Below are 63,089 nucleotides of genomic sequence, written 5' to 3'. Positions count from 1 at the left end.
CTTCTGGATCACGCTCACAGAACACTCGACAGGAGGAGATGGAACAACTAATTCAAAAAGCACTAGAAGTTAAGCGGGAAAAACACAGGGAAGAGATGGCTACATGGCGAGCAGAGTTGACTACACAGATGGATGCGCGGCTGGCTGCATATGAGGCCCGTTTTCGTCAACTTGAGTCCATGATGCAGGCGAGTACTGGGACGACTCAACTTCATGCTGTGCTAGACACTAAGTCCCCAGACCGTCTCAGGGTGAGATCCTCAGTTGGGAGCCGACCAGGTAACGCAATATACTTTCAGGTTTTTTTGTTTTAATAACATGATCATGTGAATCACTTCTCATTTATGTAATTGATCATATCATATATATATATATATATATATATATATATATATAACATGTGCACGATCACATTGTATGTAGCCTCAAACCAAATATGCATATATATAACACAGTTGCAACGTAATATGTGTAAGAGAGGTAATAGTAGACTTTGAAAACGAATATGCAACTGAACCCACACTCCGGAATTCAAAGCCGTCCCGTGAATCAGCATAACCATAAGTATATGTGCATCACTACACTTATGTAATCATATGAGTACAACTCAAAAACTACAATTTCAAATTTGTCATGTTTGCTATGGTTACAGTTTGTTAACTATATGTTATGTTTGGTATGGATCCAATTATATATTATATAGGTTGGTAGTGTAGATAGGTTAGAGTTGTGGTTTAGGCACCGTTTATGAACCCGAAGCTGTTGATTACAATAACTTGCGTATACATTAACGTTTTGCTCTTTGATTAGTGACTTAGACTTGATAAGATGTTATCATGCTTGCTAATGGTTGGTTTTATCATTTGCAATTGTTGCAGAGATGCAAAGCGGTCAAGATCAATCAATTGTACGTACTATTGCTTTTATGTAGTTTTTCCATACGTTTTTGCTTTTGTACATGGATATGAACATTGTTGATGTATAGTACTGATGATGGATAGTTTGATACATTGTTGATGTATAGTTTTTGCAATGGATTATTTGGATTATATTTGATGTTTAGTTGATGAATATTTTTGATTATTTGTAATGGATTTTCAGGTAAAATGCCTCATATAATTTGGGTAAAACGACCCAAACAAATTCAAAAAATAAATACGGGGAGTAAATTTTTTTTTTTTTAAATACAAAATTTAGTGACATGCCATTATAGTGCCACGTTGCCAAGTTTGGTGACTTGGCAAGTTTTAGCACGACACCAATTTTGGTGACGTGGCAGGTGCGGTAGGTTACCAATTGGGGTGACGTGGCAAGGTTGGCACGTCAACCCAATTGGTGACCTGCCAAACTTGCACACGTCACCATATTGGAGAGTGACGTGTGACTTTCCACACGTCACCAATTGGTGATGTGTGCAAAATTGGCAAGTCACCAAATCCAATTCTAGACAGGTGGATTAGTGCCCTGTGACGTGTGACCCACGTCACCATCCCATTAGTGATGTGTTTGACCCTTGACACGTTACCAAATGCAAGTCACTAAAACTGATATTTTTCGCAGTGTGGTATTTACTCATTTCCTTTTAGTCTTATTTTCATTCGAATAGTTCACTCTTTTGATTGGCAGAAAATAAAAATATTATCAAGTCATGATTCTCTTGATGAATTAATCAATGAATTTAATTGCTCATTCTCTATCTTTTCTAAAATTGTTTATTACGTGATGACAAAGAACTTCAATTTAATGCAAACTGGAATGATGTTCCTTTTCTATTGCTCTTACGATGTTAAGAATTATAACTTGGAACAAGATTGAACAAAGACATGAAAAGAGAATGAATTCTCATATATAATTCTGCATCTTTGAGCTATGTTTTATAGTACATTAAGGGGGACAAAATCCCATAAACTATGGACTAAGAAAAGGAAAATACAATTCAAATATAAAATCTAATAATGACATACAGGTGTGCTTCTATATACATGGGAACTAATTAAGAGAAATAAATGGTAGATAATCAAGGGAGGAATTTCAAGGAATCAAATCATATCTCAATACTCCCCCTCAAGTTGGTGCATGAAGATCCGTAATGCCCAACTTGCTAAGGAAACTAAGGAAGTTGTCACGGCCCAAAGCTTTAGTGAAAATATCGGCAAGCTGATGGCTAGCAGGGACGTGAGCTGTAGAGATGATCTTAGCACAGAGTTTTTCACGGACAAGGTGGCAATCAATGTCGATATGCTTCGTTCGTTCGTGAAAAACGGGGTTGGCAGCAATGTGAAGGGCTGCTTTATTGTCACAAAAGAGCTTCATGGGTTGAGAATGAGGAACCCCGAGAGATTGAAGAAGCATCTTGAGCCAAAGGAGTTCACAAGTGGTTGCTGCCATAGCGCGGTATTCAGCTTCTGCGGAAGAGCGGGAGACAGTGGTTTGCTTCTTGGTTCTCCATGAGAGAGGGCTATTGCCAAGTGTAGTAAAATAGCCGGTGGTGGATCGACGAGTGATGGGGCAACTCGCCCAATCTGAGTCTGAGTAACCATAAACTTGGAAGTCACAATCAGTAGGGAAAAAAATACCTTTGCCAGGGGATGATTTGATATAGCGGAGAACTCTGATGGCAGCATCGTAGTGTGGCTGGCGTGGTTGATGCATAAATTGACTCAAAATGTTGACGGAATACACAATGTCGGGCCTAGTGATAGTGAGATAAAGCAAACGGCCCACAAGACGCCGATAAGGGCTAGGATCAAGTAGGGGAGTACCTTCTTCATGTGTAAGCTTGAGATTTTGCTCCATTGGAAAGGTACCTGGCCGAGCACCAAGATGACCACTGTCACTGAGAATATCCAAAGCATATTTTCGTTGATTAAGAAAGATACCGGTTGGTGATCGAGCAACTTCGAGGCCCAAGAAATATTTTAAAGTGCCAAGATCTTTGATGCGAAACTTTTGGGCTAAGAAGTCTTTGAGTTTGCCAATAGAATCCAGATTATTACCAGCCACCAAGATGTCATCGACATAGACAAGAACTATTGTTAAAGAAGGGCCTTGTGACTTAGTGAATAGAGAGTGGTCAGCTGGAGATTGTTGAAAACCAGCCGCAACAAGGACAGAAGAAAATTTGGAAAACCAATTGCGAGAGGCTTGTTTAAGCCCGTAAAGTGATTTGTTGAGACGACAAACTCGATTCTCCCCCTTCTTGCAAAAACCGGGTGGAAGGGTCATGTAGACCTCTTCATCAAGGTCTCCATGCAGGAAAGCATTATGAACATCCAGTTGATGGAGAGACCAATGACGGGCTGCAGCAACGGCAAGGACACAACGAACAGTGACAAGCTTGGCAACAGGTGCAAAGGTATCATGATAATCGAGCCCTTCAATTTGAGTATAGCCTTTAGCCACAAGGCGGGCTTTGTACCTTTCAATGGTGCCATCTGCTCGAAGCTTGGTCTTGAAGACCCATTTACAGCCGATGGGTCGTTTGCCAGATGGTAAGGCTTGAAGTGTCCAAGTATGATTTGCCTCCAAGGCTTGAATTTCAGAAGCCATGGCATCCCGCCAATGTGAGTGTTGGACCGCTTGTGTATAATTGATGGGATCTTTATGGTGAGACAAAGCAGATAAAAAAGCCAAGTGTTTGGGGTGAAAACGATCATATGAAAGAAAATGAGACAGAGAATGGACCATACCTGCCGAGTGCTGATGAGGGGAAGTCGTGATGGACTTGTTAGGTAGAGGCGCACAAATAAAATCCTTCAAATAGGTAGGTCGGGAGATTGTGCGTTGAGGCCGAGTGGGGATGGGTGGTAGTGGGGGTGAAGGGGCAGGAGGTGGTGGTGTGGGTGAAGGCACAGAAGGGGTAAGAGGACAAGATGAGTCAATTGGGTCGGTGGGACTAGGAGCAGAAATGAATGTTGAAGTGGTTGGAGTAGATGGGTTAGGGAGAGAAAGATCCATAGAGGGTAAAGGGATAACAGGTGCACTTGGAGAAGGAGAATGATGTTGGAATGGGAAAACATTCTCAACGAAAGTTACATCTCGAGATATAAAGATTTTCTTAGTAGTTAGATCATATACTCAGTATGCTTTATGGCCAAACGGATAACCAAGGAAGATACATTTGGAGGCACGGGGTGAGAATTTGTCGCGAGATGAACGAAGGGATTGTGCATAGCAAAGGCAGCCAAACACCCGAAGATGATGATATTCGGGAGAGGTATTGAAAAGGAGTTCATGGGGGGATTTGTTTCCAAGGCTAGGGGAGGTGATTCTATTGATGAGATATGTGGCAGTCAAAATACACTCACCCCAAAAAGAGATGGGAAGATGGGCTTGGAAGCGTAAACACCGTGCAACATTGAGTAGGTGTCGATGCTTACGCTCTGCAACTCCATTTTGTTGGGGCGTTTCCACACAAGTGCGCTCATGAATTATACCTTCATCGTGGAAGAATTGTTGGATGCGATGTGATAGAAATTCTTGCCCATTGTCAGTTCGGATGTGTCTAACTGGGCAGGAAAATTGATTTTTGATGAGAAGGCAAAAATGCTTTAAGCAGGAATAAGTTTCAGATTTGAAACGCATAAGATATACCCAAGTGTTGCGTGAATAATCATCAACAACAGTCAAAAAATAATGGGCACCTGTGTGTGAAGGAGTAGGATAACCTCGCCAAATGTCACAATATATTCGAGAAAAAATGGCAGTGCTTTTATTGTGGTTCAATGAAAAAGGGAGACGAGTATGTTTAGCTCGTTGGCATACATCACAGTGAGAACAAGAATTAGGAATAGAAATGAATTTATTCATGCCGGATGGAGATGGATGTCCTAGACGTTGGTGCCACAAAGAGAAGTCAAGATTCTGTTGGGATTGCATGGCAGATGGAATTGCAGAGGAAAGTGGTGTTGCGGATGCCTTGTAGTAGTATAGTCCATCACGAAGTTCACCCATTCCAATCAGCTTCCTCGTGGCTAGGTCCTGGAAGACACAAAAAGTGGAGAAAAAAATAGCAACACAATTTAGAGCACAAGTGATTTTGTTAATAGAAAGGAGATTAAACTTAAAATCAGGGACGCATAAAACATTGGCTATAGTGACAGTGGGGGATAATTTGACAGAGCCAATGTGAGTGATAGGAACGACTTCACCTGTAGGAAGTTTAATGGGGCTAGCATTGCTAACTTCATGAGAAGTCTTGAGGATGGATGGAATAGAGGTCATGTGATCGGATGCTCCACTATCAATGACCCAATCAGATGAATGTGAAGGTGGAATTAAATTACAAGAGGGAGATGGGATATTACCAGCAAGGTTGGCTGAAGGAGTGGGCGAGAGAAGATCCATCAATTGGCGGTACTGTTCAGCAGAGAGACCTGGTATTGAACTTTCACTGGTATGAGATGTTCCTGGTTTTGTAGAGACATGATGAGCAACATAAGGAGAGGATCCTTTTGGGGGGCCGGACTTTTGATTGTTGCGAGAATGATCCCAATTGGATGGATACCCTACGAGCTTATAGCAGACATCTTTCCAATGTCCAAGAGCTCCACAGTGATCGCATTTTGGCCTACCACGTCCTCTGCCTCGTGATTCATTTGGACGAGATTGCGAAAAATTTCGATTTGCTGCCATGGCTATAGAATCAGAATTGGATGTAGGGAGGTGGAGCAATCTCTGTTTTTCTTCTTGATGGATGATGGAATAAACTTTGCCAACGTTGGGAAGAGGATCTACAGCAAGAATCTGACTGCGGATGGAAGCATATGATTCGTTCAATCCCATAAGGAATTGAAAGACACGTTCAACTTCCTGCATTTGGTTGAGTTCTCGCAAGGCACCACAAGAGCATTCTGGGATGGTTGTGAGTGTATTTAACTCATCCCAATATGATTTGATAATGTTATAGTAGGCAGCAATTGACATATGATCTTGGCTCAAGGTAGATATATCTCTTTTTAACTTAAAGATTCGGGGATTATTACCTTGAGAGAAACGTTCTTCTAAGTCGATCCATACCTCTCGAGGATTGTTGCAATAGATGACACTGTTGACGAGCGATTTATCAATGGAGTTAAGGATCCATGACAGCACCATATCATTACATCTTTCCCACATAGGAAGGTCTGTGGAGTTGGCTGGTGGTCGAGTAAGAGAACCATCTACAAAGCCAAATTTGTTTTTGGCATTTAAGGCCATTTTCATGGCTCGCTTCCAGGTGATGTAGTTGTCACCGGTGAGATGGGTAGAACACAAAACTGCTCCTGGATGATCAGCAGAATGGAGATAATATGGAGAAGATTGAAGAGAAACATCACTGGTTGTTGTGTGAGGTGTTTCGTTGTTCAAGGGTGTATGACCCTCCACATTTGTGTGTGACTCGGACATGTTGATGGAGGAAAAAAAATGGAAATCAGAACTGCTCTGATACCATGTTAAGAATTATAACTTGGAACAAGATTGAACAAAGACATGAAAAGAGAATGAATTCTCATATATAATTCTGCATCTTTGAGCTATGTTTTATAGTACATTAAGGGGGACAAAATCCCATAAACTATGGACTAAGAAAAGGAAAATACAATTCAAATATAAAATCTAATAATGACATACAGGTGTGCTTCTATATACATGGGAACTAATTAAGAGAAATAAATGGTAGATAATCAAGGGAGGAATTTCAAGGAATCAAATCATATCTCAATAAGGTTGTTCTCAACTGCTATTATGACTTACATGCGTGGATAGCTGCATGTAAAACAATATGCAACAAAATATTGTCCTTAATTAAGCTATACAAAAAGCATGCTTTTTGTATTTTGCTATATACCCAGAAGACTTTAAGATCCCAGTAAGACGATTGATGCACCTGTGGGTAACGGAGAGTTTCATACAATACGCTGAGCGTAGATTACTGGAGGATGTTGCTGAAATGTGCTTGGAGGAGCTCATTGACCGAAGCTTGATCCAAGTGGCTAGCAAGAGGACAGATGGAGTAAAAACATGTTGTATCCATGATCTTTTGCGAGATTTCTTCATATTAGAGAGCGCGGAAGAGAAGTTTCTTGAGGTTCATTCACTTTATCATCTATCCACCAACAATTCCCGCAGACTATCCATCCAAGGTAACATTCCCCCGATACATGTCTCTAAACCCCTATGTCCCTACATCTGCCCGTTCTTTGTTCTTCTTTTCTGACTCGAATGACAATGATACCTGGACTTGGGTCCAAGAAAACTTCAAATTTATTCGGGTGCTTAATTACGAGGAAGTAGCAATTTCAATCGTGCCCAGAAGCATATATAGCAACATTTGTCCATTTGAGATACTTGAGGATGTGGTGTCTGGAAATTGTTTTACCAGATTCCATTGGCAGCCTTACGAATCTAGAGACTCTTTACATAGATGCCGGTACTGTTCTTGAGAGAGATTTGCTGACAAAGATATTTAAGCTGAAACGTTTAAGAAATCTGTATATGTATAAATACTTGTTACATTTGGATTCAGAGGAAGCTGTAGAGAACCTCCAAATCCTTTACGGCGCAAGAATTGATTATGATCCTCAAAGGCATAGTTTATGTTTCGTACCAGAAAAGTTTCCTAATCTTAGGAAACTGAAAATAGTAATTGATTATAAGTCATTTAACGAGAGGCATGAAGATGTACCTTTTCCAAGCCTCCACCATTTAGCTCAACTTGAAACATTAGCAATTTCTAATTGCCGAATGCTTCCTGATATTGTGAATTCAATTCCATTGAGAATCACCAAACTAAGCTTAACCTGTGTTGAAAGAGTCGGTTATTGAATGAAAGAGCTGGCAAAGTTCCCCAATCTTCGGATACTGAAACTATTTCTTTCGAATACGTCTCTTTTTACATTTGCTGAAAAAATAAAATTGGTTTTTACTTGTTCTCAGAGAACTTCAACGGAAACTGAAATGGCATTCCTTTCTATTGCTCTTACGAAGATGTTCTCTTCAATTGCTATTATGACTTACATGCGCGCATGGCTGCCCCATGCTCTCTTTCTTTTCTGGTCGGCTGGTTTCCAGTTTCACTGTCTTCGAATAATTGGTTTCAAGTTATAGTATTTTGTAATGATAACTTTGAAAACTACTTTTTTTTTTCCATAGTTTTTTTTATGTTCTTCTGTGTTTTACATTTTACGAAGGGCCTTCCACTAAATAAAAACCTGAAAATAGAACTTAAATTTATTGATGCCAAAATGAATTATTTATATATTCAAAAAAAAAATTTTATTTTCTCTTTTGAATATTAACAATTTTTTAAATGACCACAAGAACAAGTAAACAGTTTAAGATATACATATAATGAACCATGCCTTGTAGGAAAAAAAAAATGTTTACAAATTAACATTTTTCATTCATTTGAGCATAATTGATAGTTTGAGTATTAAACTAGTTTCATGTGAGACAGTACGTACTCTTTGGTAGAGAAACTTTTCACGTGTTCTACAATGAGACCTAAATTTGATCACTAAAAGAAAAAGAAAACAAAAGACAAAATAAAAGAATCTGTTGTGTGGGAAATTGAGTACTCGTAGTTGGAATTTTAGTAGGAAGATCTACTTATGTTAAGAGCATTATTAATTTACACTTTTGATCTCATTTTTTATTGTTTTATACTTATAAATCCTAAATTTTTTAAGGGGACATTTCTAAAAGCTCAAAAGATGAGGCCCAAGAGATTTTGGCGCACCTAATTAACATTTGCGCCTAAAGTTCCAAACAAACTCTATATGCACCGAGGCTGACCAAATACAACTCTTTTGTGTGTGTTGTCATACTGGCTTCTTAAAAAACATCTTCATTTCATGAGCCATTTGAAGCCTCTAATCAGGCCCACCTGTAATTTTCAGTCCCAACCTCGATGAATTAAATTGATAAGAAGTATTCTTTAGCATGTCATCCACAAAGGAACGGGAACATCCATCTAGGCCTACAAAAGGCCCAAAATGCAGTGGATTACAGGTTCGGTACCGCAACAAAAAGAGTAATAGTATTGAACTATTGATGATTGGGGGATCACTGAATCAGTGCCATGATGATTGCGATGTAATAAGATCCTGTCTACTTCAATTTTGCCCCTCATATTTGTATTAATAGGCTACTCTTTATTTTAAATGAAATAAAAATTATCTTTCTCCATTTTAGACAATTTAGTCTCACACCACTTCTCATGCTTTACATTTTTTTTTTTGTTTTTTAATCAACATATGTATTTTGTCTAAGTAATTGATTTTTTATGTTTTCTTTTATATTTCACTGTGCCTTTTTTGTCTCATCTCGCCACCTTTTACTTTCGGCCAAAAGATTGACAATGTTGTTTCACAGTTTAACCTACTAATTAATAGTTAGTCATATACAAATACAATATAGATCTGTGTTTTCCTTTCATGAAACTGTGTAATAAAAGTTTAGATGACACATATCCTTATACATTATTGTATACATCATGAGCATGAACTGGCCTCATTCAATGTGGTTTTTAGGCATGCTTCTTGGCATCAAGCAATGAATTGCGATTTTGATGTCCTTCACAACGGCACTTGAGAAGTTGTTCTCTTTATTATTGGATTTTAATCAAATAATTATTTTAAAAGTTATATTATTATTATTATTATTATTATTATTATTATTTTAAAAAAAATGATACTGGCCATGTTTCCCTATCATACTAGACAAGTTTCCTAATGTTAGGAAATTGAAAATACTAATTCAAGCCTCATGGATGTGGAAGGAGAAGCGTGAAGCTAAAGAAGTACGTAGTAGTTTCTTTTCCAAGCCTCGACCATTTAGCTCATATTGAAATATTGAAATTTCAGAATTGCAGAATGTTGCCTGAAAATCCGAATTCATTTCTATTGAGAATCACCGACCAAGCTAACCTTAACACTTAACAGGTGTTGTTTCTAAAGTTAGTAGTGGCGTTAAAATGCTAGGAGAGCTTCCCAATCTTACGGATACTGAAATTGGAAGAAAATTATAATCTATCTTGTATTAGTATTCACGTCATTGCAGATTCGTTTCCTCAACTCCATGTCCTCAAATTAAGTAAATTGAGAATTGAAGAATGGAAACAAGAGAGAGGTGCAATGCGATTATCAAGTGTTGCGATCAATTTACAAGCCCACCAGATCTATTGACTTTGACCACTTTGCAATCTGTGGAGGTGATACAGAGTCCAATATTGGCTACAATGCTTCGTGATCAAGGATTGAGATAGCCTGCGTGCAGGTATTCCCTCTTTTCCTTTTTAGTTCTATTTTTCATTCGAATATGTACATTTGCTGGAAAAAAAAAAAAAAAAAAATCATAAAGTGAGGATTCTCTTGGTAAATTTATCAATTAATTTAATTGCTCCTTCTGTATCTTTTCTAAAATTGTTTATTAACATGATGACAGAGAACTTCAACGGTGTTCCTTTCCATTGCTGTTGTCCACTTCAATTGCTATTACGAGTTACATGCGTGGATAGCTGCCCCCATGCTCTTTGTTTCCTGGTTGGTTTGTTTCAAGTTTCAATGTCTTTCAATAATTGGAGTTTGATAGTCATTTCTGCTCATAACTTTGAAAACTACTTTTGTTTTCTTAGTTTTATTATATTCTTCTTTGTTTTACATTTTGCGAATGGCCTTCCACTAAATAAACCTGAAAATAGAACTTAGATTTATTCATGCCAAGATAACTTTAGTATAAACTGGCAATCTTTGGTAGAGAACTTTTTTCATGTGCTCTACAATAAGACCTAAATTTGTTCGCTAAAAGAAAAGAAAAAAAGAGTCTGCTGAGAGAGAAGAAATTACAAGTGTTTGGGAGAAATTGACTAGTTGCTACAATTTTAGTAGGAAGATTTGCTACTGATAAGAGCATTATTAATTTACACTTTTGATCTCATTTTTGGTTGTTTTATGCATAATCCTAGAATTTTTAAGCGGGCATTTCTAAAAGGGCAATATTAGGTATTCTTCTAGTGTTCTCCTGGTGTCCTCCCAACTGTGAAGTGACTTTTAAAATTATCGTTGAATTTGAGATTATCATTATTGACTTTTAATCTATTGGTGGTTTTAAAAGTCACATCACAGTTAGGAGGATACCAGGAGAACACTAAAAAAATACCTAGCATTTTCCTTTCTAAAAACTCGAAAGATGAAGCCCAAAAGATTATGGTGCACTAGATTAACATTAGCATCTAGGTTTTCAAAATAACTATGGCCCGAGGCCCAAATACAACTTTTGTGTATGTATGTGCTGTCTTACTGGTTTCTAAAGAAACAAAAATTATTTCCCTTGGACCCTTCTCTTGTTCTAAGACAAGACATTATCTATTTAGTCAGTTTAAATGATTACCCGCCGGTGACAAATGACAATGCCATCAAGAGGAATGAAAGGTCTCGACGCGCATGAACTTTACTTTTGAGATGTAATTAGGATAGTAAAACAAGTACAAATAAATGACAACTTCGTGTGTGTTTGTTTTACACGTGTTGTCTTGCAGACTTTTGCTAGGTAAACTTCTATTCAGGATTATTCATGGGGAATCAAGTGCCACCAGTACATTAAAAAGTAAAAAGTGTTCTTTAACGGTTTGGTTGATACAATGATCATGTACACCAAATGTTCGATGTCGTTGGAGACTTGTAAAAAGGTTAAGGGTTAGACTGATACACCAGTAATTATGGGTATAATCACTGTCGATACTTAAGTTAGAGAAAGAGAATTTGAATACAAGAAAAAAATATATAAAACTAGCATATAAGTGATGTGGTTTGTTTTGCCTATTGTAGAATTTTCCGTCCTTAGGTGGTAAGTGGGCTTGATAAGGCAAATGCGAACTGCCACAAGAATATCCATATCGAATACGTGGTGTATCTTCATAATTTAATTTTATTTTTAACGTTAAATTCGTAGGCCTTTCTTCCTTAGTAAATGGGTTTGGAATTGCAAGGCATTTAAGACTTTATACCTTGGTTTCCTTGGAGAGAATATCATAAACTGGATAGGTGGTTCAGTTGATGAGTTCCAAATCATTCATCGTCTGAATTGTATCCAATAAATCCTCAATGACCATCAGTTTTGCGGATCAAGATTTCTTACAATTTCTTTGAAATTGTAGATTATCAAATTATGTAATTTAGGTCGTTTTTAGGTATCGAAACACTTGAAAAATGCTATATATTAAAAATGTGGCATGTTATCAAGGTAACTAAAAAGAATTTTCCTTCCAAAATGCTTCATCTTCACTTTTGTAGAAACACATTTTCTTCATAAAATCAAAAAACAATTTTTTGCTCAAAGTTTTTTTACAACATAGAGAACAAAAATCTCATGAAAATATACTCAATTTTCAACTCTAACATACCATATTTTTAATAGGTGGCATTTTTTATGCATATCGGATAGTTATTTTTCATAATTTTATGCTTTAAGTCATGGCCGTCCGGGCGGCCAAAAGTCCCGTCCGGACGGGCCGCCATAATGTTTAGGGTTTTCATGTTTTAGGGTTTCGGTGCCGTAAGGTTTCACTCATTTATGTTGTGGCCGTCCAGACGGACTTATGCCGTCTGAACGAGCTCCGTATAAGTCCAATTTCGAGTTTATTTCATATTTTAATTAGGTTTAGGGTTTGGGGGCCTATAAATACATGCTTATAACATCTAGAAACATAGTTGTTATTTTTAAATCAGTTTTGTTCAATAAGAAACTTCAGAGTTGAATGTTCTTCTGTTCTCCTTCAAAACCTAGAGAGCATCTAGCTTTATGAAGAAGATTTCCTTAGATCATTAATAAACTCAAGATCTAGAAGTACATATCTGCTGCTTATTGATGTTCTTCATTGCAGAACATTAAGTCACGCTGTATCAATTTTCTAATCGTTTTGATGCCTAAAAATGATCAAAATTGCATAATTTAAGAATTTACTATTTTTTAAAAATCATAGGAGATCCTAATCACAGTTATGCATACCTTCAAGGATCAAAACCGCTAAGAGTGATAAAAGCATGACACAAAAAATAGTGAAAAATAATATTCGTTAAGATTATGGGGTACTTCATGTTTTTTTTCTTTTTTTTTTTTTTTTCACTATATAAAAGTTATTCCTTTTATTTTTAAATGTTATCTCTTTAAACTAACATCACAATTTTAGTGTTATTGACCCACTACCAAGTCTTTCTTTATACACTTATACCCAAAAGTCCTTAAAACGTACAACTCAACTCGGGCAGCCATTGAGCATGAAAGGCAGAAGCTACCCAAAATGCGTATCTTTTATTTATCAAGAATGGGTCTTGTTATATTGTGAAAGGGATGTGGTGGTGGAAGGCTGGAACTGGAAGCAACTTTCTTGAGCCTCTAAAATACATTATCAAAAAATTAAGAAACAGAGTTAGTGTACGAACATATCTTTCCAAAATCAGTGACGTCAACAATGGCGTTTTCTGAAATTCACGTGTTTTAGGAGAAATTGACTAGTGATTATAAATTTAGTCGGAAGATCTGCTAATGTTAAGAACATTATTAATTTACACTTTTTATCTCATTTTTGGTCGTTTTATACACAATCCTATATTTTTTTAAGGGAACATTTCTAAAGCTCAAAGGATGAGGCTCAAGAGACTGGACATGATTCAATTCAAAAAGAACAGAAGAGGATTCGGTTCTTTATAAGAGAATTCAATTCTTTATAACATGAGAGAAAGATGATAATTTCACTTTTTGTTTTAATTATTTTGTCCTCGTGTTATAAGGAAAAAGAACAGGAGAGATTATGGTGCACAGGATTGAAATTTTCACCTACGGCTCCATGCAAACTATTCAATTCCTACAATATTTGTGTGTGCTGTCTCACTGTCTTCTTAAAAACCAAAATCATTTCATCAAAATGCCAATATCTAAATATAATATTTTATAAAATTCGTATGGCAATATCTAAATAGCCTTTAGATCGATCAACCCTTCTAATTATCTCACAGCTTTTTCCACATGGAAATGCAAATCATACGAAACCGGATAAAGCTACGAACACGTGAGTTAACTTCGGAGAGAATTAAAGGATATAATCCCTTTCCTCAAAATGCCATAGAGTATTTTCAGAGAATGAGAGCTTTGTGTGCAATGGAAGGAGAATTGGACAAAGCTCTGGGATCGTGAGATAATGTGGGAAACCTAAGCTGTAAAGCCATGGCCAACGCTGCTCATGAGCTCTCCTCGTTTCTTGCGTATTTTATGTAATTTCGTCAAACACACTTGACTTATCCCGTTTTGTAGCAGAAAATCCGGTTCTTAACCTGCATTAATTAAGATTAATCAAGAATGATTAAAAAAGAAAAAATCTCTCTAAAATCTTTTGAAAAAGGTAGAAGTTGATCATCTATTTATGAGCATCAGATATAGGGTGCGTGATTCGCATGTGAGCATTTTTTTTTTTAATAATAATTTATCACTTGCAATTACAACTTTATAATTCAAATATTAACTTTTGTTTGACATATACAACAAACAAGAACATAAGAGTTCCTTTTTTGTTACATGCAATTTCGGTAAACATATGTACATGTTTGATCGTGTCTGTCTTTCACAGATCTACATTAATTGTTAAGATTATTTAAATGGGCTTTATTTTAATAGTACCATTCTGGAATGAGTCCAAGTTAATTTAATATTCTGGTGTTCATCATAAATAATTGGGCCTATGTTGGAATAACTAATTAAAGTGTTTTTATATTATATATCCAGGCCTTGTCCATTTCTAGAAGATGACATGGCATACCCAGGTTCTCTCAAGTATAAAGAGCATATGAGTCGTTAGGCTATCGCTTTGTCTTTTTAACTTCTTGAAGCCCAGGTCCACCAGAAAAAGTACATCAATTTTTTTTTTTTTTCTTCCTGTTTTTGGAGTGTTTTGCTTTCTCAGTCATCTTTGAACGTAACTCTACCTTTGGAAATTTTATTTTCCCTAAATTGCTTGATGATTTACTTTGGAGGACAATAATACTACCGAAGGGGCCGAAGGGCCTTTAAGGCTTTGACTGCTAAGAAGCTTAAGAAGTCCAAGAAGCCTTCAAAGTATGTCCAAATCAGGGAGCCTCAAATTAAAAGATGCCCATTTCAGCCAAGTTGATACCAAATACGACAGCCCAGCCCGAGAGCATCAGGCTAAGGGTATACCCTTGCTCAAGAAAAACTCCCTGCAATTGATTTCTCCATTGCTAGCTTACTCAAGTGCCTACTCATTCCAATTTCCGTGCTTGTTTATGGTTCTTTTGGAACCATAAGCAAAACCATTGCCTGCTATTTGGTTCTTTTGGACCTGATCCAAAATTTATTTCTATATTTGTATTGTGTTTACTATTTGGACTTTGTTGTTGGGTGCTCACCCCTTTTATAGTCGATTAATCCTGTAATCTAAAAACAAAAAAAAAAACCATCCTCTTTTTCTGAGGAAGGGATCTTCACATCAATAACAAATTATTGACGAAAGTCCCTAAAATCCTAGATAATAATGATAGGAGGGATGCAATGGGTATATATAAGGAGAGGAGGTTATTCATCTTCAAAAGACATAATTTCTTCTAAACTACCCTTTTTATTCAGCTTTTTCTCTCTCAAAAGCCTTTAATAACTTGGGCATCGGATTGCCCTAGTCCTCTGAGATTGATGGTTTTCTGATGACTCTTTTATTTTACAGGAACTTCTTTGTCGGCTCGGCTGTTCAGAAAAATGCTTTACCATACTCTAAGGAATCTGTAGCATGCTTATGGGTTTATTTAAAATGATTTGTTAGGACTTAGGAGGGGTTATGCAATCTAAGTTTCAGATGTATGTAGTACCAGTACTTGTAGTTTGTGTCTCCATTGGGCAAAAATTTAAGGTTTAAACTGACTCTATACGTTATTTTTAGGTACAAGTAATTGCAGATTCATTTCCTCAAACTCCCAAGTTCTCAAATTGATAAGTTAGAGAATTGAAGAATGGAAACAGCCAAAGAAATGCACTAGCCCACCAAATTTATGGGTTGCGATAAATGTACTTGCCCACCAGAATTATTAAGTTTTACCACTTTGCGATCAATGAACGGGGTCCATAGCCAAAGATTGGCTATAATGTCAATTCTATAAGTACGACTCTAACTCTCGTTATAGCATTACTCTCTTGAAATTGCATACAAATTATAATTCTTTGAGAGAAATTGACTAGTACTACACAAAATTGCCGTTTTAGTGACGTGTCTACAATAACATTTTTTTTAAAAAAAAAAATTTAACACGTCACTATTAAAAATTAACATGTCACCAATTTAAAAAATCATTAAAAAAATTTTGAGTGGGAGAAAATTAAACCAAAAAAATGAAAAAAAAAAAAATTGTAACGTATTAAATGTTGGCACGTGCCACTTAAAAAAAAAAAAAAACTTCAATTAAACGTTTGCTGGAGTCATTGATGTTTCCTAAGAGCCTTTTTTTTTTTTTTTTTTTTTTTTTTTTTCAAGGTCGGGAAAGGGCGAAAGGGAAAGAGCCTGGTTGATTTTGTGGGAAATAGAGCTTCTTTTATAAAATAAAAATTCTTAAGAATTTTAGAAAAAGTTTTGTTTTTAAGCTTATATTAAAATACAGTTTTTGGAAAAAATAAAAAGCATTTTTTTAAAAACAAACATACTTATTTTTACTGGATACAATTTTTTATTTACTAAAAATATTTTTTTAAAGATAATTGTAAAATCAATATATGTGATTGGCCTAAATTCAAAATTGCTCTCTATTGTATAAAAAATAATTTAGAGGTATTTAGGATAGGCCAAAATAACAATTTAGTCTTTACAATCAAATTCTCTCAAAATACTTGACGGATGACATACGTTACTCTTATATATATATATATATATAACAACAAAAATTTAAAACTTAAAAAGTTTTTTTTTTTTTTTAAAAAAAAAAGGTGGCAACTATCCTGATGCTCGCAATTGAGAGCCACAGACATTGGCAAAGTGATTTTAAAACAAAGTAAGGACACAAGCCCTAGAGCCCTGGTCTCATCTTTTGATTATGATAAAGATGAATTAGAAGAACCCATACAGCAGACTATTATAATTAGCAATAGTCTACAGACGCATGCACAATCAGAAAGCAGGCACTAAAGCAAATTAAAAATTAAAGATCAAGGTCCCAAGTACATGTTTTGATGAAGAGCCTAGTGACTTTGATGAAGATATTCTTTCTAAGCAAATGAGTAAAAGTGCCTCACATTATATTAGCCATCTAAAATGCATTTTAGATGCGTTTGTGAACGGTGTCATGCTATATATTCAATATCTATATAAATTATTTACTGGGTTAAATACTAAATACTTCATGGGGTTTTATAACTTTATTTTTTCTTCCTGAGGTGGCCTAGTCACCCCTATGGCCTCGGCCGCCCTCAAATGGAGCCACTCCCAATTTTTTTTGTTTTTTTTTTATTTAAAAAAAATAAAATAAATAAATAAATAAGTGACACGTGTTAACATTTGATTGATCCACATGGATTTTCGTTAAGTCAATTGACATAAGGACTAATTTGGTCTATTATCAAAATCACATGGGCCTCTTGTGATAAAAATCAAACCCTCAGGGAGAAAAAATAAAATTATAAAACCCCAGGTATTTAGTATTTAACCCTATTTACTATTTCTTTCTCTCCCTCTATCTTTCTTTAATATTTTCTTTTTTCTTTTTTATTTATTCTTTCCCTCCAACAATTTTGCCTCCTGCCTCTCTCTCCTTTCAAGCAACGATTTGTGTTATTGATTAACATACTTGTGTGCAGATACACATTCTTGCACAGATCTTATTGAGAGTTTATTAAGTTAGAAAAATATATAACCATTTTTTTTTAAAAAAAAAAAAAAAAAAAAAAAAAAAAGAGCGTTAAAATAGAAGAAGAACGGTTTGAAAGAAATATGGTAAAAAAAAATATACAATGTTCAGAAAAGAAATAAAAAAGTTAAAAATAGTAAAAAAATTAAATAATATAAAAAAAGAATAAATAATCAAATGTATAGTGCATTTCAAAGTACATTAGTAAAACTAAATAAAATAAGTTTTAATTAATATTTTGCATAAAAATTTAAATAAAGCAATGTGAGTGCTTTAGTGTATGACAAATGCATGTGGCATTAAATAATTGTTCCCTCGGTCACTCATTTCACAGAAAATATAACAATTCTAGATTAAATTGACAGGATGAAACGTTGCTCGGCCACTCATTTCCCCGCATGTGAAACTGTTCTACATCTCAAATTCTAACCAAAAGGAATGGCGGAGCAACGTTTGATCCAGTCAATCTAATCTGCAATTATTGTCTTTTTTTGTGAAATTTCCTTCTCCGTCTTTGTCAACAAAGACACAGTGGTAGAGCAACGTTGCTCTACCACGTTGACAGTATCAAACGTTGCTCTACCACTCCTTTGTCAATCTAATCTGCAATTGTTGTCTTTTTTGTGAAATTTCCGTCTCCGTCTTTGTCAACAAATACAGAGTGGTAGAGCAACGTTGCTCTACCACGTTGACAGTATCAAACGTTGCTCTACCACTCCTTTGTCAATCGAAATTTCACAAAAAAGACAACAATTGCAGATTAGATTGACAGTATCAAACGTTGCTCTACCACTCCGTTCCCCGCATGGTTTCTCTTCAGCATCTCAAATTCTAACTAAAAGGAGTGGCTGAGCAACGTTTCATCCCGTCTATCTAATCTAATCTAATCTAATCTAATATATAATAGGAGAGTTTTAGACAGGAAAGTTTAAGAGTTTGACACGTGGCATTCTAATTATCTGACAAATCATTATATTAAATGAAACTGTGTGTTTAAATATTTTTAAGTTTTAAGTAGAATGGGCTAATATCATGACATGTGTCATTTCATTTAAAATGAAAACACATGTTTTTTTTCAAACTACCCACTTTCTCAATCTTAACTGCCATATCTAATCTGATCTAATATATATATCTAATCTAATCTAATCTAATCATCTAATCATCATCATATATATGAAAGCGGAGTTTTAACATAGAGAGGCTAATATCGCGACATGTGGCGTCTTTTTATGAAGACAATTGTCCAGGTTTAAGTGTAAAACAAACGTTTAGTTTTTTTTTTTTTTTTTTTGAACAAAAACAAAGCTTTGGTGAAACGTTGTACCTTCAATTATTTTCAAAAAATAACTTATCCAATAAATAGTAAATCAAACCTCTTTTAAAACCACGTATCTAAATCAAACCTATTTTCCAGACCTCTCTCCTCACTTTGCTTCTCTTAAACGTCTATGGCATGCGGTTATTCCAATATAGAGCATCTCAAGGGGACAACTATGGAGAAGAAGATGGCTTCGGGATGTTCTACATGATGCAGGGGGACCTCCATGCCCGAATTCCCACAACCAACAACTAATACACGCTCCCCACTATAACTCTCGCCGGATTTGTAGTCACAAGCATGCATGACGTCGCCACCAAACTCTTCGAAGCCTTCAAACTTCGGCACCACTTTCTCTACATTCTCACTGTTGGTTGGCCACCACGAGCCACCGGCAAATGTACTCAACTTGATCGCCATGGTTGTTTGAACTGCTTTCTCTATTGGTTTGGATCCTCCACAAACCAAAAGTTTCGGCATACTTAGTAGACTGCACTATTTCATTGAAGTGTTTCGTATAGGATTCAAGGTAGTCGATAAACTGATATTTTGTGGGATATTCCAAAAACTCCTTCAGGAATGGAAAGTTGGGTAGTTGGCAAAATTGTTTGGGGAGATGAAGCTAGCTTGAGGCGATCGTACGTTTGGTTTTGCCACAGAGAGGCAAAGCAAAAGCAATCAGAAATGAAGAGAAAGAAAAGCAATCAGAAATTAAGAGAGAAAGAAAAAGGAGAACCATCACGGTTAGGCTCTCATCCAATCGAGTTTTGAAGGTTCCCATTTTTTTCACTTAAATAAATTTGGATTTTTATTTTTTTAAAATTCTTTGTGATGTATATTTCGGTAGTTGTTGGTGTCAATTTGATTAGGAAAATTACTCTTTTCAAATTCGTCAATTTTGAACTTGGTTTAAAACACCATGTTTTATACTTTCGCTCCAACACCACTTCCCCTCATTTTCACGCATAGAAATTTGGATTTTTCTTTTTTCTTTTTTGGTGACGTGCATTTCGGTAGTTGATGCCAATATGATTAAGAAAATTCCTCTTTTCAAATTCGTCAGTTTTGGACTTGGTTTAAAACACCATGTTTCACACTTTTACTCAAATGCCACTTCCCCTATTTTTCACGTATAGAAATTTGGATTTTTTTTTTTTTTTTTTTGTGATGTATATTTCAGTAGTTGTTGGTGCAAATTTGATTAATAAAATTACTCTTTTAAAATTCGTTTTGGACTTGGTTTAAAACACTATGTTTCACACTTTTACTCAAACACCACTTCCCCTCTTTTCCACGTATAGAAATTTGGATTTTTCTTTTTCTTTTTTGGTGATGTATATTTCGGTAGTTGTTGGTGCCAATTTGACTAAGAAAATTACTCGATCTTTTCAAATTCGTCAGTTTTTGACTTGGTTTAAAACACCATATTTCACACTTTTACTTAAACACCACTTCCCCTCTTTTTCATGAATAGAAATTTAGATTTTTTTTAATTTAATTTTTTTTTCTTTCTATTATATTCTTCATTTATGATGTATATTTTGGTAGTTGTTGGTGCTAATTTGATTAAGAAAATTACTCTTTTCAAATTCGTTTTGGATTTGGTTTAAAACACCATGTTTCACACTTTCACTCAAACACCAGTACCACTTCCCCTCTTTTTCACGTATAAAAATTTGGATTTTTTATTTTTTATTTATTCAAAGCGAGAAAGGGGATTTGGATTTGGTTTAAAACACCATGTTTCACACTTTTACTCAAACACCAAATTCCCTCTCATTAAACGTAAGTTTTAAACTAAATGTCATATTTACATTTCGAATGTAAGTTTTGCATTGAAATCTCAAATATATCTGTCTCACCCTTAACTTCGACGAATTTTCAGTTTCTTTCCCTAATCAATAGAGATTCATGAGGATGTATTTTGTTTGTTAAATGTAGGTTACTTTACATTTGCAGCCCCCTTAAAAAAGAATGATAAATAAAGCATTTGTTTCTTTATTTTTTATTGTTTTGTGTTATTTTTTGTACTAACTTTTATATTATTTTTTTAACTTTTGTTCTAAAAGTAGTTTCATTTATTATTATATATTGAGATTTGAGAAGATGTTTAGAAAAAAAATTATGTATTTGACATGACTTTTTTGTATACATGTGAATTTAATTGGAACCAAGAAAGTACACAGAAAAGAAATTAATTTATTTTCTATTATATTACTATTTTTCATTTTTCTGCAACAAATACAAAAAGACAATTAATTTATGTTATATTAATATTAATTTTGATTAAGTCCTGGAAATTGTATTTGTAGATCGTGTTGAAAGATAATGGTAAATAACGTAATAGAGAAAGATAAATAATCCATTTGTTATTTTTATTATATGTTGCTCTACACTTTGAATTCCATTTTTTGTCCTTATTGGTTGATTAAATTTTTATATTATATTTTTTTTTGTCTAAAATTAGTTTCTTTTATGTTATAATTAAATTGATCACTTATTTCACTAATTGGTTTATGTTTAAGATGATCAGGATAAGTATTAGAATATCATCTTTAAGAATCATGTGTTATCTAACCTACTGAATTTAGTTTCGATTTATCCATTACAACTGCTCTAACAACCGATCGAGAATATATATAAAATTCTAATCCATATTGCAACGCATTCCATGCATGTGAATGTAACTTCTTTTTTTTAAAAAAAAAAAACTTTTTTTTTATTTATTTATAATTTTTAGATTTTGTTCATCCATTTTAATGAAGATTTTGTTTATTTTATATTTATTAAAAAAAATTGTTTATTTTGCTTTGTATTTATTTCAAATGTTCAAAATTATATGAGTTTTATTTGTATTGAAATATAATATGTCTATATTTTAATTCATTTGAATGTTTTATGGATTTTTTTTTTTGTTCATTTTGTGTGACTTACTCGGATTTTCATGCATTTTTGGAATTTTTTTTCTTCTCTTCTTAAGAGCAAAAGAAGGAAAAAAATTTTATTTGATTGTTGTACATAAAAGGAACATAAACTCTTTCAAAACACTAAATGTATAATGAAGCATTGAACCTGACGTGAAATGAAATTATTTGTTTTTGTTTATTTTGCTTTGTATTTTTTTTTTTCTTTTTCTAGATGTCCAGAATTTATGAATTTTATTTGTATTAAGATATAACAGGTATCACATCATGTGTTCTTGATCTCTTTCCCTAATCGATAGATATCAAGGATCGATTTTAATTGTTGTTAATTTGCAATTAGTTTATTTGATGAAATATGTGTTTTTCTTTAAAAAAAATGTTTGGGTTATGAAATTTGCATTTGAAGGGGTGTGTTCAAAGAGAATGATAAATGATGTAGCAAATAAGTAAATAGTATATTTATTTTTTGTGGTTATGTGCTTTTGATTCCATTTTTTTGTCACTATTTTTTGTTTTAACTTTTATAATATTTTTTTTACTGTAAATGTAGTTTTTTTTAATGTTATATATACGAACAATTGTCTAAAGAAAAAATATCTAATTGACATGACTACTTTCTATACCTATGAATTGCATTTGGATTGAAAAAAGTGTATGGACAAAAACTTTATAATGCAAAAGTATGGTTGGAAGAAAAAAAGAAGAAAAAAACCTCTATTTGATTGGACTTCATCCTATACCTTATAAATTTCATTGCTTATGTTTTTGTTTATGCTTTTGAGTAAAGAAGAAAGATAAACGATATAATTCATTTATTTTTTAACCATGATTTAATGAAAGTTTTTTATTTTGGGTAGCCAATTAATTAATTGAATGGGGAGAAGGAAATTAGTATTTTAAATAAACTTCTCTCTCAATGCTTTTTTTTTTTTCTTTTCTTTTTTTGTCATTTATACATCCACTAATTATTATTATTATTTTTCTGTCCTATCATTTTTAAAAACAATCCGTGCAATGCACGGGATACAAGCTCGTCTGCATTAATTGTTATCTTTTCTGTGAAATTTCCATACGTCTTTGCTGACCGAGAGAACAATGAATTATTTCATGTCACATGCATTTGTCACTTGTCAATTCCTTCACAAAAGAAAAAAAAGAAAGAGATGCTCTGCGATTTATTTTTTTCTACAATAACTCTTGCAATTCCTACCATCTTCCCTTTTCCTACCCACCACCATTCCGAGGCCCGAGTCCCCAAGATCACAACGTGAACAGCCTTGCCTAGCTTCTCAACTCTGGGGACGGGGGCTCTATTTCCTCTCATCCTTTTCTTTCCTCATATCCTTCTCTTCTTATATCACTACCACCCTGACCTCTAGAAGATTCACAAACTCATCGTCTTTTACCGATTGTGGATCTCTTTCCTTTCATCCTTCACTCGCCTTCTAGGCCCGGGAAAAACACAAACTTGTGGGTTTGTAAGAGATTTTAAGGGAGCGAAGATAAGCAAATATGGGCTCTATACTCGACAACGTTGTCACTGGCCTCATAGAGTCCTTGGCCGGTCTACTCAGAGACGAAGCAAAGTTCCTTGCTGGAGTGGAGGATACAGTCAATTCACTTAGTGGGGACCTCGATTTTATAAATAGCTTCCTGAAGAAGTCAGAAGGAAAACGGAACGATGAAATAGTGAGGGTGGTAGTCCGGCAAATCAAGAAAGTGGCTAACGAGGCTGAGGATATTATCGACGATTTCATCGTCAAGGTCGCGGAATACAGGAGGAAGTGCGTGATAAGGAGGATACTTCATGCCCCTGCTCACGCAATGATGCTTCGAAACGTTGGAAGTAAGATTGTGGACATCAAAAAAAGAATCGAAGAAATCTACAACAACAATAAGGAAATGTACGGCATTGAACGAGATGAAGCTACTGTAAATGCATTCGAGGAAGAGGCCATGCAGAGACTTAGGAGAGAAGTCGAGGAAGATGACGTGGTGGGTTTCGATCATGACTCAACGACATTGGTGGACCAACTTACTAAAGGGGATCCTAAACTCGATGTCATTTCAATCATCGGAATGGGCGGGTTGGGCAAAACCACTCTTGCCAGAAAAATATACAATAAACTTAGTGTCAAGGGGCACTTTGACTCCTATGTATGGGTGACTGTATCTCAAGATTTCAGAATTATGGAGCTGTTGCTTGAAATTGTAAAGGAGTTGAGAATTAAACTTGAAAAGAACTCAGACAAGAGTGTCGATGGGTTAAAGAAGACGTTGCTCGAACATTTGAAAGAAAAGAGATACCTAATAGTGATGGACGACATCTGGAGAACTGAAGTATGGGATAAGGTAAAATCTATTTTTCCTAATTGCTTTAATGGAAGCAGAATATTGATCACTAGCCGAAATAGAGAAGTGGCTTTACTTGCAAGCGATCTTCGTCCCTACCCTCTCCCACTTCTTAATCAAGATGACAGCTGGGAACTCTTGAAGAAAAAGGTGTTTCGAAATGGAGTTTGTCCTCCTGAATTAGTAATTCCAGGGAGACAAATCGCAGAAGGTTGTAAGGGATTACCCCTTTCAATTGTGGTACTCGCGGGCCTTTTAGCAAAGAGGGAGAAGTCATTCCACATATGGTCGAAATATGTTGATCATGTAACTAGTTTGGATACTGATATGTGCCAGAAAGTATTATCCTTAAGCTACACGGATCTGCCCCGACGCTTGAAACAATGCTTTTTGTATTTTGGTGTGTACCCAGAAGACTTCGAGATCCCTGTAAAGTTCTTGATGCACTTATGGGTAGCGGAGGGTTTTATAGAACACAATGACCATAGATATCCGGAGGATGTTGCTGAAATCTACTTGGAGGAGCTCATTGATCGAAGCTTGATCCAAGTGGCTAGGAGGAGGTCAGATGGAGGAGTAAGGACATGCCGTATCCATGATCTTTTGCGAGAATTTTGCATTAAGGAGAGTGCAGAAGAGATGTTTTTTGCAGTTCATTCATATAACCGTTCGTTACCGAACAATTGCCGCAGGCTATCCATCCAAGTTAACAATGCTAAGCAATACATTACTGACAACCCCTCTATCCCTACAAGCGCCCGTTCTTTGTTCTTCTTTGTGGATGATGGTACTGTTAGCTTGAAGTGGGTCCAAAAGAAATTCAAATTTCTTCGTGTGCTTAATGTTCAGAAAGTAGCAACTAGAGAATTAAGAGGAAGCATAGCAAAATTTATCCATTTGAGGTACTTGACGATACGATTCTCTTCTTATACAACTGTTTTTCCAGATTCTATTTTCAAGCTTACGAATCTAGAGACTCTTTACGTAGAGGGCAATACAAGCGTGCAATGTTTGCCAAAAGGGATATTTAAACTGAAATGTTTAAGAAATCTGTATCTGCCTGGTTGGGGAGACGGATTTTATTCGGGATGTTTATTTGAACCTTGTGATTCGGAGGAAGCTCTGGGGAAACTCCAAGTACTTTCTGGCGCAACAATTTACTATGATCCTCAAAACCGTATTTTCCCTGCCATACTGGAAAAGTTTCCTAATGTTAGGAAATTGAAAACACGAATTGTGGACAAGAAGCATCGTGGTGATGGCAAAGAAGTACTTTATATTCCAAGCCTCCACCATTTAGCTCATCTTGAAATATTGCACATTACGAGTGATGGTGATGATAATGATCGGACGCGAATGAGTACAAGCAGATTCACCTGTTCTTGGAATTCAATTCCAGCGAGAATCACCAAACTAACCTTAACGGGTGTTGTCTTAAAAGTCGAATGCGTGACAGTGCTGGGACAGCTTCCCAGTCTTCGGATACTGAAACTAGAAGAAGCAAATCCTAGATTATCTGATGAAAGTATTCACGTCATTGCAAATTCGTTTCCTCAACTCCAATTCCTCAAATTGAACAATTTGTCAATTCAAAAATGGGAATTGGAGGGGGTTGCAATGCCAAGCCTTAAGCATTTGGTTATCAGTCATTGTCCTTGCTTTACTAGCCTACCCGAACTATTGAGATTGACCAGTTTGCGATCTATGGAGGTGATAGAATGTGGAAGTTTGGCTAGAATGCTTAGGGCATCGCAGATAAAAGTTGGGTTTAAACTACTGATCAAGGATTATTGAATTTCCTAATCTACTGGAGATGGAGCCTGCGTGCTGGTATTTACTCTTTTCCTTTTTAGTTTTATTTTCATTCGAATTGAATACGTCACTCTTTACATTGGCAGAAAATAAAAATATTATCATCAAGTCAGCATTCTCTTGGTAAATTTATCAATTAATTTAATTGCACCTTCTATATCTTTTCTAAAATTGTTTATTACGTGATGACAGAGAACTTCAATTCAACGCAAACTGGAATGGTGTTCCTTTGATCTATTGCTCTTACTCGAGGTTGTCCTCTTCTATTGCTATTTTGAGTTACATGCGTGGATAGCTGCCCCCATGGTCTTTGTTAATTTCCTCGTTGGTTTGTTTCAAGTTTCAATATCTTTGAATAATTGGTTTCAAGCTTCTAGTAATTTGTACTCATAACTTTGAAAACTACTTTATATTGTTCTTTGTGTACGTTACATTTTGCAAATGGCCTTCCACTAAATAAACCTGAAATTAGAACTTAACTTTATTGATGCTAAAATAAAGAATTTGTAAAATGATCAGCATAACGTACAAGAAGTAAACAGTTTAAGACATTTAATGAACCATGTCTTGCAGTGAAAACATGTTTACAAATTAACAATTTTCATTCATTTGAGCATAATTGATAATTTTAGTGTTAAACTAGTTTCATGTGAGACAATCTTTGGTAGAGAACCTTTTCACTTGCTGTACAATAAGACCTAAATTTGATCACTACAAGAAGAGGAAACAAAGGGTCTGTAGAGGGAGAAGAAATTGTAACTGTTTGGGAGAAATTCACTAGCAGCTAGAATTTTAGTAGGAATGTCTGCTTATGTTAAGAGCATTGTTAATTTAAACATTTTCACTTATGTTTTATTGTTTTATTATGATTTTTTTTAGGGGACATTTCTATAAGCTCAAATGATGAGGCCCAATAGATTTTGGTGCACCTGATTAACATTTGCATCTAGGGTTCCAAACAAAATATGGGCCGGGGCCCAAATACAATTTTTATGCATGTGCTCTCAGGTGTTTCTTAAAAATTAAAATCATTATAATCTAATAAGGCCCACTTGTGATTTTCGGCCTTGACCTTTATGAATTAAATGGATAAGGAGTATATATATATTTTTTCCTAATTAAAAAAATGATTGTCTATTAAATTTTATGAATTTAATAATATATATATATTCACATGATGAATGTTTGCCTCATCATTTTAAATAAGGATATATTACATATACAATTAAATATAATAAAATAAAGGGGAAAGTCCACATACCCCCCTCAAACTACCACCCAATTGACAATGTCCCTCCCAAATTTTAAATTGCGACAATGTACTCCCTTAACTACCAAAACATTGTCAATGTCCCCCTCATTGACGAAACTACCCTTAGTAAAAAAAATACTAAAATTTTTGGAAAAACTTAAAATAAAAAAATAAAAAATAAATCTTTTTATTAGAAAAAAAAAATTAAAAAATTTCCATTTTTTTTTTTATAAAAATTGAAAATTTTTCGTTTGTTTTTTTTGTTCTTTTTTTTTTTTTTTTTAAAAGAATGTTTTCTTTTATAATTTTTAAATAAAAATTTCTGTTTTAAAAAAAACTTAAAATATTTTCGTTTTAAAAAAAATAAAATTTTCGTTTTTTAAAACATATTTTTTTAAAAAAAAAATCTAAAAAAAAAAAATTGATTTTTTTTTAAATAAAACTTTCGGTTTAAAAAAAAATTGTTTAAAAATTAAAATAACTTTTTAAAAAAAATTAAAATTTTTCGTTTTAATTTTTTTTTTTTGAATTTTAGGGGTATTTTTGTCATATTGATAAATATATAGGGGCATTTTGATCTTTTTGCTAGCTTTGGGAGGGATATTGACAATGTTTTGGTAGTTTGAGGAGTACATTGTCGCAATTAAAAGTTTGGAGGGGACATTGTCAATTGGGTGGTAGTTTAAAGGGGATATGTGGACTTTACCCGAAAATAAAATTTTGATGGTAACATTCTTCTTCGCCCTCCTCAATGCTATGTTTTGCATTATGTTAGTGTTTCCTATTAATGGGCCATCCATTTAGGCCAACAAAAAGCCCAAAATGCTGTGGGATTAATTACGGGTTTGGTACGGCAAAAGAAAGAGTAGTTTTTTTTTTTTTTAGGTACGAGTGATTAGTGTCAATAATTTACTTATATTTTGTCTTATATTTTTCTATAGATTTAATAAATTAAGCATTAGATTTGTGAAGTTTACTATTAACTTATGTAAGGCCTACATAAGTCCACAAATTTAATGATAAATTTATAAGATAAGATGAGAATATATATATATATATATATATATATATATATAAGAGAACTTCAATGGAAATTGAATTGGCGCTCCTTTCTATTGCTATTAGGAGGTTGTCCTCTTCAATTGCTATTATGAGTTACATGCGCAGATCAGGATAGCTGCCCCATGGTCTTTCTTTCTGGTCGGTTGGTTTCAAATTTCACTGTCTTTAATTGGTTTCAAGTTTTAGCATTTTGTAGTGATAACTTTGAAAACTACTTTTGTTTCCTTAGTAGTTTTTTATTTATTTTTTATGTTCTTCTGTGTTTTACACTTTACGAAGGGCCTTCCACTAAATAAAACCCTGAAAATAGAACTTAAATTTATTGATGCCAAAATGAATTATTTATATATTCAGAAATAATTTTTATTTTCTCTTTTGAATATTAATAATTTTTTAAATGACCATAACAACAAGTAAACAGTTTAAGATATATAATGAACCATGCCTTGTAGGAAAAAAAAATGTTTACAAATTAGCATTTTTCATTCATTAATTTGAGCATAATTGATAGTTTGAGTATTAAACTAGTTTCGTGTGAGACAATCTTTGGTAGAGAAACTTTTCACGTGTTCTACAATAAGACCTAAATTTGATCACTAAAAGAAAAAGAAAACAAAAGACAAAATAAAAGAATCTGTTGTGTGAGAAATTGAGTACTCGTAGTTGGAATTTTAGTAGGAAGATCTAGTTATGTTAAGAGCATTATTAATTTACACTTTTGTTCTCATTTTTTATTGTTTTATACTTATAAATCCTAAATTTTTTAAGGGGACATTTCAAAAAGCTCAAAAGATGAGACCCAAGAGATTTTGGTGCACTTGATTAACATTTGCACCTAAGGTTTCAAACAAACTATGCGCCAAGGCCGCCAAATACAACTCTTTTGTGTGTTGTCATACTTGCTTCTTAAAAAACAACATCATTTCATGGGCCATTTGAAGACTCTAATCAGGTCCACCTATAATTTTCAGTCCCAACCTCGATGAATTAAATGGATAAGAAGTATTCTTTAATAGGTTGCATCTCATCATCAAAGGAGCGGGCCATCCATCTAGGCCAACAAAAGGCCCAAACTGCTGTAGATTACGAGTTTAGTACCACAACAGAAAGAGTAATAGTATTGAACTCGAAAAAACCTACTATGCGGTCAGGCTGCAAAACTAGGCTAAGTGCACAAACTACTGCTACCTAAGCTAAGTGCACAAACTTAACTTACCACGGAATACACTGGATAAAAAAAAAAAGAGAAAGAAAGAAAGGAGAGAAAGAAGGAGAAAGAAGAAAAGAGAGAAAGAAGAAATTGCGTGGGTCTGGCAGAGAAAGAAGAAATGGTGTTGGGTATTCTGAAACGGCGTTGGGATTGTCTGGGTCACCCTCTTTGACTCTGAAAGTCACCGTCTCCAGTACTGAGAGTCGTATTCTCTGGCTTTTAGGGTGATAAAATCCCTAAAGGGTTAACCTTCTCCTCTAGGATTTAGTATTGAATCAAAAAATAAGTTTTAATGCATGAGAATCAAGTTTTGAAGCATTAGAATCCGATTTTGAGGCTAGGTTTCGCAGAAAAGTTGGCCAGAGATGGTTGGGTTTGGCCGGTGATGAAGAAGGTTTTGAGGCGAGACCCACGCCGTGGTTCTCGCCGGCTTGGGTCTCGAGGGTCTAGCATCGCCGCTGGCTGCCTTTTTTTTTTTTTTTTTGATCTTTCTCATTTTGATTTGGTGTGGGTGTTCTCATTTTCATTTTTTGCATTTTCTTAAATGGATGATGTGTCACGAAGAGATTGAATGCTGCAAAACACCACTTTTAAAGTTTGACCCCATAGTAGTGGCTCTCATTGAACTATTGATAATCGAGAGATCACCGAATCAGTGCCCTAATGATTACGATGGAATAGGATCCTGTCTATTTCAATTTTTCCCCTTATATTTGTACTAATCGACTTATCTCCATTTCAAAGGAAATAAAGATGATCTTTCTCCATTTTAGACAATTTAGTCTCACACCACCTCTCATGCTATACATTTTTTTTTTTTTTTTTTATCAACATATGTATTTTGTCTAAGTAATTGATTTTTTATGTTTTCTTTTTATATTTCACTCTTTCTTTTTTGTCTCATCACACCATTTTTACTATCGGCCAAAAGATTGACAATGTTGTTTCGCAGTTGAACCTACTAATTAATAGTTACAATCATATACAAATACAATATAGGTATGTGTTTTCCTTTCAGGAAACTGTGTAATAAAAGTTGAGATGACACATATCCTTGTACATTGTATATGTGATGAGCATGAACCGGCCTCATTCAATGTGGTTTTTAGGCATGCTTCTTGGCGTCAAGCAATGAAGTGCGATTTTGATGTCCTTCTTCACAACGGTACTTGAGAACTTGTTTCCCTTACTATTGAATTTTAATAAAATAATAATTTGAAAAGTTATATATATATATATATATATATATATATATATATATGATACTCGACAACTTTCCCCATCATATTAGACAAGTTTCCTAATGTTAGGAAATTGAAAATACTAATTCAAGCCTCATGGATGTGGAAGGAGAAGCGTGAAGCCAAAGAAGTAGTAGTTTCTTTTCCAAGCCTAGACCATTTAGCTCATATTGAAATATTGAAAATCCGAATTCATTTCTATTGAGAATCACCAACCAAGCTAACCTTAACGGGTGTTGTCTTAAATTCTAGAATCACCAACCAAGCTAACCTTGACTAGTAGCTACAATTTTAGTAGGGAGATCTGCTAATGTTTAGAGCATTATTAATTTACACTTTTGATCTCATTTCTGGTTGTTTTATGCATACTCCTAGAATTTTAGCGGGCATTTCTAAAAGGTCAAAAGATGAGGCCCAAGAGATTATGGTGCACCATATTAACATTAGTATCTAAGTTTCCAAAACAACTATGGGTGGAGGCCCAAATTGCCCAAATACAACTTTTGTGTATGTATATGCTGTCTTACTGGCTTCTAAAGAAACATAAATTATTTTCCTTGGACCCTTCTCTTGTTGGAAGACAAGATATTATCTGTTTGTTTGGGATTGCGATTGAGGGGTCTAAAAGTGCGTTTAACACCTAAAAAATCAGTTTGAAAAAAAAAAGTACTCGTTTGGTAAAAAAATTAAATGCGCTTTTAAGGGTTTAAAAAACTTAAAAATGACCAAAAAACGATTTTGGCAAAAGCTTAAAATAAAGTTTTTGTCCAAAAATTCTTTTCGATTTAAAAATTATATTTCTCACATGCAATCACAAACAAACTCTAAGTCAGTTTAAATGATTACCCGCCGGTGACATTGCCATCAAGTGGAATGAAAGGTCTCCACGCGCATGAACTTTACTTTTGAGATGTAATTAGGATAGTAAAACAAGTAAAAGTAAATGACAACTCCCTGTGTGTGTTGTTTTACACGTGTTGTCTTGCATACTTTTGCTAGGTAAACTTCTATTCAGGATTGTCCATGGGGATCAAGTGCGACCAGTATATTTACAAAATAAAAAGTGTTCGTTAACGGTTTGGTTGATACAATGATCATGTACGTCAAATGTTTGATGTTGGAGACTTGTAAAAAGGTTAATTAAGGGTCAAAGTGGTACACCAGTGATTATGGGTATAACTACCGTCAATGCTTAAGTAGTGATAGAGAATTTGAAAAAAGTTTTTATAAGCAAAAAAATATATATATAAAACTAGCATATATGTGATGTACGTGGTTTGTTTTGCCTTGCCCCTGAGCCTTTCTTCGGCAAAATCACTATCAGCAACCTTTTATAAGAATTTTTAGTCCTTGGTTGGTAACTGGGCTTGATAAGGCAAATACCAACTCGCACAAGAATATCCATATCGAATACGTCGTGTATCTTCATAATTTACTACTTGGTGTATCTTCATAGTTTAATTCTATTTCGAACGTTGGATTCGTAGGCCTTTCTTCCTTAGTAAATGGGTTTGGAATTGCAAGGCATTTATACCTTGTTTTCCTAGGAGAGAATTTCTAACTGGATAGGAGGTTCAGCTGATGAGTTCCAAAATCACTCCTCGGCTGAATTGTATCCAATAAATCCTCAATGACCGTTAATTTTGTGGATTAGGATTCCTTTTAATTTCTTTAAAATTGTAAATTCTCAAATTATATAATTTAGGTTGTTTTTAGGTATCAAAACACTCGAAAAATGCTATATATTAAAAATATGGCATGTTATCGAAGTAACTAAAAAAAATTTTCCTTTCAAAATGCTTCATCTTCACTTTTTCTTCATAAAATCAAAAGATAGTTTTTTACTCAAAGTTTTTTTTTATAACATAGAGAACAAAAATCTCATGAAATATACTAAATTTTCAACTGTAACATACCACATTTTTAATAAGCTGCATTTTCCAATCAGTTCGATGCATAAAAATGACCAAAATTACGTAATTTAAGAATTTACTATTTCTTTAAAATTGTAGGGGATCCTAATCACAGTTTTGCATACCTCCAAAGATGAAAACCGGTAAGAGTGATAAAAGCAAGACACAAAAAATAGTGAAAAATAATGTTCGTTAAGATCATGGGGGACTATATATGCATTATGTGGAGGCCGGAGCAAAAATTCCTTGCGTTCCTCAACTGGGCAACCAAAGTACGCCCTCATTCATGCATCCTTCCAGCATTATTGCAACAAGGAAGTGTAGGGCCCTATATATGGCGAAAGTGGTTGGCCTCTTTCTCCTCCCTAATTGCCTGTGCAACATCTACTGTAGTTTTTTATATTATCATGTCATTAATTACATTTTACTTCGGCCCCTCGAAGTTGAATTCCTAGCACTGGCTCCGTGGCTCGCACTAATATCTCTTTAGACAAACATCAATTTTAGTATTATTGACCCACTACCAAGTTTCTTTATACACTTATCCCGAAAAGTCCTTAACGCGTACAACTCGGCCGGCCATTGAGCATGAAAAGCAGAAGCTACCCAAAATGCATATCTTTAATTTATCAAGAATGAGTCTTATAATTATATTGTGAAAGGGATGTGGTGGTGGAAGCAACTTTCTTGAACCTCTAAAATACTTTATCAAAAAATTAACAAACAGAGTCAGTGTACATATCTTTCCAAAATCAGTGTCGTGAACAATCGTGTTTTCTGAAATTCACGTGTTTTGGGAGAAATTGACTAGTGGTTAGAAATTTAGTTAGAACATCTGCTAATATTAATTAACACATTATTAATTTACACTTTTTTATCTTATATTTGGTTGTCTTATACATAATCATAGATTTTTTTAAGGGAACATTTTTAAAGCTCAAAAGATGAGGCTCAAGAGACTAGATTACGATTCAGTTCAAAAAGAACCGAAAGATCTGGTTCCTTATAACGTGAGGACAAAATAATAAATTTACTTTTTATTTGGATCATTTTATCCTGATGTTAAAAAGAAAAAAAATCCAATTCCTTATAACAAGAGAGTAAATTGTTTAAATTATTTTTTTGTCATGTTATGAGGAAAAAGAACGCGACAGATTATGGTGCACAAGATTGAACTTTTCACCTACGGTTCTAAACAGACTATGCATACAATTTTTGTGTGTGCTGTCTCACTGTCTTCTTAAAAAACAAAATCGATAGTTTCATCGGCCATTTGCAAACTCTGATGTGGCCCACCAGTGATTAATTTTCAACTCGAACCTTGATCAGTAGGTACTAAGAGCCTTGTTTGTGGTAAATTGTGTTTCTGTTTTTATTGTTTAGAAGTGCTTTCGAAAAAAAAAATTTATTGTTTTTTTTTTTTTGTTAGAAAAACGTTTTGACAATTTGTTTTCAAAACTGGTTTCTGAAAACATGAAAAAATGCCAAGGCATTTGGACAATTATTTTCAAAACATTTATATGATCTTAGAGTATTCATATTAGTTTATGTATATTTTTATGCAAAATGGCTAATCAAAAAACAATTTATCTAGTTTAACTAATGAATTTTAAAAAACACTATACATCCGATTATCTTCTTCTTTTTTCTTTTTCTTTTTTTTTTTTCCTTTTTTTTATCTATATCATTTAAATTTATTTTTTTATTTTTTGTTTTTTTAATTTTATTTTTTTAATTTTTAATTTTATGTTTACCAAGGGCCTTCCACTAAATAAAAACCTGAAACTAGAACTTAAATTTATTGATGCCAAAATGAATTATTTATATATTCAGAAATAATTTTTATTTTCTCTTTTGAATATTAACAATTTTTTAAATGACCATAACAACAAGTAAACAGTTTAAGATATATAATGAACCATGCCTTGTAGGAAAAAAAAATGTTTACAAATTAGCATTTTTCATTCATTAATTTGAGCATAATTGATAGTTTGAGTATTAAACTAGTTTCGTGTGAGACAATCTTTGGTAGAGAAACTTTTCACGTGTTCTACAATAAGACCTAAATTTGATTACTAAAAGAAAAAGAAAACAAAAGACAATAAAAGAATATGTTGTGTGGGAAATTGACTCGTAGTTGGAATTTTAGTAGGAATATCTACTTATGTTAAGAGCATTATTAATTTACACTTTTGATCTCATTTGTTATTGTTGTATACTTTTAATTCTAAATTTTTTAAAGGGACATTTCTAAGAGCTCAAAAGATGAGGCCTAAGAGATTATGGTGCACCTGATTAACATTAGCATCTAGGTTTTCAAAACAACTATGGGCCAATGCCCAAATACAACTTTTGTGTCTGTATCTGCTGTCTTACTGGCTTCTAAAGAAACAAAAATCATTTCCGTTGGACCCTTCTCTTGTTCAAAGACAAGACATTATCTATTTAGTCAGTTTAAATGATATTTTTCATTGTAGCCCACTAAGTTAAGCTGTATCAATTTTCTAATCGTTTCGATGCCTAAAAATAACTGAAATTGCATAATTTAAGAATTTACTATTTTTTAAAAATTATAGGGGATCTTAAATTCCTAATCACAGGTATGCATACCTTCAAGGATCAAAACCGCTAAGAGTGATAAAAGCATGACACAAAAAATAGTGAAAAATAATATTCGTTAAGATTACGGGGGACTTTTTTTTTTTCTTTTTTTTTCACTATATAAAAGTTATTCCTTTTATTTTTAAATGTTCTCTCTTTAGACTAACATCAAAATTTTAGTATTATTGACCCACTACCAAGTCTTTCTTTATACACTTATCCCCAAAAGTCCTTAATAGCCATTGAGCATGAAAGGCAGAAGCTACCCAAAATGCATATCTTTTATTTATCAAGAATGGGTCTTGTTATATTGTGAAAGGGATGTGGTGGTGGAAGGCTGGAACTGGAAGCAACTTTCTTGAGCCTCTAAAATACACTATCAAAAAATTAACAAACAGAGTTAGTGTACGTACATATCTTTCCAAAATCAGTGACGTCAACAATGGCATTTTCTGAAATTCACGTGTTTTAGGAGAAATTGACTAGTGATTATAAATTTAGTCGGAAGATATGCTAATGTTAACAACATTATTAATTTACACTTTTTATCTCATTTTTGGTTGTCTTATACACAATCCTATATTTTTTTAAGGTAACATTTCTAAAACTCAAAAGATGAGGCTCAAGAGATTGGACATGATTCAATTCGAAAAGAATAGAAGAGGATTCGGTTCTTTATAAGAGAATTCAATTCTTTATAACACGAGAGTAAGATGGTAATTTCACTTTTTGTTCTAATTATTTTGTCCTCGTGTTATAAGGAAAAAGAACAGGAGAGATTATGGTGGACAGGATCGAAATTTTCACCTATGGCTCTAAGCAAACTATTCCTACAATTTTTGTGTGTTCTGTCTCACTGTCTTCTTAAAAACCAAAATCATTTCATCGGCCATTTGCAAACTCTGATGTGGCCACTAGCGATTTTCAACCCGAACCTTGATATATAAGTAGGTACTAACTACTAAGTGCATGTTTGGTAAATTGTGAACAGTATTATGGATAACCAGTGATACGGATTTTTTAAAAATAAAATTAAAATTGTTTGAAACAGTAAATCTTGTATTTCTGTTCTCTCTCTCTCACACACACACACATATATATAAAACTAGCATATATGTGATGTACGTGGTTTGTTTTGCCTTGCCCATGAGCCTTCGGCAAAATCACTATCAGCAACCGTTTATAAGAATTTTTAGTCCTTAGTTGGTAACTGGGCTTGATAAGGCAAATACCAACTCGCACAAAGAATATCCATATCGAATACGTCGTGTATCTTCATAATTTACTACGTGGTGTATCTTCATAGTTTAATTCTATTTCGAACGTTGGATTCGTAGGCCTTTCTTCCTTAGTAAATGGGTTTGGAATTGCAAGGCATTTAAGACTTTATACCTTGTTTTCCTAGGAGAGAATATCATTAACCGGATAGGAGGTTCAACTGATGAGTTCCAAAATCACTCCTCGGCTGAATTGTATCCAATAAATCCTCAATGACCGTTAATTTTGCGGATTAGGATTCCCTTTAATTTCTTTAAAATTGTAGATTCTCAAATTATATAATTTAGGTTGTTTTTAGGTATCAAAACACTCGAAAAATGCTATATATTAAAAAGGTGGCATGTCATCGAAGTAATTAAAAAAAAATTTCCTTCCAAAATGCTTCATCTTCACTATTTCTTCATAAAATCAAAAGACTATTTTTTGCTCAAAGTTTTTTTTTTATAACATAGAGAACAAAAATCTCATGAAAATATACTCAATTTTCAACTGTAACATACCACATTTTTAATAGGTTGCATTTTCCAATCGGTTTGATGCATAAAAATGACCAAAATTACGTAATTTAATAATTTACTATTTCTTTAAAATTGTAGGGATCCTAATCACAGTTTTGCATACCTCCAAAGATGAAAACAGCTAAGAGTGATAAAAGCAGGACACAAAAAATAATGGAAAATAATATTCGTTAAGATTATGGGGGACTATATATGCATTAGCCATTATGTGGAGGCTGGAGCAAAAATTCCTTGCGTTCCTCGATCAACTGGGCAACCAAAGAACGCCCTCATTCATGCATCCTTCCAGCATTATTGCAACAAGGAAAGTGTAGGGCCCTATATATAGCGAAAGTGGTCGGCCTCTTTCTCCTCCCTAATTGCCTGTGCAACATCTAGTGTAGTTTTTTATATTATCTTGTCATTAATTACATTTTACTTAGGCCCCTCGAAGTTGACTTCCTGGCACTGGCTCCGTGGCTCGCACTAATATCTCTTTAGACAAACATCAATTTTAGTATTATTGACCCACTACAAGTCTTTCTTTATAAACTTATCCCGAAAAGTCCTTAATGCGTACAACTCGGCCGGCCATTGAGCATGAAAAGCAGAAGCTACCCAAAATGCGTATCTTTTATTTATCAAGAATGGGTCTTATAATTATATTGTGAAAGCGATGTGGTGGTGGAAGCAACTTTCTTGAACCTCTAAAATACTTTATCAAAAAATTAACAAACAGAGTCAGTGTACATATCTTTCCAAAATCAGTGACGTGAAGAATCGTGTTTTCTGAAATTCACGTGTTTTGGGAGAAATTGACTAGTGGTTAGAAATTTAGTTAGAACATCTGCTAATGTTAAGTAACACATTATTAATTTACACTTTTTTATCTTATATTTGGTTGTCTTATACATAATTATAGATTTTTTTAAGGGAACATTTTTAAAGCTCAAAAGATGGGGCTCAAGAGACTAGATCAGGATTCAGTTCAAAAAGAACCGAAAGATCCAGTTCCTTATAACGTGAGGATCGACAAAATAATAAATCTAATTTTTATTTGGATCATTTTACCATCATGCTAAAAAAAAATCCAATTCCTTATAACAAGAGAGTAAATTGTTTTAATTATTTTTTTGTCATGTTATAAGGAAAAAGAACCCGACAGATTATGGTGTACAAGATTGAACTTTTCACTTACGGTTCCAAACAGACTATGCATACAATTCTTGTGTGTGCTGTCTCACTGTCTTCTTTAAAAACAAAATCGATCGTTTCATCGGCCGAGGGAACAATGAATTATTTCATTGTTGACCGAGGGAACAATGAATTATTTCATGCATTTGTCACTTGTCACTTCATCCAAAGCAATTAAAAAAAAAAAAAAAAAGTGCCCTGTGATTTACTTTTTTCTACCCAAGAGGCAAGAGCTGTGTGATTTGGAAGATTCATTTTCATTTGCTTTTCTAAAGTGGTTTGTTTTTTTCTGACGACGTTTTGGGAAACTCAATTGACACAAGGTCTAATTATTTTAAGGAATTTTTTGAATTATTATTATTTAAAGAACATTGTAAAATGAGTAATAATTTAAAGAGAATAAACTTACCCCCAAAAAAAAAAAAAAAAAAAGCAAATTTTCCCTTATTTTAACTTAACGAACAAATAAACGATTTTTGTGCTGAATGTGGATGGAGATTTCACTGCTTTTATTGCAAATCAGTGATAAGATTGAATTAAATTAAATTTTCAAGGTGTTCATTTGAATCATCAACTAGTACGAACAACGGAGCTTTTATTGCAAATTAAATTAACATACACTAGATTTAAGAGTTTTGAACATTAAAGAACATTGTAAAATGAGTAATAATTTAAAGAGAATAAACCTTAAAAAAAAAAAAAAAAAAAAGAAAAAAAAAAAAAGAAGAGAGAATAAGTAAATTTTCCCTTATTTTAACTTAACGAACAAATAAACGCGGACAGGAAAAATAAAAGTAGTCTGTAAAATATATTTCCAAAATCGGTGACGTGAATAATCGTGTCCTCTGGAATTTACGGGTTTACTTCTACTACTTTTGTGCGTGGCTTCCCAAAACATTCGTCTGTCTTATAATCCATGTGACCTGTGATTGCTGGGTGTTTTCCTTTTTTTTTTTTTATCTTTTTTTTTTTCGTAAGATGGGTGTTTTCTTTTTACCAACGCAGGAAGGTGGAAATAGCGCCACTTTCGTGTATCTGTCTTGCTTCCTACCATCTTCCCTTTTCCTAACCACTATCATCCCGAGACCTGAGTCCCCAATCAACAAAAAAAGGGTATTCTGTAAATCTCTTTCCAAGATCGCAACTTGAACAGCCCTGCCCAGCTTCTGAACTCTGGGGACGGGGGCTCTATTCCTCTCATCCTTTCTTTCCTCATATCCTTCTCTCCTTATATCATTACCACCTGACCTCTAGAAGATTCACAAACTCATCCTCTTTTACCGATTGTGGATCTGTTTCCTTTCATCCTTCACTGGCCTTCTAGGCCCGGGAAAAACACAAACAAATTGTGGGTTTGTAAGAGATTTTTAAGGGAGGGAAGATAATCAAATATGGGCTCTATACTCGACAACGTTGTCACTGGCCTCCTAGGCTACTTGTCCGGTCTACTCGGAGACGAAGCAAGATTCCTTGCTGGAGTGGAGCAAACAGTCAATTCACTTATTGGGGAGCTTAGGCTAATAAATATCTTCCTGAAGAACTCCGAGGGGAAACGGAACAATGAAATGGTGAAGGAGCTAGTCCAGCAAATCAGGGATGTGGCTTACGAGGCTGAGGATGTGATCGACGATTACATCCACAAGGTCGCGGAACACAGGAGGAAGTGCACGACAGCGACAAGGAGGATAGTTCATTACCCTTCTTATGCAAGGATGATTCGAGATGTTGGAAGTAAGATAGTAGTCATCAAAGAGAGAATCAAAGAAATCTACGACAATTACGAAAGGTACGGCATTGAAAGAGTTGAAGCTACTGTAAATGCATTCGAGGAGGAGGCAATGCACAGACTTAGGAGAGAAGTCGAGGAAGATGACGTGGTGGGTTTCGTTCATGACTCAACGACATTGGTGAACCAACTTACTGAAGGGGATCCTGAGCTGGATGTCATTTCAATCATTGGAATGGGCGGGTTGGGCAAAACCACTCTTGCCAAAAAAATATACAATAATCTTCATGTCGTGGGACACTTTACGTGCCGTGTATGGGTGTGTGTATCACAAGATTTTAAAACAATGGAGCTGTTGCTTAAAATTTTAAAGGAGTTGGGAATCACACCTACAGGCAAGAGTGTCGAAGAGTTAAAGAAGGAGTTGTTCGAATATTTGAATGGAAACAGATACCTAATAGTCATGGACGACATCTGGAGAACTGAAGTATGGGATGAGGTAAAATCTGCTTTTCCCAATAACTCCAATGGAAGCAAAATATTGATCACTAGCCGAAATAGAGAAGTGGCTTTACATGCAAGCAATACTTCTCCCTATTTTCTCCCCCTTCTTAACGAAGATGACAGCTGGGAACTCTTTCGAAAAAAAGTGTTCCGAAAAGCAATTTGTCCTCCTGAATTAGAAACTCCAGGGAAACAAATCGCAAAAGGTTGTAGGGGATTACCCCTTTCAATTGTGGTATTTGCACGCCTTTTATCAAAGAAGGAGAAGTCATTCCGCACATGGTCGAAATTTGTTGATCAAGTAAGTAGTTTCCTTACTAATGAAGAGGATACTGCTATATGCGAGAAAATACTATCCTTAAGCTACTCGGATCTGCGCCAGTGCTTGAAATCATGCTTTTTGTATTTTGGTATGTACCCAGAAGACTTCGAGATTCCAGTAAGGCCATTGATACACTTATGGGTAGCGGAGAGTTTCATACAACACATTGACCGTAGATCCCCGGAGGATGTTGCTGAATCCTACTTGGAGGAGCTCATTGATCAAAGCTTGATCCAAGTGGCTAGTAGGAGGTTTGATGGAGGAGTAAAGACATGCCGTATTCATGATCTTTTGCGAGAACTCTGCATAAAGGAGAGTGCAGAAGAGATGTTTTTTGCGGTTCATTCATATAACCGTTCGATCCCGAACAATTGCCGCAGGCTATCCATCCAAGTTAACAATGCTGAGCAATACATTACTGCCAACTCCTCTATCCCTACAAGCGCCCGTTCTTTGTTCTTCTTTGTTGATGACGAATGGAATCAGAAGAAGGATGCTGTTAGCTTGAAGTGGGTCCAAGAGAATTTCAAATTTCTTCGTGTGCTTAATGTTCAGAAAGTAGCAACTACAGAATTTGGAGGAAGCATAGCAAAGTTTATCCATTTGAGGTACTTGACGATACAATTCTCTTCTGATACAACTGTTTTTCCAGATTCCATTGTCAAACTTACGAATCTAGAGACTCTTTACGTACGGGCAAATGAGATTGATCTATTTTTGCCAAAAGGGATATTTAAACTGAAACGTTTAAGAAATCTGTATCTGTGTGGGAAAAATGAATCTTCTTCGGTAAATTTATTTGAACTTTGTGATTCGGAGGAAGCTCTGGGGAAACTCCAAGTCCTTTCTGGCGGAAAAATTTACTATGATCCTCAAAACCGTAGTTTCCCTGCCATATTGGAAAAGTTTCCTAATGTTAGGAAATTGAAAATACGAATTATGGACAAGAAGCATCGTGGTGATGGCAAAGAAGTACTTTCTATTCCAAGCCTCCACCATTTAGCTCATCTTGAAATATTGAACATTGAGACTGATGGTGAAGTGAGTAATAGCAGATTCACCTGTTCTCCGAATTCAATTCCAACGAGAATCACCAAGCTAACCTTAAGGGGCGTTGTCTTAAAAGTCGAATGCGTGACAATACTGGGACAGCTTCCCAGTCTTCGGATACTGAAACTAAAATATAATGCTAGAAGATTATCTGATAGAGGCATTCACGTCATTGCAAATTCGTTTCCTCAACTCCAATTCCTCAAATTGAGAGGTTTGTCAATTGAAAAATGGAAACAGGAGGGGGGTGCAATGCCAAGCCTTGAGCATTTGGTTATCCATGCTTGTCCTTACTTTACTAGCCTACCTGCAGAACTATTGAAATTGAGTAGTTTGCGATTTGTGGAGCTGAGAAGTTGTCGAACATTGGATGAAAAGCTTAGGGAATCGCGGATGGAAGTTGGGTCTAATCTAATTGAATTTCCACATCCGCGAGGATTCTTCGGGAATCGCATATGGAAGTTGGTTTAATCTAATTGAATTTCCTAGTCCTGAATTTCGTAATCTATTCGAGCCTGCTTGCTGGTATTTACTCTTTTCCTTTATAGTTTTACTCTTTACATTGGCAGAAAATAAAAATATTATCAAGTCAGAATTCTCTTGGTAAATTAATCAATTAATTTAATTGCTCATTCTCTATCTTTTCTAAAATTGTTTATTACGTGATGACAGAGAACTTCAATTCAACGCAAACTGGAATGGTGTTCCTTTGATCTATTAATGCTCTTACTCGAGGTTGTCCTCTTCAATTGCTATTTTGAGTTACATGCATGGATAGCTGCCCCCATGGTCTTTGTTAATTTCCTGGTTGGTTTGTTTCAAGTTTCAATATCTTTGAATAATTGGTTTCAAGCTTCTAGTAATTTGTACTCATAACTTTGAAAACTACTTTATATTGTTCTTTGTGTACGTTACATTTTGCAAAGGGCCTTTCACTAAATAAACCTGAGATTAGAACTTAAATTTATTGATGCTAAAATAAAGAATTTGTAAAATGATCAGCATAACGTACAACAAGTAAACAGTTTAAGACATTTAATGAACCATGTCTTGCAGTGAAAACATGTTTACAAATTAACAATTTTCATTCATTTGAGCATAATTGATCATTTTAGTGTTAAACTAGTTTCATGTGAGACAATCTTTGGTAGAGAACCTTTTCACTTGCTGTACAATAAAACCTACATTTGATCACTAAAAGAAGAGGAAACCAAGAGTCTGTAGAGGGAGAAGAAATTGCAACTGTTTGGGAGAAATTCGCTAGTAGCTAGAATTTTAGTCCGCATATCTGCTTATGTTAAGAGCATTATTAATTTACACTTTAGTTCTCATTTCTCGTTGTTTTATTATGTATAATCCTAGCTTTTTTAATGGAAAATTTCTAGAAGCTCAAAAGATGAGGCCCAAGACATTTTGGTGCACCTGATTACCATTTGCATCCACTTGGTCCTCTCTATTTCATTTGAAATGGAGAGGAATAAGTTAGTTGTTTTTAGGGGGTCAATTTCGTCATTTGACCTTTTTTTTTTTTCTTTTTACAAAAATGCCATCTTAAAACAACTTAATAAATCTCCTCAATTTCAAATGAAATTGAGAGATCCTTCTCTATTTGCATCTAGAGTTCCAAACAAAATATAGGCCGTGGCCCAAATACAACTTTTATATATGTGCTTTGTTACGTGATTCTTAAAAAAATTAAAATCATTATTCTCTAATACGGCCCAACTGCCCCAACATGTGATTTTCAGCCCTGACCATGAGTTAAATAGGTTAAGGAATTTTTTTTTTCCTGATTGAAAAAAAAAAGATTATGTTTATTAAATTTCACGTATTTAATAATATATATATTTTGTCACATCATGAATATTTTGATAGCAAAATACCTCTTCGCCCTCCTCAAAGCTATGTGTTGCATTATGTTACTGTTTCCTATTAATGGGTCATCCATCTAGGCCGACAAAAAGCCCAAGATGCTGTGGATCACGGGTTTGGTACGGCAAAAGAAAGAGTAGTGTAGGTAAGAGTAGGAGCATTGAATATTGATGATTGATGGATCACAGAATCAGCGACATGATGATTGCGTTTGGGACATTTTTTTATGGACTTCATGTGGCTATTTTTTGAATCAAACGACGTGTTAATGGGTCTATTGAGTGCCATAAGGCCTGTCAAAAGCTTGCACCATCAATCGGGCATCGACTACTATGACACCTTAGCCCAATTTTCAAGCCCACTACAGTATGGTGTGTCTTGTCTTAGTTGTCTATTGTTGTTTCATCTAGATGATATATTCATCAAATTGACTTTAAAAATGCATTTCTCAAAGAACAAGTCTTTATGATGCAGCCTCTTGAGTTTACACTTCCCCAGTATCCGACTCAATGACTCATCCTCCATTGGCTTGGTTAACTAAACTTGGCTCCTGTTTGATCCATTTGGGCTTCAATGCGTAAACGCCTACTCCTCATTGTTCAGCCCTTACTATTTTTCTGTCCCATCTATATAGTCATATAGATGACATATTACTTACTTATTTAGGGTATGTTTGAGATTGCGATTTTGTAAGAATAATTTATATTTTTATAAGATATTGCAAAATATAAGGTTTTGGCATTGCGATTTAAATAAAAAGTACTTAATTTAAAATAAATAAAAAATAAAAAAAGCCTGCGATTTTTATAAGCGTGTTAAATGATGCTTATTTGAAAAGGTGCGAATAATGATTAATTATTTGAAAAATTTCGATGAGTTTGTGATAATTTATTATTAGATTTTTATCAAATAATGATTTTAAAAGTTATATTATTTTTAAAAGGAAAAGGAAAACTGGAAAACGATTGACGTTAATATTTTTATGGAAAAATTATTTATTTTATTTTACAAATTTAATAAATCAACTATTATATTAGTGGATTTACACAAATTCAATCATTTTTTTTTCTTTTTAAAAGACAAAAAAAAAAAAAAAAAAAAACTTCTAAAATTAACCAATATTTATGTTTGATTCGGCTTGCTACCTCTTTCGGTGTAATGAAAATAAAATAAAATCATTCACATGGCTGTATTTGAAATTAATTTCCTTCTAGTAGGCGGGGTGAGGGGTCAGCCATTGAACGTCCACGCGGAAGTGGAACGGGGGGACTCCAGTGCGTCACGCGCATCGAAGCCGTTGACATACCACCACAACACCAACACCAACACGCATCCAAATCTAAACCCAAAATCCAGAATCCAACGCCGGTCGCATAAAGGCCGAGGCAGTTCAGTTCGGTTGGGATCCGAAGCTGTCAGTGTCAACCCTTGTAATAAACAGCTCACTCTGGAGGTCAAAACCGTAATCTCTGCCGCCCTCACCGGACCCAAACCTTCAAGTGCAGCTTAAATAAGATTAAAAAACAGAAAGAGAGAAAGAAATCAGAGTGAGAAGGACGCAAAGAGAGCGACATACAACAATCAATGCACAAACATAAATGCTAGCAATATTAGTAAATAAACCAAACCATAAAAGTGATGAAACTCAGGCCCACGTTTTCGTAAACCCAAAAAAGAAAAACAAAAATCCAGCTATTATATCATTCTCCCCGCTAACTGTGCCGCTAAGTTTGTCGCTCTCTTTTGTGTCCAAATTTAGCGCAAGAAGCTCTACACACTATGTGCTTTTTTGTTTGCTTTCTACGCGTAATTTTGTTTCGCTTTCTCTCCCTGCTGCCCTTTTTTTCTTTTCCCCTAATTTGACACACCGCCAATGCGAAGCCGGCACTTCTAGAGCTGTTTAGTTCTATATTTTCTTAAAATATATATCCGTTTTTTCGTTTGTTTGTTTATTTTTCTTAATATTTTATTCAGGGCTCGGATTTGTTTTAGCAAAGTTTTTGTCTTTTTTTTTAGTGGGCTTCGTGGTCTCTCCGGCTCGGAGGGAGTTTTTCTGTGTCCAATTAGGGTTAAGGAGTTTTTAATTTAATTTGGATGTTGAATTGTGGGGATTTGAGATGGGTGGATTTTGGGTGACAAATTCATTTCAGGTGGCTCTGTGTTTATCATAGCAATTATTTTATTATTTTCTTTCTGCGTTAGAGAGAGAGAGGCAGAGAGAGAGAGAGAGAGAGAGAGAGGCAGAGAAACAGAGAATGAGTTGCTTTTCTTGCCTTAGTCCTCGACGAAGTGTTGTGCGCAGGATCGATGTCGAGAATGGGAAAAGATCTAGTTCTCGTCATTCTGCCGATTCCTCAGGTACATATTCGTCTGTTTCTACTCCAAAAAAGCGAGATTTTCGTGTCTCTGTCTGATTGGTTTCGTTCAAATTTAAAGTTTCTGTGGTTTTATCATGTATATTTTATTCTACTATCAACAATTTGCTAACTTTTTGTGTTGGGGAATGGATGTTCAGGTAGTAGGAAAGGAAAGAAGGACACCCATGATAATGGTAAGGAATTTTCACACACCCATTTCGGAATTTTGCGTTTTACTTCTTCAAATTGTGAGCAATATGGGAATTGAGTAGTGTGTTTGTTTACACTGCAGATAGTGGGAAAGGGAAGGGGGCAATGAATGATAACAAGGGCAACGACCCGAAATCCAGTGGGGCGCGTAGCTTTACATTTCGTGAACTCGCGGCGGCCACGAGAGGTTTTAAGGAGGTGAATCTTTTAGGGGAAGGGGGTTTTGGCAAGGTTTACAAGGGCCGCCTTGAGACGGGCCAGGCAAGTTGAAAGACATTTACAATTTCTCTGTTTTTATTATTTGGATGTTATAGGATTTGCATTTGCTTGCATTGAAATATATGATTTTAGACAAGGGAGGAATTGTGGGTTTTAATGTGGTTTAGATATCTTAAATAAGATATGAAAAGAAAGGAAATGAATCTAAAATAATTAGGTTCAAGGCGTGGCACTTTACAAATTTGATGTTTGTTTAAAGAAAAGCATCTTACATAAGTAGCTTAAAGATTCTCTCTTTTCCAATTTATCGCTTGTGAAATTGATATGTAGAGTATTGTATTGCTGGTATGTGGATGGCTGAATATATTCGAGTTATTTGGTATTTATTTAATCAAAATGACCTTTTTCATCAAACTAAATTTGTTATCAGCCATCCTGCTTCGGTTTAGAATGTGGGTTTGAGTTGGAATTACCTGCTTATACTTATCAATAATCACCTAGTTTTTATGAGCAGGTTGTTGCGATTAAACAACTTAATCATGATGGCCTCCAGGGGTTTCAGGAATTCATCGTGGAGGTTCTCATGTTGAGCTTGTTACACCATTCTAATCTTGTCACCTTGATTGGGTATTGCACTGATGGAGATCAGAGACTATTGGTTTATGAGTTCATGCCAATGGGCAGCTTGGAAGATCATCTCTTTGGTAGGTATCTTAGATATTCATTGTTTACATTATTCTACTTTCAGTTCTGCACTCCCTGATTAATAGAACTATTGATCTTTAAGACTTCCATTGGATGAAAAGCTCCATTTAGTGCTTCTAAGATAATAATAACAACCTTCAAGCAAAAGGCGAGGGCTTTTTTCTTTCTTTCTTTTTTTTTTTTTTTCGTTTTCTTTTCAATATATTTTTGTTAATAATGTGTAACATAATTCAGTATACTTTATTCCTATTTTAGTCAACACTTGACATCCTTTCTTTTTCTTTTCACCGGAAAATGTCATTCCGGACAATCTTGCATAAGCTTTCTTTAGATTTTCTCCCCATTTCATCAATTGGACTTTGCTTACATTGGAGAGTGGTTAATTTGCAATGAACTCTTTTTTGGAGAAAATTTCTGGAAAATAATGTCAGTGTCAGTGATCAGCTGGCTTCATGTCCCAACAAACTTACGGATTTATCATCTAGGTTATGGGTTTTGTTTCTTATTAAATCAATGTATGGATTGTAAAGTTGCTATTAGACACTGCATTTGCGAAGGTAGACACAGCTTGCAATTGGTTCACTGCTGGAGATATATAATTGCTATATAGGTTGATATGGAGATCTTACATAGGCCTCGTATCTTATTTGTGAAAATGCATGTGACTGGGGTTTCAGCTTTTAAATTGCATGGTTTCACAATTTGTGCAACTTTGAGTAACCTTGTCCAATTTTGGTGACATTGGTTGAAGTATTCGGATTTCAGGCAGTGGCCCTAATTATTCCCCTAACTAAATTGAGTGATACATTTTCAAGAAATTTAGTAGAAGTTAGTTTTATTCTTAGTAGTGTCTGTTCTGATATTTGAGTGTTACTTCCATCGCCGTAGAGGGGAAGAAATTTTTAAGATTACTCTAGACACTGCAGCAAAACCTTGTCTGAGTTACTATGGTTGACTGGACTGATGAGGCAATTTATGTACTCAGGTCTTCAACCTGAGAAAGAGCCACTGAGTTGGAATTCTCGAATAAAGATTGCTGTTGGTGCAGCTCGGGGTCTTGAGTATCTCCACTGCCAAGCAAATCCCCCTGTTATCTACCGCGACTTGAAATCTGCAAATATCTTGCTGGACAATGACTTCAATCCAAAGCTCTCGGATTTTGGGCTTGCTAAATTGGGACCTGTTGGCGACAATACTCATGTTTCGACTAGAGTGATGGGAACATATGGTTACTGTGCCCCGGAGTATGCCATGAGTGGCAAATTGACTCTTAAATCTGATATCTATGGTTTTGGTGTGGTTCTATTGGAGTTGATCACTGGCCGGAGGGCAATAGACTGCAATAAGAGGCAGGGAGAGCAGAACCTCGTTTCTTGGGTGAGTTGAGCTCTCTCTCTCTTTTTTCCCTTGTAGCATGTCAGTCTTTTATTCACCCCTCCCTTTTTAATTCTGATTCTCTTTATAAATTGCTGATATTTCCAAGCACTATTGTGGTTGTATCATCTGATCTTTGGTCTCTCCTTGACCCCGTTTTTACTGCTAGACTCTAGATCATCCAACACATTGGCTGATTGGGAGTCCAATGCTGTTGCTTTATGGTGATAAGTATGCACTTGCTACCTTAGGAGTTCTTTATTACATCATAACATATAAATTTCAACGATATCGCTCTTGGTGACTTTTATTTTCTTAAGTTATAGTTTTGGGTAATGTTTAATTTGTTTTTTCAATTGTAGTCTCGTCCATTTTTGAAGGACAGAAGGAAATTTGTCCAATTAGTGGATCCTTCTTTGCAAGGACGCTTCCCTGTTCGATGTTTGCATCATGCCGTTGCTATTACTGCAATGTGTCTTCAGGAGCAGCCAACTTTCCGTCCTCTTATTAGTGATATTGTTGTAGCCCTCGAGTACTTGGCCTCTCAGAGTTACACCTCCGAAAATAGTCGGGTCCGCGATCCCTCGCCTCAATCACCTTCGCAACAAGGCAGCAATGTCTCTTCTCGGGAATCAGATTATAGAACAAGTACAACTTATGAATAAACGTTCTTGGGCAGAAGCTGCTGAAACGCTTTGATAAACTGTAAGTCACCTACTCTCTTAGTTACTTATCATAAAAAGGCACCTATTCGTTTGGCAATATTTAGTTACAAGACATACCAGTAAGCGGAACTAAAAAAGGTCTATTCTTGCTGTTTGAAAGCCATGAGTAGGAAGCCTGCATGCATGGATTGCATATACTGCAATTACCCCTCCACCCCCACCTCCCCAAAAAGCCAAAAGAAGATATTGATTTTCATTTTTTCATTCAAATTCCAATTATCATGTCATGAGTTATCTTTTTCTTATTTATTTATATGCTATCGTTTTGTTATAATAGTAGAAGACATTTCCGGATCTTATGTAAACCTTTTGCAAAAGTTTTAGAGCCTGGAGCTTAAAAAGTTCTCTTATACATAATAAAAAAAGTACTTCGTTTTATGTATGATTTGGTGTCTCTCTGCTTTGTTCTGGGAGTTACTGTTGTTCTTTAGAGGAATGAGGAAAGCAAAAGTGCTTGAAAATCTATTGAAGAAGGGAACCAGTTTTTTTTTCCATATCCTATTCTTTTTCTTGTTCATCCTTGCATAAGCCTTACAGCTTTGGTAATGAAGAACCAACATAACTTTCCTTCTTTATTTTTATTTTTCATGGATATTTGTATTTGCATAGTGGTATAACTCTGATGTGATTTATGTTTAAATAATTTAAGAATTCCTTCTGTAATTGAAGTAGAGAAGGTGATGGAATCTGCAATCTGATATGCCTCCTTCATGACATGTTCTTGCAGGTATTCTACCTTGTGTCAAACTCACGAAAAAATGTGTTGAAATCCATTTGCCAATGTAATCTATAATCATATACAGAACTGGTGTATCTATATATATATAAATATGCTTCATGTATATACCAAGGTTTTGGAGTTGTAGCTTTTTATATTTATATATTTTTTTTAAAAAAAAAAATTATCGAAATCATTACAAATGGTTAGGTGCTTACAATTGGCTGAGACTAATAAGAGGAAGGGAAAGAGTCCACTGTTGGTGCATCACTTCGTGCCGTTGCAACTTGAATCAAGTTAATCAATCGCGGGGAAGCTTTTGCTTGTATTTGGACCTCGGCATGATCATTACACACACAAGTGTTTTTGTACCTCCTATTGTGCTGCCAAATAATTTCGGGCTAAACAGTAGCCGAAAGTGGTTCACCAGTTTTTTTAAAATGTTTATTTATTTATTTATTATTATTTTTTTTGTATTTTTTTCATTTTGATTTAAAAAAAATTGTAAGGTTATTTTTGGTACAAAGTGGGTATATTGCAATTTTGTAGTTTTGGGGAGACATTACTTCAACCAAAGTTTATGATTGCCTTATAGGTAGAAAGGGTATATATCCTTTCTATCTCTGCAAACTGTCCTGCCTTCCCCTTGAGACAACATTTAAGGTACTCTCTTGTCGGTCAAGAAATCATAGGATGCTTGGATGGCATGTCTGATGTAATCTTCACCACGGCTGTAGTCGGTGTCTAAGAAGTCAGACCAGTTGAAAACGACAAATTCCATTTTAGTGGGCTTTTACCGTAAAATATAATAATAAAATTAGCATACAAAATTCAAGATGTTGTTGGATTTGAGGTTAAGTAATCCTCCAATGTAACAAGTTACCTACCAAACTCCATGGTCTTCCACGACTAATTCTGCAGAAATTAAATACACGCACCTTGTCCATTAAAGAAGACCGTGGACTTGTATTTATCAAAACGACTTCTACGGCTTATTTATTATTCCAAAAAGTTATATGTGATTATTAGGTCTCAAGAACCTTATCAATGGGGGATGGGGCCCCAGCTTTTATTCTTGCTTATACAGGATCTTTAGTTTGATTTCTTTATTGACTCGGGTGAAAAAAAATACTAGATTTTTTTTCACTTATAGTAAAAAAAAAAAAAAAAAAAAAAAAAAAAAAAAACTTAAAATTTCTCTCAATATTATAATTTCGTCACACAAAAAAATCGTCAAATATTTTTTCATAGAGAAACTACATTTATTCTTTCTAACTATTGAGCAATTTGCAATAACCCTCTCAGAACTTTAAATTTGTTCAATGTTTTCCTAAACTATCATTGTAGTTGCAATATTCCACGTTTTTTCAAAAGAAAATTGATAAAATTACCCATGAACAAAAATTTCAGAAAAAGGGCAAAATTCAGGAAATTTTTTTATCAATGGCAATTTTGTCATTTTTGCAAAAAAAAATTGAAACTCATTTGTTTTGAGTTTTTATAATTTGTTTCAGAATGCAGGGTGTTAATTAATTAATATTTTTGTTTCTTATTACTTTAATCTAATCTCGTCCATTTCAATGCCTGCTGGCTGCTCCCCTGGTGATTGCAGTGACTGGCATGGGTTTGTTTAGATGGGAATTAAAAATATATTTGGCCGGCAAAGTGCAGTGAAATCTGATTGGGATATTGACTCTTGGTTGATACCTTAATTACAAATCAATAATTTAGGAAGCAATAATTGACTGCCATCTAGCTAGGAGCTCGTGTACTCTTTTGTACCTTCATCTCCCCCCTATCATCACCACATTTACTGGTTTAAGAGGCATGACAACCTTGGTCTATTAAATATATTTGAAGGCCTCATTGATGTTCTGTGAGAAGGTTTGGGACCTATCTTTAGGTTTGGTTCGGAACCAGTTTAGCTTCGGAACCGAATATATTAAGAGTGGAACACGTGTTTACAGAGGAAAAAATATCTCAATGCAATTGAAACTAAATTTAAATTGACTCGTGTCTTATGAATTTGGGATTTTAATAACTTCTTATTTGGTTGCAAATGTGAAAGATCCGTTATAAAGCTCATATGCTCAAGTGGTAGGTGGATTGCTCGAATTACAATATCCTTCAAATTTTATTCCTCCGCCCCCATTTATAAGCTTTAAAAGATTTAATAGTAGTCTAACTTGACCGTAACCATGAAGTATCTATTAAGACTTGGATTAGTTGACAATAAAAACACTAAAAAAAATTAAGATTAAGCAAAGAAAATCTAAAAATTACGTTTAAAAAAAAAAATTGTCCACATATTTGGTCCTGTATCTGACCTCTCATTTAATACTTGATTTGACTTAGGGGAAAAAAAAAACAATTGGGAAAGAAATACACTAAAATAGTCGGACATGTTCCCTGGATATTGACACGTTGAGTTCAGACTTGGCGTCACTCAAGCTGGCACTTGGTCCTCTTCATACGCTTCCTCGTTTGAAAAAATCGGCTTATTTGGTTTGAATAGGCCTTGGTCCGTTTTACAAGCCTTTTTGCCTTTTTCTATACTCACAGAAGTCAATTTTTTTTTTTTTTAATTATTATTATTCATATTAGTAAATAGCTTTCTCTATTTTTCACTCCAAAAAATTTGAAATTTCTTTCACGTTTATCGGTTTATGTCACCAACCAATTCTTTCTCCTTACCTCTATGAAATGGGAATTGAAGGCTACATATGCAAAGTTTATTTGTTTCTTAGCAGGGAAGTCACGTTCATGTGCTTCTCATAAATGTTTAACCTTATAAAAAAAAAATCTAAATTTAGTAATATGATTAATACTTTAATACTCATTTTTTATGTATGGGTTCAAACTCGATCTATTTCAACAAATCTTCCTAATATGTGAAATATTTAATTGAAATGAAAAAAAAAATGTGAATTTGATAATTTAAATAAATACTTAAGAGTAATATTATATATCACATTTTTATCTCATAATTCTGGCGTGACAGTCCCAACTAATCATTTAATTTATTTTTTATTTTTTTACAATAACTGATCCAAATTTGGTTGGAACTACCACGTTAATATTGTGGGATAAAAATGTAATTTATAGCATTGCTCATACTTTAACACTTTCTCTCAGGTGTATGATTAAAACACATGAAATATTTCTCTGAAATGAAATGCAATGTAAAGTCAATCAATCAAGATTTAAACTTAAGACATTTGTTCGGATACTTGTGCCAAAAATGAATTTAATTAATACGTTAACACCGTTGTTAAATCTATTCTTCACGGGATATGCTAAAATCTAATAAAATGAGTATAGATTACAGTATTAATCTATATATAATATAGGCATTGATTATATACTAGAGACAGAAAAACGAAGGGCAAAATACGTAGCTGTAAGAAGGTTCTTGAACGGGATTACAGCTATTCTATTTTACTTTATAAAAGTCATTGTCAAAACCCCAATGCATAAAAGTCTATGGAGAAGATTTGCATTAGTTCATGGACCAATAAGTCGTTTGTTCACACGAAGTCAAAACGACTTCAAGTTTCAATTTTCATTCTTAATTGTGAAATGTAAAACATAAACATCAATAACCATGGAAAAAATGAAAATCTTTAGGCCTTGTTTGGATGGGCCAAATTTTATTTTTATTTTGAATTTTTTAAGAAACCGACGCAGATGTATTGTTTGGTCAAATTTTGAGTTTGTGAATTTGTGCCAAATCTGTTTATAAAATCAAAAAATATGAATTTGAAAACAAAACTAAAAACATGCCAAGCCAAGCAAGGCCTTAGATTCTCAATTGAATGAACACAAGTGTCTTCAAGATGCGAATTTTTTTTTTTTTAAAAAAAATAATAATAAAGCAATTTGGATCTAATTTCAGTTAGGCTTAGACTTGTTGCGATTGAAACACGTATCTCTTGTATTATGTTATAACATGTATATTTCAATTTCAACGACCGAGCCAAACCCGTTATTATTTAATACAAAACAATGTTTTGATATATAGTATATATAAAATGCAGTGCTAGGAAAGGGGGATATATTGACTTTTTATTTTGCCACGCACGTGAAAAGAAGTGTGCTAATGTTTCTTTTGATTTAGGCACTCTTCTCGGCAACAACATTTGACTGGAAGAATATTTTCTATTTCCAAGTCTAAGGTACGGTGTTTCATGTCTGCACGCCACTATACATACTGCATACATCATTGCTTACCGTACGTGTTTATCATATCATGTACGTGGAACCTCACAAGTGAAAGTAAATGGAATTAATATCAAGAAGTTCAATACTTAGGCAGTGAAAAAGATCCTATACCGTATGAAAAAGATTGGTAAAATATAGTGGGAACCTTTCAAATTTAGATTTGTTTTGTTAATTTATTCGCTAAAGTTTTGTTTGGTTGTCACTCGTCAAGGGTTTGGCTTACTCCAATTCTAGTTAAGATTGAGACACGTATCCTATATTATAATTTCAACATGTTTAATCTTAACTAAAACTAAATCCAAACCAAATCCGCCCGTCAGTATAATTTTTTAGTCCAAATCTGTCAACCTTTTGTGAAATGTCATAAGATGACAGTGTTTTAATTTTATTTTATTTTTTTCATATCATTTTCACTATATATAAAGGAAACCATGTTATGACATATAACAATAACAGATTAATAAATATATGAACAAAGTGAATGTACTGACAATCAATCAGAACTTTAAGAACTAAATTGATAATAACCTTAAACTGATCAAAGGAGATTGTTAAAGTATTAAATTTGTTATTTTTTATCATCTTAAATTTTTAAGATAAATGATAATTTACCGATGATATTAATAGTAGAAAGACTTGTATTCCGGCCTAGACTCCATCCGATATAGAGGTCGTGTGTTCAGATCATGGGCCAACCAACGGGCCCATCTGATGGACAACTATTCATGAAGCGATTGGTCCAAGTGACGCTGAGCTTGACTTCTTCGTGTTTATCTTAAATTACAATCCCCACTTTAATTTCTCTCAACAAACCAGGGCTCTTCCACATTCGACATTTCTCACGTTTTCTCTCTCTTAATAATTTAGCACAACTTAGGGGTAAGAAAGACTATAAACCAATTAAGCTGAGAATAAAATTCATAAGCGATAGAAACAAGATTACAAGAGAGAGAGAGAGAGAGAGAATGGAAAGGTCCAAGTCTGATATATGCTAGTTTTCTCTTGCTTGTTATTTCCTTGCTCTTTCTTCTCTCTTTCGTGGAACTTGGAGACCAAGCAAAATCATATAAATATATCTGATCCAAAGTAAAGTAGAAGCACAAGCAAAAGAGTGAGGTCCTTATGGGGAACTGTTTTGGAACTCAGGTTAATCATCACCATAGCCCAGGCTCCAGTACCAAAACTACAACCCCAGGTACTTTTTTCTCCACTTTCTATTGGATATATATATATATTGTTTGACGACAAAGACAATAACAGTAAACTCAGAGATTGTTTTTGTGTTTTTCTTTATCTAATCTTCTCGATCTCTCTTTTTTCCCTTCATGTGAATAAAGCAGAAACATCAAGAAACAATAGCAAACAAACAGAAGGGCCGCTGAGAAGCAAAAACAATGCTGACCAAAAGGGCAGCGTTGAGGAAAGGCCTCAGCCTCAGGCCGGGAAGGTGATAACACCAAACTTGAAGCTATTCAAACTGGCGGAGCTGAAGAGCGCAACACGAAATTTCAGGCCCGATACGGTGCTCGGCGAGGGAGGGTTTGGAAGGGTTTTCAAGGGTTGGGTGGACGAGACAACATATGCACCGTCGAAGGTCGGCGCCGGAGTAGCCGTTGCTGTGAAGAAATCGAACCCGGATAGCCCACAAGGGTTGGAAGAATGGCTGGTACGTTTGTTTCTGTTCATGGGTGCATTCAACGTCGTCAACATTGACTATGAAATTGTCTTGGTCCTCTATCTATAGTATATTTGAAGTTGAGAAATTATTCCTTTTAACTTATTATTTCTTGGTACGAAAAAGTCATTCCAACATATTATTGGAAGACCCACTGGGGGCCTGGGGCAATGTTTTTTCTAGTTGACCAAATCATCATGATCACATTGAATATCAACTGGGATTTTTTTAGATTTTTCTCTAGTGCAAAAGTAACTAGAAATGTACGTGTGGTTTTAAGAATTTTAAGATTTGCTTTTGCTGGCAATGGTGAGAGGCTATAGAAATTAGAAATTTTTTGGTTTTAGATGAGATTTATTTAACAAACATTATTCCAATAAAAAGAAAACAATTAATACGTCTATGCCCATTTTTTCACTTTTGAATATTCCTTGTGTATATTTGTGGGATCAGCATAAATATATTATTTTTTGCTTCTCACTTGCAAATTTACATGTGGGTTCACATGTACGCTTGAATGAATAAGCAAGGAAGATTGACAAACAATCAAGATTAATAATAATTAATATACGTTTATGAGATCAACAGAGGATTTGTATCACAAGAAACAAAATATAATTAAATACAAGTAAAGATAGAAGTGAATTAATCTGTTTAAATTATGTGGGGGCTCACATGCACACTTCAATGCAAAAGCAAAGATTAACAAATGATGGAGATTAGTGATAATTAACAGATTTATGAGAAAAAGATAGAAGTGAATTCATTTGTTGATATTGCTGAATTTGAGTACATGTATTTGTGGGTACAGGCAGAAGTGAAATTCTTGGGGAAGTTCTCTCATCCCAACTTGGTTAAGCTTCTAGGCTACTGTTGGGAAGATAAAGAATACCTTCTTGTATACGAATACATGCAGAAGGGAAGCTTGGAGAACCACCTTTTTAGAAGTAAGAAGCATATATATCTACAACTTTATAAAATAAAATTAAAAGGTTTTCCATGCAAATTACTCTTCTTATCTTTGTTTTTGGAAAAATGCAGAAGATTAAATTGTGTCATTTGCTAAACTTTATGCTGAATTAATCAGAAGGATCTCCGGAACCACTTCCATGGAATACAAGGCTTAAAATAGCAATAGGAGCGGCTCGAGGCCTCTCTTTCTTACACACATCAGAAAAGTCTGTGATCTACCGTGATTTCAAGCCGGCCAATATATTGTTGGATGGGGTAAAGTTCTTTGTGACTTGAGCCACTTGAACATATTAATTAGGATGTTGATTTCTAGCAATTTGCCATTTGAATTACTAGCCGTTCAAACACCTACCAAAACAAGAGGTGGATTGCTTGATACCTGTCTGGGTAAATGGGCCCACAAATTCTCTTTCACATTTACTAACAATCTAAATTCCAAACTCTAAAATTGCTAAGGAACTCCATGTTAGGTTTTTAACACCATCACATACTAAATATTGCTTTGCATGTGTCTTCTATTTCTTTTTCCAGAATTACAATGCAAAGCTTTCAGATTTTGGACTCGCAAAGTTGGGCCCCATAAATGGAAACTCGCACGTGACAACTCGTGTAATGGGCACTTACGGGTATGCAGCTCCCGAATATGTTGAAACAGGTAAATATCAAATTTCAATTACTCAATTTTTCAATAACACATAAAGATTTAACCTTCTTTAATAGTTAATTTTGGGAATCGAATCAAAAATCTATTTTGTGTAACCCTTAATGAATCGGATCGAATCAAGATCCACTCCCTTCTATTTGAAATTGAGATAATTTATTTCATGATCTAAATTAAATTTTACGAATCTAACTATATATATGTTCCAATAAATAACCTGATCCACAGGTCATTTGTACGTAAAAAGTGATGTCTATGGTTTCGGGGTCGTCTTGCTGGAAATGATAACGGGCTTACGGGCCCACGACCCCAATAGGACCAGTGACAGTCAGAACCTGGTCCTATATGCCAAGCCATCTCTGTCTAACAAAAAGAAACTGAAGAAAATAATGGACTCGAGACTTGGTGAACTATACCCACTAGAAGGCGCATGCCAAGCAGCTCAGCTAATACTAAGATGTCTGGAATCCGACCCAAAAAATCGTCCATCAATGGAAAATGTTTTGGAGGAATTAGAAAACATCAATGCCATCGCGATGACAACAAAGGAGACAAAAGCCAGTGCAAAGCAGGGCTCCAATGTACGCCAAGAGGAGCAGACCAAGCATCAGCATCGGTATAACCATCGCCGGCCTCCAACTCCCAAGAAGAATGGTTTTTCCGGCGCCGGAGCTAGAGCTTATCATCACTAGTTCCGGCTAGATCTTAATAAATAATTGTAGTTATGTTTTTTGTCTTGGTATGCATGCAGCTTCATATTTGTAAGGCTTGTAACATGTCCAACGTACCTGTGTTTAAGAGAGGCTTGGTCTCATGACAAAGGCACCGGTTTTTTTTGTGTAGAAAAATAAACTACAAGATAAAGAAAATATTTAATTATAAATTACTCTGTCCATTTCAAAAAAAAAAAAAAAAAAAAAAAAAGAATCATTAAATTTGTCACAAACTCTTGCGGTATTTTTTTTTCACAAGAGCTTAATAACAGTCCAGGAAAAACGTTGGCTAATATATACACATACTACACTATCATTATAAAATGATTAGTCAAGTTGCAATTGGAGTTCCTTAAATTCTCTTATGAAGCCCAATTTTACCTAATAAAAAACTAATGTATGGCGTAACACTCATTAATTGCTTATAATTCATTTACTTTATATGAACTATTTATCTTTTATAATGTAGAACTAGGGCGTTACACATTTGCCCAATGGTTATGGTCCGAGCAAAGAATATAGAGAAATGATTAAATTCATTTTTTTGCAAATCTCCTGTCTATCTCCTGACAAGATATGGGATTTATATGTCACTATGTAAGTTCTACAAATTGAATGATGAATTAAAAAAGAAAAAAAAAAGGAAAAAGATATATAAGAAATAAAGATATGTAAGAGATGACATCAAAGTCCAAACACATCTCAATAATATATAGATGAAGATGTGCATCCAAATGAGGTAAGTGTCTGGTCTGGAAACAAACTTCGGGCCGAAACCCAAGAAGAGTTTTTCCTTTTGTAGCCTCCTTAAAAGCTGCACAATGGGCCCATCTGGACACGGCAAATGGCCCACCGCAAATTATCAGCCTAGTTCTTGCTGCCTTCCTCGATTTACGTTTAAAATGGATAGAAAATAATGGTAATAGTAAATACATGTTGAATATTTTTATTTTTATGAGTAATACATGTTGAATATTTAATTCTTATAAATTTTGAAACATAAAATATCACACCATTTAAAATCGGTCACCATGGATTATTACTATTTCTCTAAATTGGGCTGAAGTCAACTTATAAGACTTTCATGTTCGAGACTGTGCGTCTCGAAATAAGATTTTCTATAATTTTAAATTGTGGATTTTCAAATTACAGAATTTATACAATTTTTAAGCATTAAGCATCTTGAAAAATATTGCCTATTAAAATAGTGGTATGTTATCTAAATATCTAGGCAATGTGAAAGAGTTTTCCTCTTAAAATACTTTTTGTTCACTTTTGCAAAGATGCCTTTTCTTTTTTTCGTTTTTCTTTCTTTTTTTTGAAAAAAAAAACTAAAAAACAATTTTTGACTCAAAACGTTTTTACAACATAAAAAATAAGAATCAATCATGTCAATTTCACTTATCTTTTTTATAAGAAAAAAATCAGTCCATTTTTTTTTCTAATTGACCCTACCCTGTTAATTGTTATAGATATCTTCCCTGTAGAGACATGATTGGCTTACGGCTTTGAGCTGCACATTTCATAATTGCGAAGGGGCAGGCACCTTAAAAACGGATCATTTCCATTTCATTTGAAATAAAGAGTATTCATTTAGTGCATTTAGGAAGACAAACTTGTCCAAAACTTTTACCCCCAAAAGTTAAAAGATAATATTATCCTCCTAATTAAATGCACTAAATAGATACTCTCAATTTCAAATAAAATTGAGAGGATCCTTTTCCGAGAGCCTTGCCCCATTACTCTGCCAACCGCTAATATGATTTTTTAGTCCCAAATCAGTAAACTTTTTGTTAAATGTTGTAAAACACAACTGTTTTAATTTTTTTTCATATCATTTTCAATAAAATAAAAATAATTTTTTTTAAAAAAAAAACATTTTATGACATATAACAAATTAACAATAACAGATTAATAAATATATGAACGGAATGAATGTATTGACAATCAATCAAAACTTTAAGAACTAAATAGGCTAAATTTAAATTTTATTGAGTAAATTGATATAAACTTAAACTTACGAGATTGTTAATTAATAAATATTAAAATAATTATTTTTATTATTTTAAGAATAACCAAAATAATTAAGAATTTGTTAAAGCTACAGCTTCTAAACAAATTTGCATAATTTATATTAATACAAAAATTAATGTGGTTCTCTCTTACTTAGGAGCGAGGCCCACTAAGAGATATTTTCTCCCCCGACAAAATGTATTTTAGACTTGTCCAAGATTCTATATAAAATAAAAATACGTGCCCAAATACATTAACAAACATGGCCTCGATCTCTATTGGGTCATAAACCTGTCCATTTCACTTAAAAAAAAAAATTATTTCCATTTTAAAGCAAATGAAAAAAAGTTTTTCATAATTGCGAAAGGGCGAGGGCATAGCCCTCTGCCAACAGCCAATATAATCTTTTAGTCCAAATCAGTAAACTTTTTGTAAATGTGATGAGACGACACTGTTTTAATTATTATTTTCAATAAAAAATAAAAACCATTTTATGACATATAACAAATTAACAATAAGAGATATATGAATAAATATATGAAGGGAATTGAATGAATGTATTGACAATCAATGAACCAACCGAATTTAAGGGTCCTTTGTTTTGATTGGCGAACCAATGGACACATCTGCTTGAAAACTCTTACGTACGTGTAGTGACGCTGCACTTGGCCTCTCGGTGTTTCCCTTAAATTACAATCCAATTTAATTTCTCTCACCAAACCGGAGTTGTTCCACATTTGACAATATCTCTTGTGTTTTCACTCTCTCAATAATTTAGCACATAAATATATGGGGAACTGTTTTGGAGCTCTGGTAAATCATCACCATAGCCCAGGTACGTTGCTTCCATTTTCTATTGGATTCTTTGTTTTCTCTTTTGGATTGCCAAGAAAAACTAAGGCAAAGATAATAACAGCAGTCTCGGGTGGTTTTGGTGTTTTTCTTTCTCTAATCTTCTCTCTCTTTTTTCATCTCAACTTTCTCGTACAAGTTACAATGGTATGAGTCTATGTTCTGCAGGTTAATTAACGTTAATTGTCTAAGAATTCATAAAATAAATATATTTAAAGTAACATGTGAAACAACACTTGTATAGTTTCCCTTCATGTCAAAGCAGAAGAAACATCAAGAAACAACAACAAACAAACAGAAGGGACGCCATTGCCAAGAAGCAACAGCAATGATGCAGCCCAAAACGGCAACGTTGAGGAAAGGTCTCAGGCGGCCGGGAAGGTGATAACACCAAAGTTGAAACTATTCAAATCGGCAGAGCTAAAGAGTGCAACACAAAATTTTAGAGCAGATACAGTACTCGAAGACAGAGAGTTTGGAAGGGTTTTCAAGGGTTGGGTGGACGAGACCACATATGCACCGTCCGAGGTCGGCGTCGGAATAGCTGTTGCTGTGAAGAGATTAGAGTACCCATATGACAATATTGTTAACCCCCAGTGATTGCAAGAATATGCGGTATATATATATATATATATATATATATATATATGCTTGTTTCTTTTTCTTTTTGTCACTTTGAATATTCCATGTGTTTATTTGTGGGATCAGCATATAATAATGTAATGCTTGAATTTGGAAAGGTAATTATATATTTTTTGCTTCTCGCTTGCAAATTTACATGTGGTCTCACACTTGAATCAATAAGCAAGGAAGATTGACAAACAATCAAGATTAATCATAATCAATACATTTATGAGATTAATAGAGGATTTGTGTCACAACAAACAAAATAAATACAAGTTCAGATAGAAGTGATGATTTGGAGAAAGTCTACGTAGTCGTGTTTTTGTCTCATACAACTTACTCGTTTAAAAAATCAGTCAAATAGTTTATCTTTACTAAAGTTGTACGGAGGAAGTACAGGAGAAGAGAAGAAGAACTAGCAGTTCTCAATGAATTAATATGTTTGCATGCATGTGGCTCACTGCTCACACACTTAAAGATTAACATATGAGGGAGATTAGTAATAATTAACACATTTATGAGGGGAAGATAGAAGTGATCAATTAGTTTATATTGCTAAATTTGAGTACATCTATTTGTGGGTACAGGCAGATCAAGCGAAGTTATTTCATCCCAACTTGGTTAAGCTCCTAGGCTACTGTTGCGAAGATCAAGAACGCCTTCTTGTATACGAACACATGCAGAAGGGAAGCTTGGAGAACTACCTTTTTAGAAGTAAGAAGCATATATATATACAACTTTATAAAATAAAATTAAAAAGTTTTCCATGCAAACTTCTTTTCTTATCTTTGTTTTTGGAAAAATGCTGAAGATTAAATTGTGCCATTTGTTAAACTCTATGCTGAATTAATCAGAAAGATCTCCAAAACCACTTCTATGGAATACGAGGCTGAAAATAGCAATAGGAGCGGCTCGAGGCCTTTCTTTCTTACACACATCAGAAAAGCCTATGATCTACTGTGATTTCAAGCCAGCCAATATATTGTTGGATGTGGTAAATTTCTCTGTGACTTAAGCCACTTTAACATATTAATTAGGATGTTGAT

At 34.4% G+C, this 63,089-nt stretch overlaps 5 protein-coding genes and 1 pseudogene across 7 annotated transcripts; 5 read left to right on the top strand and 1 right to left on the bottom strand.

The window, feature by feature from the left end:
* Positions 1-4,739: 4,739 nt before the first annotated feature.
* LOC148583926 (uncharacterized) lies at positions 4,740-6,387 on the bottom strand. The gene is made up of 2 exons (XM_088510826.1): positions 5,307-6,387; positions 4,740-4,980 (listed from the first exon to the last, which is right to left on the bottom strand). The coding sequence occupies exons 1-2, from the start codon at positions 6,385-6,387 to the stop codon at positions 4,946-4,948; spliced, it is 1,116 nt and encodes a 371-aa protein (XP_088366952.1). The 3' UTR covers positions 4,740-4,945.
* Positions 6,388-23,412: 17,025 nt separating this feature from the next.
* Positions 23,413-26,225, top strand: LOC132191098 (toMV resistance protein Tm-2(GCR236)-like; the record flags this gene model as incomplete). The annotated part of the gene is made up of 1 exon (XM_088510825.1): positions 23,413-26,225. A coding segment is annotated over exon 1 (2,595 nt), but the record flags the coding sequence as incomplete, so codon positions are not given.
* Positions 26,226-39,921: 13,696 nt separating this feature from the next.
* On the top strand, positions 39,922-42,603 carry LOC132191104 (disease resistance protein RPP13-like). Its single transcript, XM_059606116.2, has one exon. The coding sequence runs from the start codon at positions 39,922-39,924 to the stop codon at positions 42,601-42,603; it is 2,682 nt and encodes an 893-aa protein (XP_059462099.2).
* Positions 42,604-45,618: 3,015 nt separating this feature from the next.
* On the top strand, positions 45,619-50,456 carry LOC132189158 (putative serine/threonine-protein kinase PBL21). Of its 2 annotated transcripts, none has more exons than XM_059603744.2 (7): positions 45,619-46,362; positions 46,520-46,555; positions 46,654-46,832; positions 47,344-47,494; positions 48,481-48,872; positions 49,232-49,574; positions 50,322-50,456. In XM_059603744.2, exons 1-6 carry the CDS (start codon positions 46,260-46,262, stop codon positions 49,532-49,534), a joined length of 1,164 nt encoding a protein of 387 aa, XP_059459727.2. In that variant the 5' UTR covers positions 45,619-46,259; the 3' UTR covers positions 49,535-49,574; positions 50,322-50,456. The 2 variants fall into 2 exon arrangements, with proteins under 2 accessions (XP_059459727.2, XP_059459726.2); XM_059603743.2 differs by having other exon boundaries at positions 45,620-46,362; positions 47,305-47,494.
* Positions 50,457-55,473: 5,017 nt separating this feature from the next.
* Positions 55,474-58,725, top strand: LOC132189433 (putative serine/threonine-protein kinase PIX13). 2 transcript variants are annotated; one of them, XM_059604176.2, is made up of 6 exons: positions 55,474-55,728; positions 55,874-56,199; positions 57,020-57,155; positions 57,296-57,435; positions 57,712-57,835; positions 58,070-58,725. In XM_059604176.2, exons 1-6 carry the CDS (start codon positions 55,656-55,658, stop codon positions 58,531-58,533), a joined length of 1,263 nt encoding a protein of 420 aa, XP_059460159.2. In that variant the 5' UTR covers positions 55,474-55,655; the 3' UTR covers positions 58,534-58,725. The 2 variants fall into 2 exon arrangements, with proteins under 2 accessions (XP_059460159.2, XP_059460157.2); XM_059604174.2 differs by having other exon boundaries at positions 55,871-56,199.
* Positions 58,726-61,356: 2,631 nt separating this feature from the next.
* Positions 61,357-63,089, top strand: part of LOC132191096 (receptor-like cytoplasmic kinase 176) — a 2,749-nt pseudogene continuing 1,016 nt past the window's right edge.

Source organism: Corylus avellana, chromosome 9 (assembly GCF_965113065.1).
Source record: "Corylus avellana chromosome 9, dhCorAvel1.hap1.2, whole genome shotgun sequence".
In the NCBI taxonomy this organism is placed as follows: Eukaryota; Viridiplantae; Streptophyta; class Magnoliopsida; order Fagales; family Betulaceae; genus Corylus; species Corylus avellana.
Note: the sequence above shows the minus strand (reverse complement) of the source record. Positions and strands in the feature narration are given on the sequence as shown.

Coding starts and splice junctions, on each gene's coding strand:
- LOC148583926 (XM_088510826.1), bottom strand. CDS start 6,387: ATGTCCGAGTCACACACAAATGTGGAGGGTCATACACCCTTGAACAAC. Junction 4,981..5,306: donor TCCTTCAGCCAACCTTGCTG/GTAATATCCCAT, acceptor TGTGTCTTCCAG/GACCTAGCCACGAGGAAGCT.
- LOC132191104 (XM_059606116.2), top strand. CDS start 39,922: ATGGGCTCTATACTCGACAACGTTGTCACTGGCCTCCTAGGCTACTTG.
- LOC132189158 (XM_059603743.2), top strand. CDS start 46,260: ATGAGTTGCTTTTCTTGCCTTAGTCCTCGACGAAGTGTTGTGCGCAGG. Junction 46,833..47,304: donor GCCGCCTTGAGACGGGCCAG/GCAAGTTGAAAG, acceptor TTTTATGAGCAG/GTTGTTGCGATTAAACAACT. Junction 48,873..49,231: donor AGCAGAACCTCGTTTCTTGG/GTGAGTTGAGCT, acceptor TTTCAATTGTAG/TCTCGTCCATTTTTGAAGGA.
- LOC132189433 (XM_059604174.2), top strand. CDS start 55,656: ATGGGGAACTGTTTTGGAACTCAGGTTAATCATCACCATAGCCCAGGC. Junction 56,200..57,019: donor AAGGGTTGGAAGAATGGCTG/GTACGTTTGTTT, acceptor TTGTGGGTACAG/GCAGAAGTGAAATTCTTGGG. Junction 57,836..58,069: donor TCCCGAATATGTTGAAACAG/GTAAATATCAAA, acceptor CCTGATCCACAG/GTCATTTGTACGTAAAAAGT.